The sequence below is a fragment of the Lissotriton helveticus genome, chromosome 2_1 (assembly GCF_964261635.1).
Source record: "Lissotriton helveticus chromosome 2_1, aLisHel1.1, whole genome shotgun sequence".
NCBI lineage: Eukaryota > Metazoa > Chordata > Amphibia > Caudata > Salamandridae > Lissotriton > Lissotriton helveticus.
The window spans coordinates 1,806,730,656-1,806,802,744 of record NC_136059.1 but is presented as its reverse complement, the minus strand read 5'-3'; positions in this window follow the sequence as shown (position 1 = coordinate 1,806,802,744).

Genomic DNA, 72,089 nt, shown 5'->3' with positions numbered 1-72,089 from the left:
CCAAGTTACTGCACCTCCCTTCTGAAAGTGATAAAGTCGACAAACATAATTGCATCTTACGGACGGAAGAAAAGCCGAAGGGACGCATAGACTTGACTGATGTTCCCTTATCTGGCCCACAAGGTAAACTATATGTCGATGGCTCTTGTTTTAAATCACCAGATGGCACTACAACAGCTGCGTATGCTATTACAATGCTGCGTACAATAGGTGAGACATCAAACGGCCTAAGCTGCTCAGCTTGTTGCCTTGATACGAGCGTGTGAATTAAGTGAAAGACTGGTTATCAATATGCCTTCAGAGTCGCGCACAACTTAGGGTGATTCTGGGCCTAGAGAGGGTTTCTTACTTCACATGGCACAAAGATCCAACATGGATACCTCATATAGAGGCTTTTGTCTGCTTTGATACTCCCTAAAAAATTGGCAGGGGTAATGTGTTTGCAGATCAGACCGCTAAGGAAACAGCCCTGGAATAAAATGAAAAGAATGTTTGTAGCAGGTCCTGCTAGGTGGGTGTTTGAAGCTACCATGTTTGAGGATACACTTGAGAATGTGACAGATATACAGAGTGAAGCTACAACTTAGGAATTAGCAGTGTGGCAAGAAAGTACAGCACAATTGAAGGATGAGAGATGTTGGACTGATAAGTCAGGAAAGCAGAGATGGATGTTGGCAGATACATATGTTCTTCCCGTAGTCACAATGGCCCATGGCCCAGCCCATATTAGTGCTAAGGGTATTTGCGAGTTGTTGGACCCTGTTTGGCAGAATGACAAAATTGCAAAAATGGCTGCACATTTAGTGAAGCACTTCATGATGTGCATGATGCACAATCCTGGTAAAGGTACCCCTACACCACCTGGTAATTGTGCACCACCCCCTTCTCCTTTTGAGGTCCTCCAGATGGATTATATCAAGTTGGATAGGTGCAAGAAATTAAAGTATGTCTTGGTGGTGGTTTGTGTATTTAGTAAATTGGTTGAGGTTTATCCTACCAAAGACAATAGAGCCATTACGACTGCAAAGGTACATCTGAAGGACTTCTTCCCTCCTTTCGGCCTGCCCCGCTTGATCTGGAATGATAACAGAAGTCATTTTTTAATACCATAGTAATTCAATTAATTTGTGATGGTTTAATTATCAAGCAAAAGTTTCATACTGCCAATCACCCACAGTCAGCAGGTTTGGTTGAGATGTACAATGGTACTCTCAAGCTTAAACTAGCAGAGATTCAGGAGACCATAGGATTACAGTAGCCAGATGCTTTACCATTAGCTCTTTTGTTGCCAAGAACAACAGCACATTCTAGGACAGGATTGTCACCATACAATGTCGTACTTGAACGTCCGGCAAATGTCTGGGGCGTCCCGCACCATCAGCGGTTTTCTGACATTGAGCACCTGTTATTGATAGATTATCTTTGCCAGTTAACTGAAAGTTTGGGTTCTATTCAACAACAGGTCCGGGAATCCCTGCCAGCTACACCAGAGGGGCCTGGACACGATATTCAGCCTGGGGATGTTGTGCTAGTGCAGAGTTTCCAGCGGAAAAAGTGTTTAGAGCTGCGGTGGAAGGGACCAGAACAGGTCATCCTATCAACACGCACAGCAGTCAAGGTTGACGGCCGTAAGAACTGGATCCATGCAACTCATTGTCGCATGGTCCCCCTGCTTCTGCCCTATGACCAGTGGATGAAAGATGGAGTAGGGGACTCTGAGTGTGAGACGGTGCCTCAGTGTGTCCCCTTCAGTGACTCCAGGCTGACTTGGGCCAAAATGGAAGAGGAAAATGATGAAGTGCTGAATGCAGCAGTTCCTCTGGAAATACGGGCTATGCAGGTGCGTCTTTTCAAGGATCCCTCAGTGCCTGCAGTCACTAGGTACAATTAACGCCCTTGGTTGGGGACAGTTCACCAAAGGAGAAGTCTGATTAGTTAGGGATGGACTGTGTAAGTTAGGGTGTACTTTGCTATAGTACCCACGGAGCTAGTTTAGGGTGATGTTAGATTTGTGCACTGTTTGAACATTGGACAGGATAAATTCAAAGTATTCCCCTGGGGGCACATTATCCTGCTCGTCATGGGAACCCGAGTTTAGAACAGAGCAAATTCCACCGCTAGTGCTCAAGCACTTTAATGTTTTGATGGATAATAGGATACTGTACCAGTGAGGTTCTGACGGACACTGGGAACTTGTACATCTCACTGGCATTTTTACCACCTTGCTTAATTATTTGCTATGCATCCCATTGGCAGAATGGTTGCTGATGAAGAGCATGCAGTGATTCTCCTTATTCACACACGTATATTTTGGTCTACCAAGAAAAAGATCTTATGTGCTGTTTTTGTGATTTTACTGCTATTGGTATTGGGTGGGATGTTCTGGGTTTTGGAACGTGATCAGAATGTACTGTCATGTACTGAGAATAAGGTTGCTTCACAGGTCTGCACGAAAAGGACAGCCCGAGTAATGTATTTCTAGACACACATAAAAGGTTTTTTGCAAAAGGTACTGCTTGCTACCCTGCCGAGTCTGTTACTGGTTTATGGTCAGTATATCCATTGTCAATTGTTAATTACACTTATACTCACCCCCTGATTTTGTAGAAGTGCAAGGAGTGTTAAGGTTTGGCTCTCCAGGTCCTTGTCTATACCATAGAAAGCCACAAGGCATAGGTAACCCAGGGTGTAACAACAACACCTATTGTGACAATTTTTAAATGGAAAAACAGAATGTGACACTTGTGGGTTAAAAATATGAGGAGTTGACAGTTCCACGAGAGGCAGATTATTATCCTGCATGTTGTCCAATTGTTAATCTTACTGACCTCATTCTGTATGTCAACTGCTCAGGGGTAGTTCTGCACAAGGGCACCTAATCGTTAGTGGATCCAAAGGATCCAAGTACCTTTTGGCGGAATTCCCGGTATTCTGCTTTAGATTAAGATTGACCCATTTACGCACACCGAGGTTTTTTCTTCCTGTCTAATGGAACATATTCAAATGTCCATAATGGTACACATGATGTGACCCTTGGGATGGTGTTGCTTTTAGGTGTGCCTTGTAAACACACATAGCCTAAGGTAAGATATGTTAAAAGATCGTCTACAAAGAAGTTTTTTGAAGGAGTGACGGACCTCGAAATCTTCAATTATAGTAACGGTATCACTTTTGGGTATATTCTCTTCTCCATTGTTACATTTGGTAGTACTGACATGTCTACGGGTGAGAGAGCTAGAGAATATTTTGGATGCAAGCTGCAAATACTGTCTAGCTCTACGGTAGCGGCTTTGTGTGACATCACCACCCAACTGGAAAGTATGGGAATATATTCTGAGCAGACTAGATATGCAGTCGATTTTATCCTGGCTAAAAGTAGTGGTGAGTGCGCAATAGTAGAAGACCAGTGTGTAGTCTGGATCACCAATATGGAGAAGAATATTACCCAACACATTTTAGACATTCTAGAAAACGTTAAGGGAATGGAAAGCGGAAACTGGAGTTGGTCACTTTTTGGTAGTTGGGGCTGGATCCTTGGGAAGCTGATTTATTTTATTGTGATTATGATTTCTTGCTTTGTCCTGGTGCAATGTCTCTCCTTTAGTTACTCTTATTGTACCACCCTCTTCGCTCCTAAGAAAATATCGATCCATGATACTAATGCAACGAATATGATACAAAAGGAAGTAGAAGGCCTTATGCACATAGATGATGGTATTTTTTAGAGTTCTTCCCTCCTTACTGTTTCCCTTCCCAAGGTTGAAGACGTGGAATACTCCTAAAAACAGTAATTATGATATTTGAATAATTTGTATTTTGCCATTAAATAAAATGTTTAGCTCATGCTAAAAGGAGGGTCTGTTAGCATAGAAAAATATGCTACCGCATTGGTTATGTAAAGTTAGCATTCGCAGTGCCATTTTGTGTATAGCCACCATGTTAAATCATATTCAAAACTAGTCCTTTGCCATTTCCAAGAAACGGCTTTCTCTTGGTTACTTTTCTTGGGAGCGGAGTTTTGCTACACTAATGAATGCACTGTTTTTATTAGTGCATACCTTTCTTGTTAGATGTAGGCCTTCTGCCACTTGTCTAGTGGTGGGCACAGGCAGAGTGACCTTGAACAGTAGATAATGTGTGCCCGGCCTTGGAATCAAAACTTACTCCTTTGTAATTTACTGTGCAGCTGCACTTGCTTGGAAAATTCCATGGTGGGCGTGTTTTCATTGATTTCGAAGTGTATATTTTGTATTGTTATGCTTGCTGATGCCAGATCCTCTGCAGCACTCCTAGGCGATTGGGCACATTGGGCTCCACTCTGAGTGTATCTAAAATATACAGATATTGGTTTGTATTCGCTACAGTCTGACCGACCATTTAGTATGGAAGGCTGAGAAGTGGTCATGAGTGACCCGGGTGACCCTATTTGGGTCATTTCCTTCACCCCCAAGATGTCCAACATGTGACGTCGGCGTCACCGTTAGTGCACTTGCACTGATTTCCAAATTGCCATGGGCAATCGACTTTGTTACTTGGAGTTTACCCAGACTTGTTTCAACTGTGCATAGGTCAATTTCCACACTTCACGGAATGCAAAGGCTAATGTGTACCACTGCAATTTGGGGCCTGAGCTGATATGCGCATCAGAACTCGGATTGTTTTCAGACTATCTTTCTACATTCAATGGCATGGATAGGCCATTTTGCTGACGCACGCCATTTCTCCTACAATTCACCAGCAGATGCATTTTAGTCACTTCTCGAATGCTCGCATGTGCATAGCCTCAGCCCATGTCATATTGCGTCTAACAATAGCTCATCACCAGTGTGAAATAAGCTCTAACATCAACAGGAGGAATTTCAAGGCAGGACCTTTATTTGTAAAGGTACCTGTGTTGCCTGCCTGGGACAAATGTCACCTATAGAACTCCCTTGACCCAGAGTTCGAACATCCTCAGTGTTTCAACCCCCACAGTATCATCCCCAGATCGGAACCTCATAATTCCAAAACACCACTGGGTTGTGAAATGCATGAAGAGTAATGGGTAAAATACCTGATCATTTTCTACAAGGAGATTCTAAGATCCTGAGAGACATGGTCACCCCCTACAAGGCCCCTAGACTCCTACGCTCTGACAACAAACGCCTGGCCACCGTCCCGAGATTGAGGAAGGCACGCACTGGCGGTAGACGGTTCGCAGTAAAAGCGTCTGCAGGATGGAACTCACTCCCCCGCTTCCTGCGACTGGAACCCTGCCACCTCCTCTTCCGTAAAAAACTGAAAACTCTGCTTTTCCCCAAATAAGCTCCCCTTCCCCCTCTGGTCTCCACTTGTATCATTAGCGCGGGGATGCCTCCGGGTCACCAGGCGCTTTATAAATCGCTAAATAAAATAAATAAATAAATAATAGTTTAGGATGGTAAGCAGGAAATTCATGATGAAAATGCCTAGCAAGTCAAGTTACCTACATGGTTAATTTGCTTTATAGGACCAAAGGGCCATGTACCTGGTGTGCTTCTTCAACATTCAGTTCTGTTGACATGGCATGTAACATGTTAGGCAGCTAATACAATTAAACCCAAGATGTATGATGGTAGCTCGATACACTAGTGCTGTTTTAGAAATAGAGCCTTTCTAAAAACGTCCAGCTTGGAGATGAAGCCCCAGAACACATAGAGACCATTCAGTTGCGAATCCTAATAGACGTTCTCAATGCAACAAAATGGGCCATGATCAGGGAACTACGGGGCATATTAGCAACAGACGGCGATAAATATCGCAAAGCGTGCTTAGCGCTTTCATATTTATCACCATCTATCGCTGTTATTTATTGCCTGGTTAGCACGTTATTTACAACGTGTATAACCTCGGTGATAAATATTCCAGCGTTAGCGCAAAAATGGGCAAACATCGCTGGAAAACCATCGATGTTCACCTAAAAACAGCGAAAACATTGCTGATACGAGCATGTAGTTGTAACAACATAATCCGTATCCCATGTAAAGTATGCCCTAGTCTAAATTTTAACAAACGCTAAAATCCAGAGCTAAGGGCGCATCAGCGCAATTAAGATTATCGCTTCGACGAATTTGTAAATATCGCGAAGCTGGCTTAGCGATATTTTCACATGGAGTATTGTCAGGCACGCCTCCTTTGCATCTCATTAACAATGCGATGCGAGGCATGCTGACAACGGGCACTAAGACAAGGAAACACACGTTAGCGTGTCCTTGTAAATAAAGCGATAATATTATTGCCGCTTTTCGCCCGAAAACGCCGATAATATTATCAGTCCTTGATAATATGCCCCTTTCTTTGGCTGTGTTAAATGTGCAGTGAATGAGTCACTTACCATGAGTACGAGAAGGGATGTATTTCGGTTGGTGACAGCAGGGTTTAGTCAGAAGACATAGAGATTTCGCCATTGCCAAATTTTCTCCGTACAAGGCTTCCTCCTCCATTCCAACTAATCACCATCAGAGCAACAGACCTCAAACCAAGAACAAGAAAACATTCTCTGCTATCACAGGCGAGGGGGAAAGTTAGGGCATGTGCCTTAAGGTAGCTGGGTGAAAACATCAAAAAACAACAATCAATTTCTCTTCCTGTGAATCCAACCATTAGACACACGTGCAAAAGAAGTGGCCTGTAAAACATGTAAAGTTAAGAATACTGAGCTCTATGCAAGTTTACAGAGGACAAAAACTCATTTATGACTGTAAGGTATTCAGAAACGTATTTCTGACAGTTGCAAATGTGTTCACTGCATATTTCGTCTCATCAAGAATTATATCGGGTTTTAAAAGAAATTGAAAACATGGCTGTTAAGATGTATCTTGTTTAACCTCATTGCTGCTTCTGACGGCCCACGGCCGTCGCGTGCAGTACCTTTGTAGTGCTGCGCACGTCCGTTGGCTGTCGCGTCCCCGCCCGCTCAATAGAACGTTCCGCACTGGCGCGGAATGTTCTAAGCAGTTAAGGGGTTAATGTAATCTCCCAGTGGCTAGGTTAGGCAGTGACTCAGTGCCATGATATCCCTTTGAGGATAAGTGTTGCACTTTAGAAATAAAAATAATAACATTCAATGCAGTACCAAATGTGCCAATAATTAGTCATCACTGTGTTTTTGAGAAAAATGCTGAAATTAACATACAAAGAATTCCACTGAAAACAAGATCCAAGCTGACTCCATTACAGATACGTTCAGACCTCAGAACAGTGGTATCATGTATAGGTGATATGGCGCCACTAAGAAGAATCACACAGCAAATCTCACTATTTCAAATTCCTATGACGGTCCTATAAGGTGTGGAGAACCACCAACCTCCACAGAACACAAATATCCTTTTCTTCTTTAGTGTTTATTCACGTAGGCCTTCGCAACAGCTTCCAACAGCCAACACGTGTTTTGTCATGCAAAGGGATGGTGTACCGCAACTTCCTCAAGGCTAATTCTTGTGTGTAAAATCCTTTAATCTGTGGTGATACTTCCGGGCCACAAAAGGTTTCTGTAAAGACGGCGTTACTCGCAAATGATCCTATTATTTTCTCAAGAAATCTCAGTCTTGCCAGTATTCCCAACGCTTCTTATCTTGCCTCCACAGACTCACTCCGACTCCGCCAAACATGTAACTGAGTACGGCTGTAGCCACAGAGGAAATCCACTCTATTCTCGATCTAGGTGGTTCAACGGCAATGATAGTGTTGGATCTACGTGCTGTTTTTGACATGGTATCGCACACCATGCTTATCCAGAGAATGATGGAAGTTGGCATTACTGGGGACACCATCAAGTGGCTGGAATATGAGCTTTCAAGCATCCGAAGTCCATTTTGTTAATCTATTCACCCTCTGCAGTATGGAGTCCCACAGGGCTCCTCATTGAGCACTACACTTTTGAATCTGTATGTTCTCACCCCAGCAGAAATTGTACAGTCACATGGTCTTGCATTATTATCGTATGCAGATGACACTCAGCTCATCTTGGCCATTACAAGCAATGTTAGCCGAACCCTCATCCAACTAAACTCTTGTCTTAGGGAGGTCACAGACTAGATATCTGCAAGCAATCTGATGGCGACAAAACGGAGGTACTGGTGGTAGGTAACAATAGCTCAAGGTAGCTGGAAGTGTCCTGGCCAGAACAACTAAGCGAGCTACCGCAGCAAGAAAAAGCAGAACAAAGTCAGGGCATTTGGATAGACGACAACCTTACAATGGAGACTCAGGTCAAAAAACTGGCAGGAGCCTGTTTTGGCATCCTGAGATTTCTCAGTAAAATCCTACAGTGCTACCTGCATCCACAAGGAGGGTAGGAGTAGAACATTGAATAAACTCAAGGCCTGACTATGGAAACTTCTTCTATCTAGGCAGTTCTAAATATGAGATAAAAAATCTCCAGGTGGTGCATAATGCCACTGCAAGAATTCTGCTCAAAATACCCAGGCTTCAATCAGCAATATCTGCTCAATCAGCCTGACATTGGCTGCCAGTCCAAAGGAGAATTGACTGTAAGGTTCTATGTATTGAGCATTGAACCAGCCACAGGAAAGGCCCACTCATCATCAGGAACTTAATCACCCTATATATTCCAAGGAGGTCTCTGAGATCTAATAATCAGAGACTTCTGCTGGTGCCCAAGGTCAAAAGGGTGAGAAGCAGAGACTGCTCCTTTGTGTACCTTGTATCTGTACTTTGAAACGCCCTCCCAGCCTCCCCTAGAAGTCAGTGATTGGAAGTTAACTGGTTCATTATGGTAGCTCGGTGAGGTTACTGCAACTAGCCCTGTGAGGCCCGCTGGGGTAGCCATGCACTATATAAAAATAACTGAATTGAATCTTCTGCAAACTCAATACAAGCTTGCCTCCACTGTAGAAATAATCCTCAATTGTCCTTATCTGTGCCTTTGCTAGAGAAGTGTTACTAAATGAGCCTTCACAATAGAGATGATCTTAACTGAGCACCCACTGTGGATATGATCCTATTTGGTCTTCTGCTACAGACAAATCAAGTTTGTCTTCAATTCTAGACAGAATCCAAACTGGACTTCGAGCACAAACACAATTTGATATGGTCACATTCACTAACCCCAGGGGGATAAGGAAAGGTTGCATGCTGCCTACCTAGCTGTTTGCCACTGCTGTAGAACTGTTGGTTTATAAACTAAGGGGGCATTATGCAGTCAGTCAAAGCTTTATTTCGATAAAAATATATCATAAAAGCATTTTGCAAGTTAACTAATAAAGATACAGATTATAAAATTAATCAAAGATACCAGATTAAAAATCTTACAAACTCATTTGGGGGATGCAAGTTACTCTACAAGAGTGATATTATACTTGTTCTAGCTATTTGATAATTGATAAACAGCAAGCCCCAGCCTAAAAAAAAGTCTATTTTACATGATCCTATCAACAATAAATAACATTTTATTAAAAGACCCACGAATCAAGGTTAGAAAATGCATTAAACGGTCACAGCTTTGGAATAAAAAAAAAAGAAAGAAAGAATCATCAACCAGGACATAACGCCTTTGATCTAATTACCCATGCCCAGCTAAGAAATTTGGCCACACCGTAAACCAGAGTTGTATTAGTGTCCGCTTGCTTTATGCTAAGTGCTTCGCGGTGGTTCCTGGTTCCTAGTTGCCAACAGATAGGTTTTAGCCATCTTATTCTCGGTTTGGTGTATGCAGGGCATGCGAACATAAGGTGTGGGACACTATCAACCACTCCTTCACAGTTTGGGCAAGTTGAGTGAGTTTGGTGGGGAGGCTTCCCTTTGTAAGTGTATTCACGGACAGGAAGCGTACCTAATCTAAACTGTATATAGAGAGCCCTATCCCTGGGCTTTTGTATAAAGTCTAGATAGGGCTCTAAGCTGGGAACCTGTTTATGTAAACAAAACTCATCAGTCAGTCTACCTAGGCTGGGATTACTATTTTCCTGGCTGTCAATCCAAGCCCAGTAGGTGCCCTTAATGTCTGACTTATTCAACAGGGTCCCTGACTGCCAGGCTTCTCTAAATCCCAATAGCAGAAGGAACTTTTTTATGTTCGATAGCCAGCTAATCTTCTGAGATCCCTCAAGGTTCATCACTTCTCTTAGGCCGTCGGCGTATTTAGATAGCTCCGGTGTGTGCCAAAGACGAACCCAAAAGAAAAGAGGGCGTAGGGTGGCAAGATCCTTCAATGAGCGACGTACCAGGTCGCTCAGTAGTGGCTTGGTAGGTGTTCCCTGTGGGAGTGAAACCAATTCTCTGAAGAATGTATTTTTCTGCCTTTACAATGTCATCATATTTCTCAAAGCCCCAAAGTTCAGCACCGTATAGTGCTGTGCCTACGGCCTTGGCAAAACAAAAGGGGATGATGGATGGAGCGTTTGAGCAAATCAAACACTCACCCCCAGTCAACTGATCTGGGTTTAATCGATCACCATTCTTTAGCTCACTCAGCCACCCAGTTCAGACATGCCCATATGCAAATCAGTCTGACCCTGTGCCTCATGGAAACAGTCCAGCCCGAACTGCCAAGCCATGTCTTCCCTGGACCAGAAACAAGCATCCTGGGACCGGTTTCGGATTTATAATCCTCATCAGCCAGGCTGTCTTGAATCCAGTGGCCAAGTGAGCAAGGGACTCACGTCTGAGCATACCCTGCCAACTTAGGGCGAACAAAGCGAAACAAAAGGGGATGATGGACGGAGCGTTTGAGCAAATCAAACACTCACCCCCAGTCAACTGATCTGGGTTTAATCCATCACCATTCTTTAGCTCACTCAGCCACCCCAGTTCAGACATGGCCATATGCAAATCAGTCTGACCCTGTGCCTCATGGGAACAGTCCTTAGCAGCATAAATCACAAGGGCGGGAGCAATTGGCCTAGACATCGAGGAGCGATGCTCTTTTCCGATCACACTCACAACTAGCTTATGGTTCAGGGCCATTTTTATCAATATGCGGTTTCCAGCTCAATTTGTCTGATATTCTAATTCCCAGGTAGTCAAACGTTTTAACACACTCTAAAGATACCCCATCGAGTGTAAGAGTAGGCTTTGCTAACCTACTAAGATTAAAATAGAGGAGTTTGATCTTGGAGGTGTTAATGACCAAACCCCTCAAATTACAAAAGAGATGGAACCTATTTAACAATTTTTGCAATCCAGCAGGGGTTTTAGATATTAATAGAGTGTCGTCCACAAAGAGTAAGGCTGGCACCTTGTCGCCCGGCAGGACTGGGGCATCAGCACTTATTTCTAATAAAAAGGATACCACACCATTCACAAAAAGAGAAAAAAGGGTGGGAGCCATAACGTAGCCCTGGCGGACGCCCCTATTAACAGGGATTTTATCTGTTTTTTGTTCCTGTGTGCCCCACCTGACTCGGTCATAATTGTCCTCATGCATGAGGACTAAGAGATCTAAAATGGACAGGGGAATCCCCATCTGAAGCAAGACCGACCAAAGGCGATCTTGAGGGACCGGGTCAAAGGCGGTCTTTACATCGATAAAGGCGAGATAAACACTGCCTTTGCCAATAGTGACCACCTTCCAATGCAAAAGGGCCAGCCTAAAGGCCTGGTCAATCGTGCTTGTACAAGCCCTGAACCCAGCCTGATAATGTGACAGGATGTTGTTCACCCCGGCCCAAGAGAGGATTCTCTCCAGTAGGACCCTGCCAACCACCTTCTGGCCAGCATCTATAAGGCTGATGGGACGATAGTTGGCAGGGTCCCCCCTGGAGCCCCTCTTATAGATCGGAATTACTTCCGCCCCCATCCACGAAACAGGGACGGGGGCCCCTTCAAGAAGAGTGTTGAAATCTAGTTTGTGAACTGAACATCATCTGCGCCATCTTGTCCATTTCCTCAGACTCACGCACAAATATGCACGGCAGCCATTTTAGGCACCATGGTCTCCCTGCTCACGATCGATCGCCAGCACGTTCCCCTGGCGCTGCAAGCACCCCCCCCGCGCACTCCGGCTGCCTCCGCTCCCTCATGCACGGGTCATAAGACCTCTCCTTCTGCGCGACTCTGCCCCTGGGAATCACACCCCGCGCCTGACCAACACCTCCCATCCTTTCATGAATACCTCTCCTTTGATGACCCCTTCCTCTGAGCCCGATTGTCTGCACGGATCCCAGGCCATCACTTAGCCTGAGGATACAGTTTATTGCCCCTTACTGTATGGAATCGCCCCTCTTCAAAGGAGCTACGATTGATCATGGCCCCCCCCCTTGAGATCCGATCAGGCGCACACATTCTAAGAATCAGCGGAATGTCCAGCTGTGTGATAGCCATCTCCTATTGTATGTGGGGTGGGGACCTCTACTGTAGATATGTGTGGGAATGGGCCTGAAGCGGGGATTCCGGGGATGTCTTTTCATACTTCAAAGTGTCTTTATTGCAATAAAGAATGTTCACATGTCATAAACCAGTGTATAAGAGGCCAGGCCTCAGAGAGGCTGGGAGAGCACCTCGAGAAGATACCCTGTTGTTTGATTTGATGTGTTCTGCTCCGTCGGAATAAACTCCTGTTTCCTGCCTTCCAGTCTCCAGCGCCTGCCTCTTTATTTGGTAACCGTGAGTTGGGTGAGAGGCGGCTAGCTCCGGGCAAACCTTGAAAAGGGGTAATCAACCTGAACTGCCTGACCCTTTTTCTACAAAGAGCATTGGTCAAAAGGGCAAAATACGTAGCCCATTATTTAGGGATTCGCACGAAATAGATCGCCCGGTAGACCATCTTGGCCAGGGGCCTTTGCCGGGACAATCTTATTTATGGCGGCCTCCACCTCACATTCCGCGATGGGATCATAGGGTTCGAAGGAAAAGAAATCGGGGGGCAGCAAGAGAGCCCTCTTGACTCGGAATCCTCTTCTCCCGCATACAGTTTTTTAAAATGATCATGCCACTCCCGATTAGTAATATGGTTTGGAATCTGGTCGGGATCCCGTCCATTGGCTCTCCTAACCAGACTCCAAAACAGGTCACCATTTTTAGACAGGCTAGCGGCCTTCAAATCTATCCAATGGGATTCCTCCCATGCCCTCTCAGCCTCGACCATGGCCCGTCCATAATCCTTTCTAGCCAATTGAACCTCAACAGTATTATGACTTTTGATGGCAGATATCAAAGAAGTCTTTTTCTGTCTGCACTCCCTGTTATACCATAGTTCCGGTGATTTGCGAGCCATGGGTCGCTTATTAGAGGAGAAAGATTTTAGGAAGAGGGAGCCTATCTGGTCAACAGTGTCAACAAAAATGTTCCCAACAGTGGGAGCGCGCCCTTTTCCATGCAAGCTCTAGACAGTTTAATGGTCTGAAAACTCAAGATTCCCCTAAGGGCTTGCATTTTTTCTTCATCAACAACAATTTTGGGCCATTTGACAAACCTCTTGCAATTAGATGGTAACACCTCTTTTGTGGACATCTTAGGGACAATATTTGGGCGGCATATCTTATTAGGCCATACATCCATCATGGAAAGGCATAACGGATTGTGGTTGCTGTAGGTAGAGGGGACAATGACCATATCAATTACATATCTCCAAAGTCTCCTATCGACTAAAATATAGTCTATTCTGGAGGGCATAAAACCCTATTGAAAGTGTTAGCTCCCAAAGCATCCGAAGGTGTTCGCCCATTCACAGTCCTTAATCCAAACTCTAATGCTAGGGCATTCAGTTGGATGACCAACGGGGACCCTCTCTTGACTGGGGGTATGGTCAGAGACGGTATGCCCCATCTGGCATCCTCATCCTCCATTCCTGTAAGGTCGTCAGAGGCAAGTGGTTCGAATGTGCAATTCAGGTCGCCGGCAACCATAACATAGGAGTCAGTAGAACAAGAAAGAGTTCATTACATAAGGCCGAGATAATTGGAGATTTGGCTCCTCCTCTGTTGCCTCTAGCATAGATATTAAAAAAATCAATAATGTTGCCGCCCATTGGCCCCCTCAAAGTTAGTCTCATCAGATCAAGAGTGGAACAAAAATGATGGGTGTCCCTGCAATTAAGAGCAATGTTAACCCAGACCATGAGCCCCCTAGATGGACGGCCACGCCCTACAGAGGTTGCGGGTATAAAGAAACACGAATAGCCAGGGTTATATAATGGCACTAGAATCCATGCCTCTTGAAAAATACATAGGTCATAATCTTCTATAAAGCTATTCCAATCTGGTAACAATAATTTATTTCGTAGACCCGCTATATTACATGAAATTATTTTGAGATTTACTGGGGTGGCCATTTGAGCAACTAAAATACCAGGGGCCCTGGCGGGGAGGGGAGAATCCCCAACCCTAGCAGGATCACCTGTATAATTGTTGTTAAATACAATAAAGTCATCTTGATGTTGGACAGACAATTGGGGAGATGTTATGCTTCCATCGTGGGCTTCGACATGGTTACAAATAGGATTGTTGCTATAAGACAGTCAATCATTAGAATCTAGAGCTGTATGCCCCACCGTGATTGGGTCATTGGCGGGTTCAATTCTTTTAGCAAGTTCCATGGTAGGAAGCCGCCTAAACTGGATAGCAGAGAGACCTGGAGGAAAGGTTCTAAAATCAAGTGCTAGTAAGCCCTCAACCAGCACATGGTTGGCAAGAATTAGCACAATAGTGTCAGTGCTATTATCCCCTGATCCTCTTCTTTTAGCCCTTAATATGTCCTCCCTTATCAGGGACCGACACCCTCTTACATGGCGGATCCAATGTGTGGCCTTCTTGATCAGGGAACCCTCGTCTTCTCGCGTATGTGATTTAGGCACATTTACCATGTAGACTCTTGGTTATCTACTCGTAAGTGGAAATTGAGCATTATGTGACGAGGGAGGTGAATTGGGACCAGAGCTAGTACGTACTAGATAAGGGGCAGATCCGTTAATAGTACAATGGCGTGGATTCGTAGCTAAGAGCTGGTTTGTTGGCTTATTTAGCTTGCGATCCACAGATCTACTTAACTGTCAATGATCTTTACCTAAATCAGAGGGTAATGCTGGAATAGACGACTGGGCATCTTTAGCATTTAAGGCCATCTGTTTTGGCTCCCGCAACGCCTCTCTATAGGTAATATTGCCAACAACTTGAGATGGAGGGAGGCTAATTGGATTCTTGACAATTCTCAAAAGTTCATGCATTAGCAACCTCATATCACCTAATTCCAATCTGAGAGAGGCAATGGATTGGATAACATCGTGGAGGGTCCCTGTATTGATAAGTTACCCCGGGGTCCCAACAGGTATGGTGGCTATGACATCTGCCTCTTTCCCTGACTCTTCTAATAAATCTATGGCATCAGCCAGTGCAGAGAAGCGATTTGATCACTATGGGCTCTAACGGTGAATGAGTGAATACAATTCTAGGGCAACTAAGCTCAGACCTTGTTTCGACATGTTTAGATGAAATGTTTTTGAAAATTTGCGGTACAGGGTACAGTCAATGGTCGAGTAGGGCTTGTATTTTGGGGGCGACTACTAACAGTATTACTAACGGGAGCAGGAGGAAGAATAGGATCGTCTGACAAAATACCGTCACAATCATCAACCAAAGTCTTAATTCTATCCAGGGTCAGAGAAATACAAGGATTCTTGGAAGCTTTCCTGGGCTTTTTCCTTTTGACCGCACCCCCAATTGGGCCAGTGGCCCCTCCCACAAGATCCATCTATTTCCTTTTGCCCATATATGCAGATAGGTGGGAAAAAGCCCCCTGGTTACAAACACCTTCCGCTTAGCAAATAATAATTACCAAATACTCTATTTAATAAAAGCGGAAAAATAAAAATAAAAATAAAAATAAAAGTTTCAAAAGGGCTATCAATTACAATAGTTCCAGCTGTACCAAACAAAAGTACCTTTACCACAAAGTGGTTGAGTCAGTTCCTGGGTTCATGGTACATGCATCAGAGGGGTGGCCCAGCCCAGCCTCTTCCGGGCTAAGACGGGCAAAGACGGGCCCGCCCTTGGTCCGGGCTTTGCCCGGGTGCTGCCCGCACGCGTCCCACGATTCACTGATAAGGGCTGGCGGCACCGGACAGTGACGCTGACAGAGTGCGCCACAGGTGCTTCTGGTGGCTGTAGTCCCTTATTGTGTGTCGGAAGGTGCTGCAAGCCGTTTACCTCACGGCGATCCGATAAAATGCTCCCCCTGCCACTGGAAACAAAGACGGGTGGGCAGGATGTTGGACCGTTCCCCTCACGGTCGTTTGTATGCTTCTCTTGGTCGGATGCATACAGGGGCATCCCATTCATCACTAGATGACATTGGTGACAATGTATTGGGTTGATATTTTACTGTTTTATTACACATGAAGACAATACCTAGAATGTTCCCTGATATCTGAAGATCATTCGTTTTCTAAATTTCTTGGTCATACAGATATAGTGGAGACAGTTTGAGGCATTTCCTCATACCATAACCAAGCAACAATTTGAGCGCGAGTGTAGGAGAGTAGGGTCTGCAATCCTATGATCACCCAGATTTTTGCTTTTTGCTGCACTGGTTTACGACTTTCCCTGGCTGTGGGCCTGCTAATCTGACCCACAGCCTAGCTGTTCTCTCTCTCCAAATTGTACTCAGGTACTGAATTGGCACTGGGCCCTCTCCAAGTCCCTTTACCCAGGGCTGAGGTGCACCCAGAAGTCTCCCAGGGGCTGAAGCATGTATTGTGCCACCCCTGGACTGACTAACTAAACTGACACAACTGGCTGCACGACAGTTGGGGCAAGGTGGTGTACTCACCCTTTGCTTTAGATTTAGTATACCTATATCTAACCCCAAAATGGACACACAGATCTCCTATCAGTCACTCTTATGGCAGGCCTTAACAATCCTGAAGGCTGAGTGCTTGGAATCGTGTGAGATGGTGCTCTGGCATGAGCTGAGCCTGTCTGCGGCTTTCGGGATCTATCCCTTAGCCGTTTCCATGATATCGCATACCATATACTCTTAAGTGCATTATAATCCTCGCGGTTATATGCCAACTCTGGTATCGCTTTATCAAAACATGTCGAGTAAGGTGTCATACGAATTGGAATACTAACCCCTCGCCAATTCTGGCGACGGGGTTAGCATTCCACCCTTCTAGAGGGACACGACATGTATGTAACCTGTAACCCCGGTTAAAGTCAAACAGAGCCTTAGCTCCACAAAATGGATGCTGCCACCGAGACACAAGTCTGCCCTCCTGCTGCTGGGAGTCCTCCCAGAGCAGGAGGCAAGGACAAAGGGTTTCCTGTCAGGGGCGGTGCCAGCACCGTCCCAGACAGGATTTTGTGTATCCTAGGTAGGCAGGGCTTCAGAGGAAGGTGACTGCAAGTGGCACCCCGGTGCTCACTGTGCAAAGGCCGGCTTGAACCAGTTCCAGGGGCACACCAGACCCTGGGCTGGAGAAAGCCCGCCAAAGGAGAGGGGTGTAACCACCCCCCTCCTGGTCCCACCCATAGGGCAGGACTTAGTCGCGTGCCAGCCCCCTTTTCCCAGATAAAGGTAGGAGCAGGCCCCCTTCCAAATTAGATCATCTTTGGAATCAAGACACGACTTTCTACGAAAGGACATCAAGATTTCTTCTTCAAGATTCTCCCTTGTGACTAAGGAGTAGTCACCCTGCATCCGCAGGCACCATCTTAAGAACACTGCGGTCTGCTGCAAGTCCTTCCTCCGGAATCCGACTGCCCAGCTCGACGAGAACCGGCTTCCCTGGCACCTCTGACCTCTACCCACCTCTACAGCCAAGCTGAGAACCGTGTGTGCGACGAGACCTCGAGGGACCGGCCATCTTCAAGACTGCACGACTTCTTTCCAGCACGACCGCCGAGGGATCCTCTGGTGAGTGCTTTGGGGTCCGAGAAGCCCCGACCCTGAGCAGCTCCAGCACCGAAGTTCAGCCTCCCAGCATCTCCACGATCTGCGTGGGGCCCTTCTGCTTTTTGCTGCTCACCGCGTTGTTTGGCTACTAGCCCGCTGGCTTGTGGCCTTCTTAACGACGCCCGACGACATCACTGCTGCTGGTCTGGTTGCTCCAGACTGGCTCTTGCTCCCTTCCAGAAGAGGAGCACCCCGGACCCTCCTGGTCCACTCCAGACGCCATTTTAGGTCCACCGCCTGGGCTTGAATTTGCCAAGACTTGTTGCCCCAATCCTGGGTCCAGCGACGTCGACAGCATCATCCATCGTGGGACAGCTCGTACCTCCATCCTGGTCGCCGACAACGCCTCCTGGTCCGTGAGACTACAGAGCACAGCGTCGCCCACTCACCTAGTCGAGGTGACTACCATCCGGTGCCCTCCTGGTGCCACCTGACTACTGGCTAGTAGTCACGAACTTGGTCCCCTCTGCTTTCAGGTGTCATCCATCTTCGATCCAGGCTTGGATCACTCGAACAATCTTCACTGGTCGCCTGCCAGCAACTCCTTTCCTTCAGGCTCCTGGTCCGTCAACGAAGAATCCCGACGTCTTTTCAGACCTATGCAGCTGCAGCCCCTGGGCTAGGTAACTTCGGCATTTCGGTGCCCCAGCATAGCCTCACTATCCAAGGGTCCAGATCCACTTTCGTTTTTGACCTACCTAGTCGGGTTCGCCCGAGAACACTAACTTTATGAACACTAGCTTTCATAGGCTTTTTCCCGCCTTACGCGTGAGAGTTCCCACTCTGCACGTGGTGTCCCTAGGCCTCCTGCTCCTAACCTGAGTGTTCAGTATTGTAGGCCTAGCGTTTCTAAAGCCTCTGAGAATCGTTACTTACCTGCTAGTAATTCGCATTCCACTTTTAGAGTATATGGTTTTTCGTGCCCCTCGGGCATTTGTGTAAATTGTGCGACTTGAAGTATTTTTTATAAGAGTTTTGTTGTGTGCTTAGCTCCCTGTCTCATAAAGAGCCAGGGTAGTCTTGTTATAAATAAATACACTGTTTTTTTTCATAACAACTTGTGTGGTGTCCTTTCACTGGGTGTTCAAGGGGTAATGTGATGGTAAAACAGCTGGCTTAACGCGCCCTCTAGAGTCTTAGCCTTAGACTGCTCGTATCCATGCTACTAGGATAGCTGGTCTATAAGGTTGACTCACAACCAATCATCAATAAGGGTTGTTTGGACTGATACATAGTGATCACTAGAATAGTGAGCACTGCATATCAGGCCAACTTCTCACATTGGTGAGCAGCGGTTGGGATTTGAGCTTGCTGTTGTTTTACCACACATATCCTAAGAATATCTTGTGAAAGATCACATAAGTACTAAAGGTACATATAACTTAGCTTAGAATACTCTGAGTTCTACTGAACCAGCTGTTGTAGCTCCTAGGGCCTAGCACACCCTAAACTACAACTCTAGCAAGGGATCAGTAGGTAAACATATAGTGTAGGTAAGTGCACCACTTACACCTCACTAGAAAAAGCATGTCTACCCATGGAGAGTCTTCAGAGACTCCCCTTGTGGTTATTGACCCTCCACAGGTCAACTCAAGATATGCAGCTCTCAATTTCCAGGAGTTGGGACACTTGTGTACCTCCAGGAAATTGAAACAGGGGTCTAACCCCACCACTCCCTTTCTGTTGGGTCTCTTAGAGACTTATGATGCTAGGAAAGCATCTCAGGGAGATGGGAGTATGCCAGCCTTAGAAGGGCACCTTGGTGATCCAGACCTCCCCAACACTGCCAATGCAGTTGAGGAGGAGGAGGATCAAGAGGAGCTCTCTGGGGACGAGGTAGACAAAGGTCTTGAGGTAGTCAGAAGGCTAACTAGGGCCAACTTAGACTTGCTTGGGCTAGGATCTGGGGGACCCCCAGTACTGACCCTAAGTAGGCCTAACCTTGGAGTTAGGAGAGATAGATCTCTTTCTAGGGACTCCAATAGATCTCTGCACTCTAATGCCTCTTCTCAGAGGAGAAGGAACTCTCCCCAGAGGAGATTGACTTCCCCTCAGAGAATGGAGCATGAAGCTAGGATGAGACAGGCTACTCTGAGGATTGAAAGGGAAGAACTTGCCCTGGCCAAAGAGAAGCTTGCCTTTGCAAGAGAGCAGCAGATGAGTGGGTTAGCTCCCACTGGTGGCAGCAATCTCCCAAGAGATAGAGAGAAGGGTTTAGATACTAAACACCTGACTAAGATAGTGCCCCCCTTTAAACAAGGGGATGATATCCAGAAATGGATGGCTGCTTTGGAGAGGGCCTGCACTGTGCAGTGCATTCCCCAGAGTCAGTGGGCAGCTATACTGTGGCTCTCCTTTGATGGTAAAGGTAGAGATAAGCTCCTCACTACAAGAGTGGAGGATGCTAATGATTACCAGGTCCTGAAAAATACACTGGTTGATGGGTTTGGTTTAACCACTGAGCAGTACAGGTTGCTGTTCAGAGACACCCAGAAAACTCAGTCTCAGGACTGGTCTGACTTTGTGGATTGTGCCACTAAGGCTTTGGAGGGCTGGTTGCTGGGTAGCAAGGTTACTGATTACACAGGGTTGTACAATCTCATGATGAGAGAACAAATTTTAAATAATTGTCAGAACCAGTTGTTGCACCAGCACCTTGTTGATTCAGATCTGACCTCTCCCCAAGAATTGGGAAAGAAGGCAGACAAATGGGTCAGAACAAGGATCAAGCAGAACCAGAACCAGAACCAGGGTGGTCAGAAGAAAGCAGACCAGAAGGGTAATGCTAAGAGTGAACAAAATGACCAGAAGTCTTCACCAGGTCCCCAACAAACCAAAGAGGGTGGGGGTCAGGCTTCCCAGAAGAAGAAGACTCAAGAAGGCCAGTCAAAAAGGTGGTGCCAGTACTGTAAGAGTAAGTCTCACTGGTTTAGTGAGTGCACCAAAAGAGGAGGACAAACTCCTACCACTACAGCCCCTAAGGCAACTGCAACCCCTAGTACAGTCAGTAGTGGTAGTGTACCTCCCAAGGCATTAGTTGGGTTAACCTTGGGTACTGAGGGGTCTGACAACTTAGTTGGCACACTCACTCAGGCTGTCCTTGTCTGTACAGGGGATATGGATATATCCCCTGATATAAGTCCCAATACTTTGGGAAAATACAGGCAGACACCTTTGATTAATGGCAAGATGGCTCAGGCCTATAGGGACACTTGTGCCAGTGTCACCATGGTGACACCTAACTTTGTGGACCCTGGACAGATCATGCCAGGTACAGATTTCCTGGTGACCAATGCCAGCAACGTCACTACCAGTCATATTATGGCGATTGTGGCTTTCTCCTGGGGTGGAGTGAAGGGTCAAAAGAAAGTTGTAGTCAGTTCAGACCTCCCAGTTGATTGTTTGTTGGGCAATGATTTGGAGTCATCACTATGGTCAGAAGTGGAGCAAAGGACTCACATGGAAATGTTAGGCTTGCCAGCACATGTGCTTGCTGTGACTAGGTCACAGGCCAGAAGATGCCCCACTGAACAGGTGCTGGATCCTGAAAGAATGGACCAGACACCTTCCAAGAAGAAGAGCAGTAGGGTTAAGGCTTTGCCTTCCCCCTTGCCCCAGGTTGAGGATCAAGTCTCTGAGGAGGCTGATCTGAGAGAGCTGAGGGAAACTGAGCCTAAAGAGCTTGAACTTGATCAAGTTGAGTTTCTGGGCTCAGGGGGACCCTCCAGAGCAGACCTGGGGAAGGCACAGTTAGACTGCCCTTCCCTTGAACCCCTCAGACAGCAGGCTGCTGCTGAGGCTGCAGGGAATGCCACAGGTGCCCACAGGGTATACTGGGAAGATGGACTCCTGTACTCCGAGTCAAGAGACCCCAAGCCTGGTGCAACCAGGAGGCTGGTCATCCCCTTGTCTCTGAGAGGTTTCCTTCTCACCTTGGCCCATGAGATTCCCCTTGCAGGTCATTTAGGTCAGACAAAGACGTGGGACAGGCTTGTCTCACACTTTCACTGGCCCCACTTGAATGAGAATACCAAGGAGTTTTGTCGCTCCTGTGTCACTTGCCAAGCCAGTGGTAAGTCAGGTGGCACAACAAAGGCCCCCCTCATACCACTACCTGTGGTGGGGGTCCCCTTTGAAAGAGTGGGGATTGACATTGTTGGTCCAATGGAACCCCAGACAGCATCAGGGCACAAGTTTATACTGGTGGTGGTGGATCATGCCACCAGGTATCCTGAAGCTATTCCACTTAGGACCACTACAGCACCTGTAGTGGCAAGGGCCCTAGTTGGAGTGTTCTCCAGAGTGGGCTTCCCTAAGGAGGTTGTTTCTGACAGAGGTACAAACTTCATGTCAGGATATCTGACTGCAATGTGGAAGGAGTGTGGTGTGAACTACAAGTTCACCACACCCTATCACCCACAATGCAATGGGCTTGTTGAGAGATTCAACAGGACCCTCAAAGGGATGATTCATGGGCTACCTGAAACTCTTAGGAGAAGATGGGATGTCCTGATCCCCTGCCTCTTGTTTGCTTACAGAGAGGTCCCACAGAAGGGGGTTGGCTACAGCCCTTTTGAGCTTCTGTATGGGCATCCTGTAAGAGGACCCCTGTGTTTGGTGAAGGAAGGATGGGAGAGACCTCTAAAAAAGCAACCAACATAGTGGACTATGTACTTGGTCTCCGCTCCAGGATGGCTGAGTATATGGAAAAGGCATCTAAAAACCTGGAGGCCAGCCAAGAACTCCAAAAAGCTTGGCATGACCAAAAGGCTGTCCTGACTGTGTACCAGCCTGGAAAGAAGGTGTGGGTGCTGGAGCCAGTGGCTCCAGCAGCTCTGAAAGACAAATGGTCTGGGCCCCACACCATCATTGAGCAAAAGGGAGAGGTTACCTACTTGGTGGACCTTGGAACTCCCAGGAGCCCTCTCAGAGTGCTCCATGTAAACAGGCTCAAGGCATATGTTGACAGGAAGGACATGAGCTTGCTCATGGCCACAGATGAGGGACAGGATGAAGAGAGTGACCCTCTCCCAGACCTGCTCACTCAGAATCCTGATGATGGATCAGTAGATGGTGTTGTCTTTTGTGGCAGCCTCACTGAACATCAGCAACAGGATTGCAGGCAAGTTCTGCAATCCTTCAGACATATGTTCTCTCTGACACCCAGCCAAACTTATTGGTGTACCCATGATGTTGACACTGGAGTCAGTCTGCCTGTCAAGAGTAAAATCTACAGACAGCCTGATCATGTTAGAGACTGCATCAAAACAGAGGTGCAGAAAATGTTGGAGCTGGGAGTCATTGAGCCCTCAGATAGCCCTTGGGCTAGCCCAGTAGTTCTAGTGCCAAAGCCTCACACCCAGGGTGGTAAGAAAGAGATGAGGTTTTGCGTAGACTACAGAGGTCTCAATGCAGTCACTAAGACTGATGCCCACCCAATACCAAGAGCAGATGAACTTATAGATAAATTGGCTTCTGCCAAATTCTTAAGTACATTTGATTTGACAGCTGGGTATTGGCAAATCAGGTTAGCTGAGGAGGCCAAACCCAAGACAGCATTTTCTACCCCTGGTGGGCATTATCAATTTGTGGTAATGCCCTTTGGTTTGAAAAATGCACCTGCCACCTTCCAAAGGTTGGTGAATCAAGTCCTCACTGGGCTGGATGACTTCTGTGCAGCATATCTTGACGATATTGCTGTCTTTAGCTCCACCTGGGAGGATCACCTGGTCCACCTGAGGAAAGTGTTAGAGGCTCTGCAAAAGGCAGGCCTCACTATCAAGGCCACTAAGTGCCAGATAGGGCAGACACAGGTTGTATACCTGGGCCACCTTGTAAGTGGAGGCCAGGTTCAGCCATTGGAGAGTAAAATACAGGCCATCCAGGACTGGGCTCCTCCAATCACCCAGACTCAGGTTCGAGCTTTCTTGGGCCTGACTGGTTATTACAGGAAGTTTGTCAGAAATTATGGGTCCATAGTGACCCCTCTTAATGACCTGACAAGCAAAAAGATGCCAAAGAAAGTTCAGTGGACAGCAAGCTGTCAGAAAGCATTCAATGACCTAAAGCAGGCCATGTGCACAGCACCTATCCTTAAGAGTACAGATTACTCCAAGCCATTCATTGTCCAAACAGATGCTTCTGAGTTGGGTGTGGGAGCTGTTCTGTCTCAGCTGAATTTTGATGGTAATGACCAGCCTATTGCTTTCATTAGTAGGAGGCTGACCCCCAGAGAGAAAAATTGGTCAGCTATTGAGAGGGAGGCCTTTGCTGTGGTTTGGGCCCTGAAGAAGCTGAGGGCCTAATTGTTTGGCACTCACTTCACCATTCAGACCGACCATAAGCCCCTCTTATGGCTAAATCAGATGAAGGATGAAAACCCCAAACTGCTTAGGTGGTCCATTTCCCTACAGGGGATGGATTTTACAGTGGAGCATAGACCTGGTACTGATCACAGCAATGCTGATGGACTCTCCAGGTATTTCCACTTAGAGCAAGAAGACTCACCTGGTCAAGGTTAGTTTATTATCCCAAAGTTTGGGGGGGTCATGTAGGAGAGTAGGGTCTGCAATCCTATGATCACCCAGATTTTTGCTTTTTGCTGCACTGGTTTACGACTTTCCCTGGCTGTGGGCCTGCTAATCAGACCCACAGCCTAGCTGTTCTCTCTCTCCAAATTGTACTCAGGTACTGAATTGGCACTGGGCCCTCTCCAAGTCCCTGTACCCAGGGCTGAGGTGCACCCAGAAGTCTCCCAGGGGCTGAAGCATGTATTGGGCCACCCCTGGACTGACTAACTAAACTGACACAACTGGCTGCACGACAGCTGGGGCAAGGTGGTGTACTCACCCTTTGCTTTAGATATAGTATACCTATATCTAACCCCAAAATGGACACACAGATCTCCTATCAGTCACTCCTATGGCAGGCCTTAACAATCCTGAAGGCAGAGTGCTTGGAATCGTGTGAGATGGTGCTCTGGCATGAGCTGAGCCTGTCTGCGGCTTTCGGGATCTATCCCTTAGCCGTTTCCATGATATCGCATACCATATACTCTTAAGTGCATTATAATCCTCGCGGTTATATGCCAACTCTGGTATCGCTTTATCAAAACATGTCGAGTAAGGTGTCATACGAATTGGAATACTAACCCCTCGCCAATTCTGGCGACGGGGTTAGCAATCCACCCTTCTAGAGGGACACGACATGTATGTAACCTGTAACCCCGGTTAAAGTCAAACAGAGCCTTAGCTCCACAAAATGGATGCTGCCACCGAGACACAAGTCTGCCCTCCTGCTGCTGGGAGTCCTCCCAGAGCAGGAGGCAAGGACAAAGGGTTTCCTGTCAGGGGCGGTGCCAGCACCGTCCCAGACAGAATTTTGTGTATCCTAGGTAGGCAGGGCTTCAGAGGAAGGTGACTGCAAGTGGCACCCCGGTGCTCACTGTGCATAGGCCGGCTTGAACCAGTTCCAGGGGCACACCAGACCCTGGGCTGGAGAAAGCCCGCCAAAGGAGAGGGGTGTAACCACCCCCCTCCTGGTCCCACCCATAGGGCAGGACTTAGTCGCGTGCCAGCCCCCTTTTCCCAGATAAAGGTAGGAGCAGGCCCCCTTCCAAATTAGATCATCTTTGGAATCAAGACACGACTTTCTACGAAAGGACATCAAGATTTCTTCTTCAAGATTCTCCCTTGTGACTAAGGAGTAGTCACCCTGCATCCGCAGGCACCATCTTAAGAACACTGCGGTCTGCTGCAAGTCCTTCCTCCGGAATCCGACTGCCCAGCTCGACGAGAACCGGCTTCCCTGGCACCTCTGACCTCTACCCACCTCTACAGCCAAGCTGAGAACCGTGTGTGCGACGAGACCTCGAGGGACCGGCCATCTTCAAGACTGCACGACTTCTTTCCAGCACGACCGCCGAGGGATCCTCTGGTGAGTGCTTTGGGGTCCGAGAAGCCCCGACCCTGAGCAGCTCCAGCACCGAAGTTCAGCCTCCCAGCATCTCCACGATCTGCGTGGGGCCCTTCTGCTTTTTGCTGCTCACCGCGTTGTTTGGCTACTAGCCCGCTGGCTTGTGGCCTTCTTAACGACGCCCGACAACATCACTGCTGCTGGTCTGGTTGCTCCAGACTGGCTCTTGCTCCCTTCCAGAAGAGGAGCACCCCGGACCCTCCTGGTCCACTCCAGACACCATTTTAGGTCCACCGCGTGGGCTTGAATTTGCCAAGACTTGTTGCCCCAATCCTGGGTCCAGCGACGTCGACAGCATCATCCATCATGGGACAGCTCGTACCTCGATCCTGGTCGCCGACAACGCCTCCTGGTCCGTGAGACTACAGAGCACAGCGTCGCCCACTCACCTAGTCGAGGTGACTACCATCCGGTGCCCTCCTGGTGCCACCTGACTCCTGGCTAGTAGTCACGAACTTGGTCCCCTCTGCTTTCAGGTGTCATCCATCTTCGATCCAGGCTTGGATCACTCGAACAATCTTCACTGGTCGCCTGCCAGCAACTCCTTTCAGCAAAACCTTCCTGTTCACCAAAGCCTACTCTGTCTAATCCCCTCCTACTGCTGTCACCCTCCGTAATCGCAATAGCGCCATGAAACCGCTAGGTAGAAGTGCGCTGTACAAATGTTTTTAAATTCAAATTCAAAATCCTTTCCTTCAGGCTCCTGGTCCGTCAACGAAGAATCCCGACGTCTTTTCAGACCTATGCAGCTGCAGCCCCTGGGCTAGGTAACTTCGGCATTTCGGTGCCCCAGCATAGCCTCACTATCCAAGGGTCCAGATCCACTTTCGTTTTTGACCTACCTAGTCGGGTTCGCCCGAGAACACTAACTTTGTGAACACTAGCTTTCATAGGCTTTTTCCCGCCTTACGCGTGAGAGTTCCCACTCTGCACGTGGTGTCCCTAGGCCTCCTGCTCCTAACCTGAGTGTTCAGTATTGTAGGCCTAGCGTTTCTAAAGCCTCTGAGAATCGTTACTTACCTGCTAGTAATCCCCATTCCACTTTTAGAGTATATGGTTTTTCGTGCCCCTCGGGCATTTGTGTAAATTGTGCGACTTGAAGTATTTTTATAAGAGTTTTGTTGTGTGCTTAGCTCCCTGTCTCATAAAGAGCCAGGGTAGTCTTGTTATAAATAAATACACTGTTTATTTTCATAACAACTTGTGTGGTGTCCTTTCACTGGGTGTTCAAGGGGTAATGTGATGGTAAAACAGCTGGCTTAACGCGCCCCCTAGAGTCTTAGCCTTAGACTGCTCGTATCCATGCTACTAGGATAGCTGGTCTATAAGGTTGACTTACAACCAATCATCAATAAGGGTTGTTTGGACTGATACATAGTGATCACTAGAATAGTGAGCACTGCATATCAGGCCAACTTCTCACAGACCTATGGGACCAGGAGGGGGGTGGTTACACCCCTCTCCTTTGGCGGGCTTTCTCCAGCCCAGGGTCCTTTACCACAAAGTGGTTCAGTCAGTTCCTGGGTTCATGGTACATGCATCAGAGGGGTGGCCCAGCCCAGCCTCTTCCGGGCTAAGACGGGCAAAGACGGGCCCGCCCTTTGCCCGCACGCGTCCCACGATTCACTGATAAGGGCTGGCGGCACCGGACAGTGACGCTGACAGAGTGCGCCACAGGTGCTTCTGGTGGCTGTAGTCCCTTATTGTGTGTCGGAAGGTGCTGCAAGCCGTTTACCTCACGGCGATCCGATAAAATGCTCCCCCTGCCACTGGAAACAAAGACGGGTGGGCAGGATGTTGGACCGTTCCCCTCGCGGTCGTTTGTATGCTTCTCTTGGTCGGATGCATACATGGGCATCCCATTCATCACTAGATGACATTGGTGACAATGTATTGGGTTGATATTTTACTGTTTTATTACACATGAAGACAATACCTAGAATGTTCCCTGATATCTGAAGATCATTCGTTTTCTAAATTTCTTGGTCATACAGATATAGTGGAGACAGTTTGAGGCATTTCCTCATACCATAACCAAGCAACAATTTGAGCGCGAGTGTAGGAGAGTAGGGTCTGCAATCCTATGATCACCCAGATTTTTGCTTTTTGCTGCACTGGTTTACGACTTTCCCTGGCTGTGGGCCTGCTAATCTGACCCACAGCCTAGCTGTTCTCTCTCTCCAAATTGTACTCAGGTACTGAATTGGCACTGGGCCCTCTCCAAGTCCCTTTACCCAGGGCTGAGGTGCACCCAGAAGTCTCCCAGGGGCTGAAGCATGTATTGTGCCACCCCTGGACTGACTAACTAAACTGACACAACTGGCTGCACGACAGTTGGGGCAAGGTGGTGTACTCACCCTTTGCTTTAGATTTAGTATACCTATATCTAACCCCAAAATGGACACACAGATCTCCTATCAGTCACTCTTATGGCAGGCCTTAACAATCCTGAAGGCTGAGTGCTTGGAATCGTGTGAGATGGTGCTCTGGCATGAGCTGAGCCTGTCTGCGGCTTTCGGGATCTATCCCTTAGCCGTTTCCATGATATCGCATACCATATACTCTTAAGTGCATTATAATCCTCGCGGTTATATGCCAACTCTGGTATCGCTTTATCAAAACATGTCGAGTAAGGTGTCATACGAATTGGAATACTAACCCCTCGCCAATTCTGGCGACGGGGTTAGCATTCCACCCTTCTAGAGGGACACGACATGTATGTAACCTGTAACCCCGGTTAAAGTCAAACAGAGCCTTAGCTCCACAAAATGGATGCTGCCACCAAGACACAAGTCTGCCCTCCTGCTGCTGGGAGTCCTCCCAGAGCAGGAGGCAAGGACAAAGGGTTTCCTGTCAGGGGCGGTGCCAGCACCGTCCCAGACAGGATTTTGTGTATCCTAGGTAGGCAGGGCTTCAGAGGAAGGTGACTGCAAGTGGCACCCCGGTGCTCACTGTGCAAAGGCCGGCTTGAACCAGTTCCAGGGGCACACCAGACCCTGGGCTGGAGAAAGCCCGCCAAAGGAGAGGGGTGTAACCACCCCCCTCCTGGTCCCACCCATAGGGCAGGACTTAGTCGCGTGCCAGCCCCCTTTTCCCAGATAAAGGTAGGAGCAGGCCCCCTTCCAAATTAGATCATCTTTGGAATCAAGACACGACTTTCTACGAAAGGACATCAAGATTTCTTCTTCAAGATTCTCCCTTGTGACTAAGGAGTAGTCACCCTGCATCCGCAGGCACCATCTTAAGAACACTGCGGTCTGCTGCAAGTCCTTCCTCCGGAATCCGACTGCCCAGCTCGACGAGAACCGGCTTCCCTGGCACCTCTGACCTCTACCCACCTCTACAGCCAAGCTAAGAACCGTGTGTGCGACGAGACCTCGAGGGACCGGCCATCTTCAAGACTGCACGACTTCTTTCCAGCACGACCGCCGAGGGATCCTCTGGTGAGTGCTTTGGGGTCCGAGAAGCCCCGACCCTGAGCAGCTCCAGCACCGAAGTTCAGCCTCCCAGCATCTCCACGATCTGCGTGGGGCCCTTCTGCTTTTTGCTGCTCACCGCGTTGTTTGGCTACTAGCCCGCTGGCTTGTGGCCTTCTTAACGACGCCCGACGACATCACTGCTGCTGGTCTGGTTGCTCCAGACTGGCTCTTGCTCCCTTCCAGAAGAGGAGCACCCCGGACCCTCCTGGTCCACTCCAGACACCATTTTAGGTCCACCGCGTGGGCTTGAATTTGCCAAGACTTGTTGCCCCAATCCTGGGTCCAGCGACGTCGACAGCATCATCCATCATGGGACAGCTCGTACCTCCATCCTGGTCGCCGACAACGCCTCCTGGTCCGTGAGACTACAGAGCACAGCGTCGCCCACTCACCTAGTCGAGGTGACTACCATCCGGTGCCCTCCTGGTGCCACCTGACTACTGGCTAGTAGTCACGAACTTGGTCCCCTCTGCTTTCAGGTGTCATCCATCTTCGATCCAGGCTTGGATCACTCGAACAATCTTCACTGGTCGCCTGCCAGCAACTCCTTTCAGCAAAACCTTCCTGTTCACCAAAGCCTACTCTGTCTAATCCCCTCCTACTGCTGTCACCCTCCGTAATCGCAATAGCGCCATGAAACCGCTAGGTAGAAGTGCGCTGTACAAATGTTTTTAAATTCAAATTCAAAATCCTTTCCTTCAGGCTCCTGGTCCGTCAACGAAGAATCCCGACGTCTTTTCAGACCTATGCAGCTGCAGCCCCTGGGCTAGGTAACTTCGGCATTTCGGTGCCCCAGCATAGCCTCACTATCCAAGGGTCCAGATCCACTTTCGTTTTTGACCTACCTAGTCGGGTTCGCCCGAGAACACTAACTTTGTGAACACTAGCTTTCATAGGCTTTTTCCCGCCTTACGCGTGAGAGTTCCCACTCTGCACGTGGTGTCCCTAGGCCTCCTGCTCCTAACCTGAGTGTTCAGTATTGTAGGCCTAGCGTTTCTAAAGCCTCTGAGAATCGTTACTTACCTGCTAGTAATCCCCATTCCACTTTTAGAGTATATGGTTTTTCGTGCCCCTCGGGCATTTGTGTAAATTGTGCGACTTGAAGTATTTTTATAAGAGTTTTGTTGTGTGCTTAGCTCCCTGTCTCATAAAGAGCCAGGGTAGTCTTGTTATAAATAAATACACTGTTTATTTTCATAACAACTTGTGTGGTGTCCTTTCACTGGGTGTTCAAGGGGTAATGTGATGGTAAAACAGCTGGCTTAATGCGCCCCCTAGAGTCTTAGCCTTAGACTGCTCGTATCCATGCTACTAGGATAGCTGGTCTATAAGGTTGACTTACAACCAATCATCAATAAGGGTTGTTTGGACTGATACATAGTGATCACTAGAATAGTGAGCACTGCATATCAGGCCAACTTCTCACAGACCTATGGGACCAGGAGGGGGGTGGTTACACCCCTCTCCTTTGGCGGGCTTTCTCCAGCCCAGGGTCCTTTACCACAAAGTGGTTCAGTCAGTTCCTGGGTTCATGGTACATGCATCAGAGGGGTGGCCCAGCCCAGCCTCTTCCGGGCTAAGACGGGCAAAGACGGGCCCGCCCTTTGCCCGCACGCGTCCCACGATTCACTGATAAGGGCTGGCGGCACCGGACAGTGACGCTGACAGAGTGCGCCACAGGTGCTTCTGGTGGCTGTAGTCCCTTATTGTGTGTCGGAAGGTGCTGCAAGCCGTTTACCTCACGGCGATCCGATAAAATGCTCCCCCTGCCACTGGAAACAAAGACGGGTGGGCAGGATGTTGGACCGTTCCCCTCGCGGTCGTTTGTATGCTTCTCTTGGTCGGATGCATACATGGGCATCCCATTCATCACTAGATGACATTGGTGACAATGTATTGGGTTGATATTTTACTGTTTTATTACACATGAAGACAATACCTAGAATGTTCCCTGATATCTGAAGATCATTCGTTTTCTAAATTTCTTGGTCATACAGATATAGTGGAGACAGTTTGAGGCATTTCCTCATACCATAACCAAGCAACAATTTGAGCGCGAGTACCCGCTTTGCTGGAATACCAATTCCTTAAAGTATTTTGGGATAAAGGTTCAACATGGCCAAGCCATAAAGTAGTGATTTCAGACATTTATTGACCAGTGATGATATCTCTTTTCAGACATGGTAGATAGGTAGATTTGATTGCCTTTGTTGTTCATGTTGAGGGACGCTCTTTTTAAAATAGCTGGGAAGGTTAAAATCCTGGCGTCAGTGCTTGGCTCAATATTGTGAAATTTTGGGAAAATCACTTAATGTCCCTAAAAAACTAAATGAAGTGTAAGAGTGTGTAATGCAATTCTCAGTTGATATACACAATCTTGATTATCTCGAATACCACAAAAAATAAACCATACCCTGTTAGTCCCTAGTTAGGTTGAAGCCATTGATAATACCACATATGTATAAGTCTGACTTTTAAATGCTTCTATACTTATTTACCATTATTTCCATCTATATAAAAAGTTTTTTTCACAATTTTTTTTAATATAAAACGACAAACAGACATGTGCTTGATCTGAGGTACTTACACTGCCATACAAGAAAGAAGAATTTTCGGGGCCTCATTTATGAGGCTGTGAGTCACTTTTACGCCGCCGGTGAGTCACTTTTTGTGACGCACCAGTGGCGTATAAAAAGCACCTTGTTGCTCCATATTTACAAAGTGATGCATCTAGGTAGATGCGTCACTTTGTAAACCCCTGCGCCACATTATACCTGCGCCAGGTATAATGTAAGCAAGCGGGGCATTTTGATGCAAGAAAGGGTCATGAAAGTGACGCAGTGAAATCTATAAGATTTCACTGCGCCATTTCTTGGCCACTAATGCGTCAAAATCTTACGCCTGCTTCATGGCAGGCGTAAGACTGACGCAGGCACTAACAACATGGGTCTTGCCCATGTAAAAGTACACATTTCTGGAGTTGCGTCACTTTTGTGACACACTCCAGCAATGCGTCACTTTTGCGCCTACAGATACGCCAGAAATACTGACGTATCTGTAACTCCTTGTGACATGATGCGTCATATTATAAATATGACGCATCAATCATGTCGCAAGGAGTGCGCATTGAGAAGTGACGCATCGCTGCTTTCACGCAGCGATGCGTCATTTCTCATAAATGAGGCCCTCAGTCTCTAATCCTCCACTGACGCTAATTTCACTTATTTGGGTTCCGCCACTTCGTATGCCACACTAGATGGTTGGATAGTATGCTATAAATACAGGGACAATACAATCCAGCTTGGTTCAGTTTTGCTAATAGGTTGGGTTTTGCATGGTTACTCTTGCCAGAGCTTCCCTTAAGTGACAGACAAAAAGGTAGTCCAGGAGTAACTGTTGTGGGCCGATATGACAACATTTGGTCACATGTGTAGCAAAAGTCAATTTCAGACTTTACAATACTTCAGTGCTGACAGAGCTACCACATCCTTAGCTATGCTCACAAATTACAGTCTATGACCCACATAACAGTAAAGGAGCCTGAACTTCTCGGTGGATCCAAATGAATTGTTTCTGTTGACACAACTTTCACAAGGATTTTTGCTGTAGGCAAAATGTACTAGTACCTATGAATAACGTATTCTTACTTCTTTATTTCATATTTTTACACCACATATATTTTTCACTGCTACTATTGTGTAAATTTGAAAGGATGAGAACCCAAACTGCCATTGATGCCGCCAATTGAATAGATATATTTTGAATTTGGTATGGGGTAGAGGTATATTGGCCTTTCTGAGGCGGCAGGTATAAAAACTGTCTCAAATGTTTGTTTGTGCTCTTTGATTATTCCTGTTGCAAGCTCTACTTTGCTTTGGGCTGTAGATTCCTAGCGCAGTTCGTAGTTTGACATGGAAAAGTCAAAACTGTCTGCAGAGCAAGACTTCAGGTAGTGCCAAGACGCCAATGAAATGGTGAACGCTACACTGTACCTAGAGGGCCCAGTGCATAAGTGAGAAAATCGCCGTCTTCACATGGGGTCTTGGGTAGAGAGCAGGAGGGATGTACAGGTGAATCGATGTCAGCCAGCATAAAGAGGAGTGCATATGCAAACAGGATTATTCACTCCTTTTTTCAGTTCGGAAAGATTTTATTGATAATCATAAAATCGAAAACGTACAGAGTATTCACTCCTTTTTGATGTGGCAATCAACCCATCTCCCTCTCTGGTACAAGTTCTAGGGCTGTGCTTGGAAGCAGGTAGGGAGGGGTGTTGGGGTGGAATGGCAATGGAATACTATAGTAGGAGGCCGTCACAAACAGAGAGAACTCCTCATAAGGCAGGAGAGAGATTGGAAGGTTGCAAGAATGATGGGACAGTGTCTGATCCAGAATGGAGTAGGAGGCAACCTAGGCCTGGTGCAGTTAGGCTGGAAAGGACAAAAACAAAGAATAGAAAAGAGCCGTTTTTAGATGACCAGGAAGGAGTATTGCCTGTTAAAGGGTGTGAGGGGACTTTAAAGCCTTAAGGGGTGGGTAATGCTTATGGGTGGGGTGATAGAGGTTTTTAGCTAAACCAAAGAATTGCCAGTGTTCGTGACCTCTGCTTGCTTCCAACAAAGCTAAATTTTGCCAAAACAAAGGGGGTCATTACGATGGTGGAGGGCCCGCCACCGATAACCTGTCGGTGGCGGACCCCCGCCATTGTACTGCGGTTTTCCGCCTGCCAGATTACAATGGCGTGCGTAAACTTGGCCGCCAGAAATACCTACCGCCACGGTTCCGAAAGGCGGTCATTTTCTGACCGCTTGTTGCAGCAGCCGCATAGCTCATCATTGCGACTGTGCCTGTCAGTCACCGCCATTGGGATTATGATATCCCTTTTCGTTGGTCATTTCACGGCAGTCAACCCACCACAAAACAGAAGGCAGAAGCGGATTTGGGGGCCATAGCAGAGCCCCCTCCATTCCCTGGGCCTGGGACAAGAACAATGGGGGGCACCTATGTCGCCCCTTATATATTTCTCTGCACCAGGTGGCAGGCACCGCATGGTGCCTGCCACGTAGTGCAGGGAAATGTTAAGAGTGCATTTTTAGCATTGCAGTAGGTGCTGCAACTAGCAACACCCACCGCAATGTAAAATATGGCAGGTGCGACCACTGTGGTGGCAGTCGCATCATAATAGCATATGTGGGACCCCTGCATATAGGCAGGTGGTCCCCATCCCCGGGACAATGGCTGACTGACAGAAGTCTGTCCGCCATCGTAATCAGGCCCATAGATGTCAAAAGTTGTCCCTTTCCGAAAATCCGCTTACGGTGCCAAAAACTGCAGTTTTGTAAGCATAGTAACTATAAACTATTTTTTACAGTGCATTTTGGTCCCGCAGATCTCACCTGAATGCTCTCCAGTTGATTAATCGGTTAGATCTATTTCAGATCTGGAAAATATGGATGTATGACGTTACAACGCATACTTTTACAACGCCTAACTTTACATCGCAAGTTTTACAACGCATACCATTACAACGCATAGTGCTTTTGGGCGCTGGATAGTGAATAGTTTAATTTACTATTCCAACTCCAGTCCCCGTGGATAGTAGGGAAGGTGTTGGATAATACATTAAACCTATTCCCTATCCTAGAGCGCCCCCCAGCGCAATGCGTTGTAATGGTTTGCGTTGTAAAAGTTGCGTCATAAAGGCACTGCGTGGTAAAAGTTGCGTTGTAAAGGATGTTTACCGGAAAATATATTTATCATTTTACGGTAGCTGAACAATTGACAACGTATAGACATATGATATAATCCTATGAATATTGGAAGTTTCCAGCGAATCTTCGGTAGCTTTCTGTGTGTTAGAAGAACATAGATGCCTTCTTTTTAAAATGGTCAGAAAATGCTCTCGAGCAGTGAATCCTGGTGTCGAGAAATGGAAGTTTAAAACGAGATGATACTGAAAGCAGGTCATTTTCAAACTGCAGTCTTATTTCAATCCCACAATTTATCTTGCACTTCAAATCCAGTATCTAGCCAGGGAATTGCTTGACTGTCCAAGGCATCGATTGCTTATTTTTTCATTTTATTGAAGTGACATGAATCAATTTTTGTGCATGGACATTTTATCCCAGACCTAGGTCCCTGTATCTATATTTAAATTCTATGTCCGCATTTTCTGCCAAACTGATTGCTATTATAATCCTTGACATAAGGACACAGCAAAATATCAATATGGAATTGATGGCATCACGATAGATCACCTGTGGAAAAAAAGTCTTTTTTATCTCTACTTAAATTGATTTTTTTAGATTTTAACATAACCTTTTTTTAGTCATTTCCTCAATACAAAGTATTTTAGGTTGCATTACATTAGAGGAAAATACATTTGACATTATTTGTTCCCTTCTCAAATATCTTATCTATCTGGAAACAACCCAGGTTTGGCACATGCGTTTAAGGAAGACAAAGAGCATGAGGCTTAATTTAAATAACATAGGGGCACATGCATCAAGCATTTTACTGGTTGCAAAGGGGAAGATTAGCAGAATCAGCCCATTTGCGACCGGTAAAATGCTATTTGCGATGCATCCACCCCAAAAACATTCGCAAAACAGGTAGTTGCACATTTTGTGATTTCCTATTTTGCAAATGCAGCTAGGAAATCGCAAATTGTGATTCCCTAATTGCGATGCATTATGCATTCACAAATTGCATTTATGCAATTTCGAATTGCAAAATACCATCAACTTCAAGTTGATGGTAATTTGCAACTCCTTTGAATAGTTCACAAAAATGCATTTTTCAAAGTGCAATGTGATGCATACACATTCCCTTAGGGCAAGTGTGTGCACCCCATGTGCATACTTACCTTTGTTGGGGGTGCATCAGGGTGGCCTGTTGGCCCCCTTACAACCTTGAAATTGCAAGCATAATTTGTGATTACCTATTTGGTATTCGCATATTGCGACTGCTGTCCCATTCATTCCTACGGGCCTTTTGGCCCATAGGAACGAATGGGAAGGCATTCATTAATTGCGAATCGCAATTTGCGATTCGTAATTAAAGAATGAGTAGGAATCGCTAATATTTTAGTGAAGACTACATGCATGAGGAATTTTGATTCCTTAATGGCGATTCCTTTAGAATCGCTATTAAAGAATAACTATTTCTTAGCTTGATGCATTTGGCCCATAGATACATCTAAGAGCAGAGCACAGTTTCACTGCATTATTTTTATGATACCGAATATAGATAATACAAAAATATTCAACTTTTAGTAAAAATAAATAGACAATAAGGAATTTATCCTTCATGAACAGAAACGTTTTGATCATGCATATACCTGCAAAGTGTCTACTTTTTATCAGGATGTGAGTGTTGAGTTACAGTCAACATTGCAACCAAAGAACATCCTGTAGCCAAATGTAAAGTTGTGGTGGTAAGGCAAATGCACAGAATACACCCACATGACTTAAAAAGTTGCCCTGGATGGTGCAAGTCAGCATGATTTCGATTATTCACAAGGTCATGATGACAAATATCCGGATCGTTGAGCACTTCTGGGTGTGGTGAGCACGAGCATCCAGTCTTAAGGTGCAGGATGCATTGAATGAACAAAGCAGAAAACTCCAAAAAAACACACACTACATAGACTACAGGCTCACCAGGAACAATGTTTCTTGTATCTAAGGAGAGAGGCTGTGGTACCACCTTTCAGCTTGTTAGACCACCAACTATGACTGTTATTGTTGCTTTTTCATGCAGTCTAAGTCCTAGTCAGGGTTTGGGAGAGGAGTATTAGTTGGCATTCAAAAATAATATCCCTCCCTTTTGAGCGTTAGCAATGGCCTTTATTTTTTAATCTGGCAAGGACTGTGTATGGATTAAAATCCCATTTTTAATTTTGTTTAGTCCCCTGGATATCCCTTCTGGTTTTTGTACATTTTGTTGACAGTTTGCGGACCCCTTACACTGCATAAATGGCACCTACAGGCTCACCCCGGGGTGAGCCTATGAGTGGAGGCCCATCTTGATTGTCTCACCCCTAGTCCTAAATGGTAGCCCACGCATGATCACCATCCGAGCCCTGACAGATTCCAACTGATTCATTTTGGTTGAACCGAGTCACAAGAAAAAAGGTTACAAAATGTTTTAAAAAAACAAGAAAAGGGGGCATGGTAGAGACACCCTGAACCATAGGCTTGCTCAGGGCAAAAAAAAGCATTATGTTTTATATTTAAAAAAAATGAAGCGCAGCCACCTGTGCTTCATTTCCTGTAGGCCATTGGCGGGCCACGTCCTGGGGCAATAATAAATAGAGATGTGGGGGCCTGCACAGGCCCCTGCGGTCTTGGGGACTGCCACCTCTCCAGTGCCTATACAATGAAGTGCAGGGGCCACGCGGTCCCCCACATCCCCATGCAGCACATGCGACCACCACCTTCCCAGGGCTAAGTAAGTGAAATGTGGGAGGGCCACACACCTACCTGGGGCTATGCTGAATATAAGTTGTTGGGGGCTCCTGCCTCCCCCCACAGCTCCAGGGACCACTACCTCCCCAGGGCTGGTTTCCAAATTGGAGGGGGGCTTTACGGCCCCCTCCTGAAGCCATAAATGGCCCTGGTGACCGCCACCCCCAGGGCCATCCAGCAATGTCCGGGGGGTGCCCATAACAAACAAGCGTGCTCGCTTTGACCAAGCGAGAGTACTTTGCTCTTGCCTGGTCAAAGAGAGCACACTTTGCTTTTTATCCCAAGGGAGCTGCATGTCAGCTAGCTCCTGCAGGAGGCGGGTGCCGGCGGAGACCAGAGGGGCCGTCAGGGTCCACCCATGGTCCCCGACCAGCTGGCCATGCCCCTGGGGATGGGGTCCCCGGGGCCAAAAATTGCCCTGGAGGGGGGCCGCTCAGCTCCTTCCCTTTTTATTGAAAACAAAATTGCACGGCCCGCCTCCCTTAAAATAAAATATATTTTTTTTAATGGCTTTGCCCCGGGCAATGGGGATAAAATCGGCCTCAGCGGGGGGCTGCGTGGGCCCTCTCCCTTTTCTTTTTTTTATTTATGGGTCAGGACCGGGGGATGGGGTCCCCAGGGCCTAATGTGGTCAAGGGAATGGGGGCCACACAGCGCCCCTTCTAAAAATTTAAAATTAAATAAAACCAAGCCAGCAACTTGCCGAGGCCCCGTCCCTTGTCCCCACTACTCTGCAAACGCACCTCCTGGCATGCCCATGGTTGGGGGTTGAAGTCCCCTTTGCTGCTTAGGGTCTTTAGGGGCCAACTAGCCCACCTGTTACCTCCAGTAAGCCTCCCACAGTGGAAGTGCTGAGAAGTGGTCAGAGGCCATGCCCATTTTTTCACCAATCTGCAAACGTATCTCTCGGCGCACTGCTGGTGAGTCGATGAGGTCCCCTTGCATCCTGAGGGCCTCAGGACGAAAGGAAGAAAGAAAGGGGTCTGGTTGGAGCAGGATCTCTTGCTTAAAACACAAGCTAAGGAAACAGCAGGAATTTGTTTCGGTCTTCTTCGGTCTGCCCAGAAAGTCCTTCCTCTTCTCCCGCAGCACTCTAGGAAGCTATTAGTCCATGGACTGGTGCTGTCCAGACTAGATTTTACAAATGCGATCTTTCTAGGAGCCCCTGAAGCCACCATCAACAAGCTCCAACAGACTCAAAATGCCGCAGCTAGGCTAGTAATGGGTATTTCATTGAGGACGTCAGCTAAACCGGCCCTCAAATCGCTCCACTGGCTCCCCAAATGGGAGAGGATTAAGTTTAAATCTCTATGCATCACCCATAAGCTTCTTCAAGGCAAAGGACCCTCGAATATGAAGAGCCTAGTCACGCCCTACAAGGCTAATAGGCCCTTGCGCTCCGATAAAGAGTACCTAGCGAGAGCGCCTAGAGTCAAGAAAGCACTCACAGGAGGCCGCCGCTTCTCTGTAAATGCGGCCTCGCGATGGAACTCTCTCCCCCTGAAACTGCACGCAGAACCTTGCTATCTGCTCTTCCGGAAGCTCCTGAAAACCTTCCTTTTTCCCAAATGACCCTTTGTTCTCCTTTCTCCCTCTTGAGCCTGATTCTACCGCAGCACTGGGATGCCTCTCGGTAACCATGCGCTATACAAAAACGCGTTACATTACATTACATTACATTAAATCCCCAAAGCAGCAATGTGCCTAGGAGGCCTTGCTTTGCCTCAAGCATGCCGGCCCATAGCAGATTGGATCCGTTCACTAGCGGCCGTCGGAAAGGGTAAGACGACGTGATTAGCTTTTCTTTCTAAACAATACGAATAGCATAGTGTTGCAAACAGAAGTGGTAAGTGTAGAAATAGATTCACCCAATACTCATAGATAGGAGTGGCCTGGAGGTATTTTTTTTATATCTATATATTGGGGCAAATGCCTCCCCGAAAATACCGGTCACAAAGGGACAGATTATGCATCCCAAGTGCAAAAATTTAAATTTAAGTAATCGCAAAATTTGTGATTACTTAAATTGCGATTGCATTTAAGGAATCGTAAATTGTGATTCCTTAAATGCAATGCATGAACCAAAAAATAATTGCGAGTTCGCAGTTATCAAACACAAATTACCATCAAATCCAAGTTGATAGTAATTTGCGAGAACTTAGAAAAATGCACAAAAGTGCATTTAATTAAGTTCCATTTTGCACACATACATGCCCTTGGGGCATGTGTGTGTGCAACCTGTAATAGCAATGCAATTTCAGAGATGCTTCAGGGTGTCCTTTGGGCACCCTTACACCCTTGAAATTGCGAGTCGCAAATAAGGAATGTGTAGGAATCGCACATTTTTTTGCAATTCCAACATGCATTCGGAATTGCGATTCCTAAATTGCAATTTCTTAAAAATCGTAATTTAGGAATTGCACTTCCTAAGTTTGATGCATGTGGCCCACTATTATTTATTGTGCATTAGTCACCCAGCAGTCCTGATCAGAGCGGCCTGGTGGTACTCTTAAGCCTACAAATAGTTTCATCAGGCCCTCCTCATCAGAGCGGCCTGGAGGTACTCTTAGCATAAAAATAGTTTTGCCCAGCACTCTTGATCAGAGTGGCCTGGGGGTACTCTAAGCATAAAAATTGTTTTACCCCGCACTCCTGATGAGAGTGGCCTGAAGGTACGTAAGCCTCAACTTCATATTTGTTAGTTAACTGTGAGCATAGTGTAGGATGGTGTCTTAATACTCTCTGTATCTAAAAGGAGTGTTGAGAGAGGGAAAAAAAGTTAGGGAAGCTTGCGCTGCAGGAATGCATTGATATTGTTCGCATCGTTGTAGTCTGAGAGAGAGAAGACCGCACTTCCGAAGCGCATTTGCACTGGTTGTATTATCATTGTCTGTGGTCAGGAAGAGCCTGTTTAGCAGGATCCCATTGCCATTGTGTCTCGCACATCGTTGCACTCATGTCTGACTAGCACACCCTACCCTTTGTAGACTGTTTCTTCATATGTGCTAGCTGCTCTCCAAGCCCTCTCATGCCCTTTTAAAGGGAATACCCTAATTGACATAACAACCACTCTACAGATGGTTAGGTTGTGCATCCCGCTCTCAAAACAGGCATTTTCTTGTATGTGTGTTAGTGTTTGAGGATGCTTCATATGCAAAATCTCTTCATACGAGCATGCTCTGTTTTCTTGCATGTATTGACAAGCATTTTCTTGTGTGCACATTCGTCTTTCGGGGTGCTTCACGTGCAAATTCTGGTCATACACACAGTCTCTGTTTCCATGCGTGTATTGACTATTTGTTCATAATTTGGTTGTTCTACTTTGCACCCCGCTCTCAAAATGAGCATTTTCTTGGGTCCGCGTTAGTCTTTGGGAGTGTATCACATGCATATTCTAATCATTTGCGCACTCTCTGTTTGCTTGTGTGTTTTGACTACTTGTTCATAGTTTGATGGTTGTTCTACTGTGCACCCCTCTCTCAAAATACACATTTTCTTGTATGTTGGTTAGCATTTAGGGGTGCTTCACATTCAAATTCTGGTCATACACGTACTCTGTTTTCTTGCATATATCGAATAATTGTTCAACATTTGATTGTTCTACTGTGCACCTCGCTCTCAAAACGATTACTTTCTTATGTGTGCGTTAGTTTTGGTGGTCCTTCACATGTGAATTCCAGTCAGAGATGCAATCTCTGTTTTCTTGCGTGTATTGAATACATGTTCATAATTTGATTGTTGTTACACTGTGCACCCCGCTTTATAAATGTTTATTTTCTTGTGTGCACGCTAATCTTTCGGTGTGCTTCAAATGTGAATTCTGGTTATACGTGCACTCTCTTCTCTTGTGACCCAAATTACATTTTCATCGCACGTGCCCACCTTGGGTCCTTCAAGATGTACACTCTCTTGTGTGCATGTAATTCCTCGAGGGATGCTTCACGCATCCTGCTGATACACACACTCTACGTTCTGATGCACACCTTTTTTTTTATGTCCCTCACCTTTCTGTCCTGTCACCAGCCTCTGCCCACTATTCTTAATAACATTAAGCAAAGAAAGTTTTTACTGTCTTGAAGAGTTTACGATTGTATGCATGTAAAAAGTACTTTTTGATTTCCATTGAATTATCTCAGGTTGAAAAGTGAACTGCTTTTCCCCACACAAGTTTTAGCCACTAGCTCCAGACAAGACATGGCCCAATGGACCTGCCCACTCCTAACCCTGCCCATTCACACAACCAATGCACCACTGAACGCCTACACCATCACCACAACCAGGGTCAACCCCACACCTCTCTCATGGCCCCTCAAACCACCAAAGTGTGTACTCCTCTGGAGCACAATCAGGGAGCCTTCCCCAACGAAAAGGCAACATTTAGTAAGTATTGCCAGGAGTGGCGCTTGAAAACCAAAACACACACATTCCCGTGGCCTAAGGAGGGAACACTTAACCCCAAAATAATTGGGCATACCAAAACATGGAGTTGCTACAGACAAAGGAGGATCCCAATCACCCTCACCACTAACCACTCCACATAGCCTAAGCCTGCCCCAGTCCAAGGCCACCCAACTTCGGAAACCAACTTACAGTGCCCCACAGCAGAGCTGGACCTCAGTTCCTCCAGGGTCAGAGGAGGCAGAGTGGCTATCTGGGTGGTTCTTAGCCATTCGAGACAGCGATCCAGCGAGCGTGAGCAATGAAGGAAGATCTGGCTCCCTGGGCCAGAGAGTGAAGGTGGAGATGTAGGGGGCATAAGAGTGACAGAAGAAGAGACTCCCAGTGGGGGAAGCACAGGAAGATTTAGGACAAAGATAGACAGATCTAAATGCAGGGACAAAGCTAAGAAATTTCGAGAGGAGAGGCAAAAGACCCATACTCTCGAAAACGATGAGAGAAGTGAGGCCAGGCACAGAGAGTGAAGGGAGTAGTGATTGGATGATAAGAGGCTACTCACTAGTCTAGGGTTACTGCACTGTAGACTACCACCCTTTTCCAAATCCCTGAGACATAGGGAAGATGAGGAGATCAGGAAGCAAGGACATCTGATTCTCACTGAACCTCGATGCTCCAAAAAAAGATACTAATAGCACAGAGACATAACCCCTCTCCAGCAACAGCAGTCAATGACATGGCACGGGCACTTAGGAAGTATAACTGCACCGCAAAGGAGATAACTGCATTGATGGAAGGCAAATTTGGACAAGGGGAGAGTGCAAGTACCCTAGGCACTGGCCACAAGAATGGTCATTTGTGTTAGAAGACATGGCAATGACCAAGGATTGTATTAGACATAAGGAGGGAACCCCAGATTGAGGATTCCTCTACATGCAGCAATTTCTAGCAATGTGGGAAAAAATATGTCGAGGACAGGCCCACCATCCCTTTAACAGCAAACAATTTCCCTTGCTCCAGTGGTGGGCCGCTTGGTCCCAGATGGACATGGTAGGACTTTAGACTAAGTTTCATTCCCTATTAGAAGGGGCAGGGAAGTGGATAACCTTCTTTGGAAAGAAAACATCAGGTATTACACTCACTATAAGGGATATTAAAAGCCTTCTAAGTAACCTGATAGGCGACAAGACTAACACCGTGTTTGCCCTAGCCTGCATACCAGCAATAACTCTGGCCAAATCCAAAATGAGGCAGTGGGGGCAGTGTTTAACACATACAGACATCAGATCTGGATGGCCCTGAAAGAAATGCACCCCGACAGCTCGGACATAGGGGGACTGATGATAGAGACTATAAAGCCTTATGAAGGGATAAAAAACTATCTCTGCAGAATGAAGGAATGATGGGGGCAGGTGTCAGGCTAGCCATGGGTTAATGCAGGCCCACAGCTCACCTTTTTCTTCAAAATCATTGAAAAGGGACTGCCCACTGAAATACAAAATGGACTAGACAACATAGCTTTGTTGGACACAAAACCATGACCAGAAATACAGGCCCATATCATACATTATTTCAAAAAGAAAATAGAAAAAGACAAAGGCAGGCAGGGCCAAGTACAGATGTGCACAGTGAAGTTGGTTCAACAGAACTTGAAAAAGGCATAGTTAGAGGGAGCAGTCACAGTCACAGTCACACAGATGGCCACAATCCCCATGAAAAGAGACACACAGAACTTGCAGGGATTCCCAACCAATGATCAAAGGGCAAGAGGAGATTCTAATGAAAGAGGAAGTGGAGGCCCAATGAAAGGCAATAGAGAATGTTTCTACTGCTGTAAGATGGGACACCTTGTAGAAGGTTGCAGGACCAGAATGTTTCACGTGCAACAGAGATTCAGGTAGGAATCTCTGTTGCACGTGAAACATTCTGGTCTGGCATCTCAGGTAGGAGTTGAAGGACTCGAGCCAAGATGGCGGCTGAGTAAGACCTGAGTCACTCACCTTTACGCCGCTCCGGAGCTCCGAGTTGTCCTGTCAGCCGAGAAATGTGCCCAGGCATCGACGATAGGGATCGTGGCTATTGGCGTCACTGGCATCCTAAAAAAACGGAGCCTGATCGAGGAAGGGAGTGTGCTGGAGCATTGCTGTTGGCTGGGGCGAAGATCGCGCTAGGAAGCACTTGCAAGGCTGCTGCTTACCACGCTAGCTGGCAAGCTCGAAATCGACGATCACGGAGACAGGTCTTGGTTGCTACGCAACCAGGACGCCGAGGAGAAGCAGAAGGAAATGTGCACAATGGCAGCTGCCCGAGGAGGTGCGTGACCCAAAAAACGGTCTACAGTGCTCGGTCCTGCTGCAGCCACTCGATCTGAGAATAAAGACAACGCTAAGGTGGAACAGGGGAAGCAGAAAGCTGGCGCCAACTCCGGTAAGACCGTGAAAGACCCGGGGGGTAAAAACACTAGACACCTTCCGATTAAAGACACACTAACTGCGGGGGATAAGAGGCAACCGATCATTGCTAAGCTATTTTCCAAAAGACATAATGTGGACCGGGGCACGGATCCTACAGCAGAACCCTTGACAAAGGCTGGTAGCATAGGGGGCTCAGACTTAAATGAGATAAAATAAAACTTGATACATAAAGACAGCGAAACAAACGGTGAGGCTTGTGTATCTTGGGGCTCAAGTGGCGAAACTACAGTCCTGCTGACAAACGATATGGAAAAGGTTGAGATGGAAACAGAGCATAATATGGACAATGATATTAATAATATACCAGAGTCAGAGTCAAAGAAAATGGATAATCACACACCAAAAAGAGAGGAACCACAATTAAGGCAGCAACTAAAAGATGTGTAGGTGGCCCTTTTGGATGTCACAGAACCGGGTTATCAGTCTCCGACCCCCACCGAGAACTTTTTATCATTAAATAAAGAATCGTATGGCTCAGAGTCCTCGGGACCACATAGCCGTAGTAGCGATGATGAGGGAGTCGATACCTCCGCAAGCAGCCAACGTGAAGGCAAAAAAGCCCAAAGGAAACAAAGGAGATCCTCAGAAAGAAGGAAATCAGCTCAGAAGATGGATACCGAGGACAAGGCAGATCTCCGATGGGAGTATTCCAACACACAACCACTGCTATTAGAAGGACACGGAGCATTGGTCACACAAGAAGGGGCGGATAAACAGAAGGAGCTAGCGCAGACACCCGAACCAACGCTAACAATGATCTTACAATCCTTGAGCACTTTCCACAATGAGGTTAAATTGGAAAATCGGATTGCCCGTGTGGCAGCGAAAAAGCTACAGGGGTCTATGCGTAAAATTGGTAAAACTTGCACAGAGATTGCCGAAAGAATGAATATGGTGGAGACCCGAACATAAATACTGGAAACCACAGTGGACTCTCTGAAAACCCAGGTTACATCTCAAGAAATAGCGGTTACCGACATCATGTGGAAGCTCGAAGAGGCATAAAATCGCCAACGCCGGAATAACCTCCGAATTCTTGGGATACCAGAAAACAGCGAAGGAAGCGATATCCGGGCATATGCTATTAAGCTGTTTAAAAACGCATTCACCGAGCTAACACAATGGTACTGAGACAAAGAGATTCAACGAGTACATAGATTCCCACTTTCACTTGACAAACAGTCACGCAAGGAACAAGCCTTCCCCAGAGTCATCTTGATATTCTTTGGCAATTTTCTCTTGCAACAGGCAGTATATGATCTTGCCCGGCCAAATAAAAAAAGGAACTGGGAGGGTTTTTCTTTCTTCGCAAAACCAGACTTTGCACATGCCACTGTGGAAAGGCGATGGAGACTACGAAAGCTGATTACACCCTTTCAGAATGCAGGGGCTCATGCCTTTCTCCAAAACCCAGCCAAACTGAAAGTAGTGTCACAGGGCCGCACAATGTTTTTTTCCTCAGAGATACAGGCTGAACAAGCTTTGAAAGATATTATTTCAAGGGGTATGGGGAGTCCAGGGAAAAAATAATTGATCCATTTGTTTATTTTGTATTTTTTTTTTAACTAAACTACGACCGGACCGCTGGCCAGAATCTTGCTGGACTTTGAGGGTACCTCGCTTGATTTGATTTGATACCTGGACTTGGTCATTGCAGTCAATTTATTTTTCCCTATAACCATTCTATAGGGTTTTCCCTTTCCAATATATACTTCTTTCATGAATCAATGTAGGGCACGATTTGTATGTATGTAAGGTTAGGAGGGAAGGAGGGGCGTGGAGTGTGGGTGAGGTTGGTCAGACGCTATCACACAGGCTCAGGATTGAGCCTTGCGGCTTAAAAAGTAGTGGAGGGTGGGGGGATGGGGGGGGGAGGAAGACCAAGGGAAGGTAAATACAAGATGGGCAGAAATAGGTGTAGGTGTAGGGTGTCACAATAGTAAGAAAATGGTAGGAAAGGGGATTAGGCGCCAGCAATATATTACAGTAAATGCATGAAGAATGATCAAACAATAGTATGGCAAGGTTAAGAAATATATCAATGAATATATGTGGTCTTAATGACATAAAGAAAAGACAGAAGGTAGCTATGGGATTGCAAGCAACGGAGGCTAATATAGTATGCCTGCAGGAGACAAACATTGAGGGGTCACAACAGTATCTACTGAAAACATTAGGGTACCAACTCATAATCGCTTCTTCCCAGGGCGCACAAACTAGAGGGGTGGCCATTCTAGCAAAAGGGGGGGGGGGCTCCAATTTACAAGGTCAATATCTGATAAATTTGGGAGATGGGCCATCACTGAATATCAATATAATAATGGGGAAAATAAGATGACATTATGCACAGTCAATATCAGTGACGATCCAGATGTCCTGGTGAGTGTCGCTAATGAATTAGTACATTGGCCCCTACCCCTAATTGTGTGTGGGGATCTTAACCTACATCTACCAGGGGATTGGTCAATGGGTTCCCAATATAAATATCAAGGGAGGAAACCAAAGGTTTTCAGGGCGCTTAAGGATTTTTGCGTATTTTATGGGCTGATTGATAGCTGGCAATTAAATCACCCTGGGGATCACAGCTTTACATATTTCTCCCACCCACATTCTCGTCATGTACGACTCGATTATATATTCATCTCTAACTCTTTGAAGGATATGTGCACTGTAGGAAAGCTCCCAAGGGTATTATCAGACCATAATACATTAGAACTAGATTTAGTATGTAATAGAAGTAACCCCATAATAAGGACCTGGACATTTGAAAGGGCTTTTTTAAAGAATGAAAAATACTGTCAACATATAAGGGATTGGATCCCGACTTTCTTAGCGATTAATATGGGTAGCGCACCTATTGAGGTGGTCTGAGATACCATGAAGGCAGGTATTAGAGGAGAAACGCTCCAGTTTTCAGTTAGGGCCAATAGAGAGGGGAAACAACAACTGGCTATGCTACAGCGGAACATGAGTAGAGCAGAGGAAGATCTGATTGATGCTACACAAAAGGGACAGGTAACTGATGAATTGGCGCGGGTAGCCATCGCTAGAAATCTTGTATCGGAGATCTTCACGGAGAAAGCCATTACCAAAGCTACAATCTATAATCTACAATCTGTAGGGAAAAATCATATGAGTTTAGTGAACAAGTTGGGCACCAGCTAGCAGTTCGCACGAGAGGGGAGATAACAGCTAATGTAATAAAAAGTATTAAGGATTTAGAAGGTGGTCTGAGATCGGAATCATCTGAAATTAGAGCATCATTTCAGAGATTTTATCAGGAACAGTATAAAGTACCAGAAAGAGAACAGGAGTACCCTGAGGAATATTTAGATCAAAGTGTGGGCAACTGCTTGGAGAAAGAAGATCAAGATAGCCTAGATAACCCACTCTGCTGGGATGAAATACTGCTCTCTATGAATACGTTGGCAATGGGTAAAGCAGCAGGGATGGATGGGATTCCAACAGAGTTTTTCGTGAAATCTCAGATCAACTTAAAATAGTCATGCTGGACGTATTTAGCTCTATATTTCGGGGAGGGAATCCACCTCCTTCTTGGTCAGTTGCTAAAATCATGGTTTTCCTGTAAAAAAACAAGGACCCCCTTGAAATGGGATCTTATCGTCCCATAACACTAATAAACGGGGATTCCAAAATCTATTCTAAACTTTTGGCCGCCCGATTGGCACCAATCATTCATAAAATTGTGTCTGCTCGCCAACATGGGTTTATCTCAGGAAGGTCAACAATTGATCACATGCAAAGAGTGATTTCCGTATTTGATTATGCAGAGACGACAGGAGACCCTATGGCTCTTATTCTACTTGACGCGGATAAGGCATTCGATAGGGTCTCCTGGAAGTTTCTCTGGGCAGCCATGACATGTTGTGGAATTACTAGGGGATTCATAAAAGCCACCCAAGGACTATATGTCAATCCAGGCGCTAGTGTCCTGATTAACAGGATCCTGTCTGAGAAATTTACCATCACTAGGGAAACAAGACAGGGGTGCCCCTGCTCACCTCTCCTATTTGCAATCTATATCAACTCATTTATCCGCAAACTTGAAAGTCATCCTTCAGTACCACCTATTCGAGTACATAATCATGACACAAAACCCCTGGCATATGCCGACGACATCGCATTGGTCACCAGCGATCCTACTAGGGCTATTAATGTGATAGAGGAGGAGGCACAGCGGTTCTGAAATGTCTCTGGATACAAACTAAATTCTGGGAAAACCCAGATTGTCTTCAATGGAAAAGTCAGGATGAGGGATAACATGGTAACAGATCATGCAGTGTACCTCGGCGTTAACATAAGTGTAAAAATAGAAAACATTGTTAAAATAAATCTTGACCCCCTGATCGGCCGTACTAAAAAAGAGCTGGCTCGGTTGGATAATCTACATCTCACCATCGGTGGTAGATGCAATGTAGTTAAAATGCTTTACCTGCCCAGGTTTTTGTACTTTTTTCGAGCAATATGTCTGGAGTTTTCTCCTCAGCATTTTAAAATGATCGAGACTATGTTCTCTAGATTTATTTGGGGATTTAAGAGACCACGTCGGGCTCTTAAATGGATTATGCTGCCTAAAGAAATAGGGGGACTAGCAATGCCCAACTTTAAACTATATCACTGGGCGACAGTGGCAAAATATTGTGTGACACATATCTCCAAAGAACCTAGCGATCACTGTGAGAAGTTGGCCTGATATATGATGCTCACTAGTTCTAGTGATCACCTTGTATCAGTCCAAACAACCCTTATGGTGATTGGTTGTAAAGTCAACCGTATAGACCAGCTATCCTAGTAGCGTGGACAAAAGCAGTCTTTTAGGCTAATCTCTTTTGGCATGTGAAGCCAGCTGTTTTACCATAGTATAACCCCTTGAATACCAAATGAAAGGACACCACACAGGTTGTTAAGAAAATAAACAGTCTATTTATTAATAACAACACCTCTGAACTCTTTATGAGATCAGAGGGCTAAGCACCTGACAATACTAAAAAGGAAATACGAGTTCGCACAATATTTACACAAGTGCCTTAGGGGCACGACAAACCATATACTCAGAACAATGGAATGCGAGGAAAGAAAATACTGTAAGGAGATCCAGAGGCTGGAGGATCGGTGGGACTACGCTACAAACTAGGTAAGTAAGGAGCAGGAGGCCCACGGGACTCACGTGCAGAGTGGAAACTCTCACGCGGGATACGTACCAACGTCTAGGATGCTGCAGTTTACAAAGTTACGGATTCCGGACGAACCTGGCTGGATGGAGGGAAAACAACAGTGGACCTGGACACTAGGATAGTGGACTCAGACTTCAGCACCTAGAAGCTTTAGTTACCTAACCCACAGGCTGCGGGTGCATAGGGCTGAAGTTGCGTCGGGTTTGCTGTGTTGATCCCGGTGATGCCTGAAACAAGAAGTTGCTGGCAGGCGGCCAGATGGAGGAGTCCGGTGGTTCCAAGGATGGAACTAGGAAGAAGGAAGTCCTGAAAAGGAAGGGGACAGAGTCTTGGTCACTAGCCAGTGACGGTGCTGGAACCAGGAGGGAACCAGGGGCTGTCGCCGCGTTCAGGTGAAGGAAGGGTCGCTTCTCTCTGCAGCTGCGCGGACCAGGAGCTGTTCTTCATGACCAGACTGGAGGCACGAGCTGTCCCTCATAGTCTGCTGCTGTTGGCGGTGTCAGATCGTGGATCGAGACAACAGGCCTTGGCTAATGCAAGCCACGCGGTGGAGCAAAGATGGCGTCTTGAGTGGACCAGGAGGGTCCGGGGTGCTCCTCTTTTACAAGGAAGCAAGGGCCAGTCTGGGGGACCAGACTAGCAGAGTCGAATTCTTCGGGTCGTCGTCTCAGAGGGCACCAGCCAGCCGGCAAGTGACCAGACAACAGGAAGGGCAGCAACCAGGCAAAAGGGCCCCACGCAGATCACGGGGATGCTGGGGGGCTGGTCTTTGGTGCAGGAGCTGTGTTGGTGTGGGGCTTCTCAGTCCCCAATGCACTCACTTGAGGAACCCTCAGGGGTCGTGCAGGAAGCGCTGTGCAGGTTTCTTCAAGATGGCCGTCTCCACGTGGCTCGTCGCACCCACGGGTCCCAGCTGTGCTGTGGATGTGGGTAGAGGTCAGAGAGGTCTGGAGGTCTGGGTCTTGTCGAGCTGGTTCGTCGGATTCCGGGATGGAAGGACTTTGCAGCAAACCGTACAGGAGCTTGATGGTGCCTGCGAAGCAGGATGGTCACTCCCTGACCATAGGGGAGATTCTTCAGTCTTCTGGTGTCCAGGAGGTCGAAGGTCAAGAGTTTCTTCGTGGAAGGTTGTCAAGATTAATCTAACTTGGAATGGGACCAGCTCCTACCTTTATCCGGCTAAAGGGGGCTGCACTACGACTAGGTCCCTCCCCTGGGTGGGACCAGGAAGGGGGGTGGCTACACCCCCTTTCCTTTGTCCAGTTTCCTGCCAGAGCTGGGGCTGGAGTACCCCAGCAACTGGTTGGAACCGGTGTATGCATGCATGTCTCATTCCTTTCAGCCTGGCCCTACCTAATACACAAAATCCTGTCTGGGGTGGTGCAAGCACCTCCCAAGGCAGGAAACCCTTTGTCCGAGCCACCCTCGCTGGAAGGACTCCCAGCAGCAGGAGGTCAGACTTGTGTCTGTGGTGGCAGCATCCATTTTGTGATGCTGAGGCTCGAGTTAACTTTAATTGGGGTTTACAGTTACAGGCATGTCGTGTCCCTCTAGAAGGGTGGAATGCTAACCCCGTCGCCAGAATTGGCGAGGGGTTAGTATTCCAATTCGTATGACACCTTACTCGACATGTTTTGATAATGCTATGCCAAAGTTAGCATTTAACCGCGAGGATTATAATGCACTTAAGAGTATATGGTATAGCGTTATCATGGAACAGCTATAAGGACTTGGCTCCGCAAGCTGCAAACGGGCTCAGCTCATGCCAGAGCACCATCTCACATAATTCCAAGCACTCTGCCTTCAGGATTGATAAGGCCTGCCATAGGAGTGACTGATAGGAATATATGTGTCCATTTTAGGGTTAGATATAGGAATACTATATCTAAAGCAAAGGGTGTTTACACCACCTTGCCCCAGCTGTCGTGCAGCCAGTTGTGTCAGAATTGGGTGGCCAGCCAGGGGTGGCATAATACATGCTGCAGCCCCTGGTAGGCCCTGGGTACACCTATGCCCTGGATACCTAAGGTATACTGTACAGGGACTGATAAGGTGGCCCAGTACCAATTGGTAAATGCACCTAAGGTACATGCTTGTCAATTTAGAGAGAGAACAGCTAGGCTGTGGGTCTGATTAGCAGGCCCACAGCCAGGGAAAGTCGTAAATAAGCATGGGCGTAAAATCCGCTCCGCTCGCGGATTTTTCGGATTTTCGGCAAATTCGCAATCCGCGAACGCTCGCGAATTTGTCGAAAATCCGTGAATCCGCTCGCGGCGGATTTTTTGCTTGGTTGCGGCGCGCGGCGTGGTGCACGGCGTTCACTTTCCGTCATTTAGCGTTTGCCGAGTTGTTTTTCTTTGCGAGTGACGCGCCATTTTAGATCTCGCTGCGTGTTCCCGCGGGAGTTTGGCGCCCGCGAATACGTAATCACGGCTTGCCACCTTGCACAGCACACCTCGCGAGAGTTCGCAATTGCGAACACGTAGTTGCGGCGGAAAGGAACAATCTCGCACTTGCGAAATAGAGATTTTGCAATTTCGCACAAGAAAATCACCAGCAAACAGGATAAACCTTCAGAAAATTATGATTTTTATCAGAATCACTCCTCAGGTTGACATTTGCATGGCCTTTTTTTTTGCAAGGAGTCCATTTTGGGGGGGGGGAGAGGAAGGAAGTGCCCCACAGTCTCCAACTTCCTGTTCCTGTCCAGCAGGCTCCTCCCAGTGCTTTGTCCATCTCCTGGTCACTTTCATTTGGATCTGGAGCTGGAAGGATTACTTTTGGTGGGTGCTGCTGGATATTTGGATTTGAGGCCTTTTTGACTGTCTTTGGATCACTTTTGGATTAGAAATCAACTTTCACAAGTAAGTTTGTTTGGGGCATTACAGTTGCTGCAAGTAAAATTTTGGAACTTTTTCAGAACATTAAATAAATTATATTGTGGGTAGCCACAGTATCCAGTAGGACCAGGGTTGGTTAAGGGTGCATGATACAACTGTTTTGTTGAATTTAAACACCATTGAGGCCACGGATGGGCTGGGATTGTGCTGATTTTTGTCCTTTTTTTGGGCCTGCTGGTGGGGCCCTTTGCCCAGGGGTGGTGAGTGTTGCATGGGCCTAGTCTTTCTGTGGGGTGTCTTCTTGAATTTAAACATAATTGAGGCCATGGATGGGCTGGGATTGTGCTTATTTTATTGTTTTTTGTCGTTTTTGGGGGGCTGCTGGTGTGGCCTTTTGCCCAGGGGTGGTGGTGCATGGACTGAGTGTGCCTGTGGTGTGGTCTCACTCTCTTTAATGTAAACATCATGGATGGCATTGGATTGTGGTGATTTCTGGCTGTTTTTCTGTTTTTTGGGGGTGTACTGTTGATGTGGACTGGCCATGTGGGTGGTGGTGGTGGCCATCTTGAGTGCTGCCTGGTACAGGCAACATGTGCTTGGGGTGTAAGGGGCCATTTTGAGGAGAGGCAGTGTCTGAGGCCTGCACTTATTTTGCCTACTTTTCATCCATTATGCCCAGGGGTAGTGAGTGTTGCATGGGCCTAGTGTTTCTGAGGGGTGTCTTCTTGAATTTAAACACCATTGAGGCCATGGATGGGCTGGGATTGTGCTGATTTTATTGTTTTTTGTCGTTTTTTTGGGCCTGCTGGTGGGGCCCTTTGCCCAGGGGTGGTGAGTGTTGCATGGGCCTAGTCTTTCTGTGGGGTGTCTTCTTGAATTTAAACATAATTGAGGCCATGGATGGGCTGGGATTGTGCTTATTGTATTGTTTTTTGTCGTTTTTGGGGGGCTGCTGGTGTGGCCTTTTGCCCAGGGGTGGTGGTGCATGGACTGAGTGTGCCTGTGGTGTAGTCTCACTCTCTTTAATGTAAACATCATGGATGGCATTGGATTGTGGTGATTTCTGGCTGTTTTTCTGTTTTTTGGGGGTGTACTGTTGATGTGGACTGGCCATGTGGGTGGTGGTGGTGGCCATCTTGAGTGCTGGCTGGTACAGGCAACATGTGCTTGGGGTGTAAGGGGCCATTTTGAGGAGAGGCAGTGTCTGAGGCCTGCACTTATTTTGCCTACTTTTCATCCATTATGCCCAGGGGTAGTGAGTGTTGCATGGGCCTAGTGTTTCTGAGGGGTGTCTTCTTGAATTTAAACACCATTGAGGCCATGGATGGGCTGGGATTGTGCTGATTTTATTGTTTTTTGTCGTTTTTTTGGGCCTGCTGGTGGGGCCCTTTGCCCAGGGGTGGTGAGTGTTGCATGGGCCTAGTCTTTCTGTGGGGTGTCTTCTTGAATTTAAACATAATTGAGGCCATGGATGGGCTGGGATTAGGCTTATTTTATTGTTTTTTGTCGTTTTTGGGGGGCTGCTGGTGTGGCCTTTTGCCCAGGGGTGGTGGTGCATGGACTGAGTGTGCCTGTGGTGTGGTCTCACTCTCTTTAATGTAAACATCATGGATGGCATTGGATTGTGGTGATTTCTGGCTGTTTTTCTGTTTTTTGGGGGTGTACTGTTGATGTGGACTGGCCATGTGGGTGGTGGTGGTGGCCATCTTGAGTGCTGGCTGGAACAGGCAACATGTGCTTGGGGTGTAAGGGGCCATTTTGAGGAGAGGCAGTGTCTGAGGCCTGCACTTATTTTGCCTACTTTTCATCCATTATGCCCAGGGGTAGTGAGTGTTGCATACTTGCATGTCCCTAGTCTTTCTGTGGGGTGTCTTCAATGTAAACATCATGGATGGCATGGGATTGTGCTCATTTTTCTGTGTTTTGTCGATTTTTTGGGGTGTATAACTGAACTGATGTTCCTCTGTCTTCCATTGCTTTTAGGTGCACAAGAAGACTCAAGAGAACCACCAGTGCCAGGAAGAAGTCCTGCAGCGGTGTGTGTGTGCAGCATAACGTCACGCGACGTCACGTCGGGACACAGAACCCTCTGCAACTCGTGCAACTGCTGCCTGCTGACCTGCTCTGAAGAAGATGGCCCCAAAAAAAGTAACCCGTAGCTCCTCTAGCAAGAAAGGTGCCAGTAAGGAGCAGAAGAAGCAAGTTACCAAGGACACTGGTGTGCCGCCCGCCCCTTTTTTTGGGAGTAAAAAAAAAAGTATGCCTGCAGCAGCAGCAGCGGGATCTGCTGGGGACCAAGCTGGCAGCAGCACCCCCGCTCCATTGGGCTCAGTGCCACCACCACCACCACGCCAACTTAAGTCCAAGCCCTTGAGTGCTGCAGAGGCAGCCAGTATAGTTCTTCAATCACCATCGACCAGTGATGTTGGCTCATCGCAAGAAAGCAGCAGCAATGTCCCTCAATCAACACAGGTTGTTGTAGCTCATCTGACGAGTGTTGAACAACCACAGCCGCAACAACAATCACATGTGCAAGTACAAGCCCAAGTACATGTGGAAGGAGAGGCAGCGCAAGGAGATGCGCAAGCAGAGGTGCATGGAGGGTCACAAGTGCCCACAATAGTTGTTCCTCCCGAAGTAGGGGCACATCAGGAAATCGACAATCAAGGCGAGGTATCATTTGAGGAAGCCACTCCTCCTGATGATCCTTCATTGTCTTCCACACCCCTAGCAAGGAAGAGATCAAGGGTGGTGTCTACATCCTCTTCAAGCACACCTCCTTCTGATGATACGGATCAAACTTGGGAACCAGCACCACAGCCGTCTGAGAGTGAGGCACACCATGATCCAACAAAGGTAGTTAAGCGTAAAAGGAAGCTCGCTCAAAGTCTCAGAGTTATGGAGTGTGATGAGGCTCAACAAGAAGTGGAGGATACTGCTGCTGATGAAGACTCTGCCAACGACGACCCAGTCATCATAAAGGTCACTGCAGCCCCAGCGGGCATGCAGCAAACAGACATTTTGACCCTAGCCCGAAGAGCTGCTGAGCGTGATGATGATGATGATGATGTTGTCGATGAGGAGGCAGTGGAAACACCACAATCATTGGAGTTAAGTAGTACACCAACTCGTCCCGCTTCCATATTTTTTTCTGGCAAGAAGAGACCTCCGTCAACCTCGACCTTAATTAGTGGCGGTGAAAGGGCAAAACGTACAAAAGTTGGGCAATCCAGATCCTCCACTTCATCTGGCATTTGCTTCATGACCACCACCACCAGTATCGCCGCCTCCTCCAGGTCCCACAGACACTTCAAGTCCCCAGTTTGGGACTTCTTTACTGTTTGTCCCAAAAATCCAAAGTTTGCCATTTGTACCCTTTGTAAGCTTGCAGTTAGTCGTGGTAAGTCAGGTACCAACTATGGTACCGGCGGCCAGAGAGGTCATCTTGAGAGAAAGCACGCTGTCAAATGGTTTGCGCACCTAGATGCGATCAAGAAAGGCCAAATTCAAGGAAACGTTGATGTTTCATCTGATGATGACGAGCAGGAAGAAGACGTGTCAAACACTTCCCTTACACCCAGTACCCCTGTCAGCAGCACACCCAATGTGAGGCACACTAAGAGTGTTGGAGCGAGTGAGACACCAACGCACAAAAGTTCACCAGCGAGCAAAATTGGGTCAACGAAGTCATTATCAGCCCGTAAATGCTTGGTCCAGGGCAACATTAGAACAATGCTTACTTCAGACGTGCCATATGAACGCAACCACCCACTGACGCGTCTGTATAACACTAAGCTGGCTAAAATGCTAGCTGTGGACCTTCTACCTTTTTCTTTTGTAGAAGCGGTAGGTTTTCTTGAATTAGTGGCAACGCTCTGCCCTAAATGGAAGGTTCCGAGCCGGTTCTATTTTGCCAGAGTTGCGGTTCCAGCACTACATGAAGATGTGCTGGAGGCGATTGGGGCAGCTTTGCAGAAGAGTGCTGTTCACACAATACATCTGACAACAGACATGTGGACCAGTGGCGCAGGCGCTGATTACATGTGCATCACTGCACACTGGGTCTCTTTTTCAGGTGTTAAAGCAAAGCTAAACGCAGGTGTTGACCCGGACAAAGTTTTCAAAGCTGCTCGGAAACATGCAACACTAGCCATGTTTTGCTTGGAGAAAAGTCACACAGCAGAAAACCTTTTGGAAGAGTTTAACAAAAAGGTCTTGCAAATTCTATCCCCCCTAAAACGCAAGATTGGTTATGTTTCCACGGATAATGGCGCCAATGTAGTTAAGGCCATGTTTGAGGGTGACCATTTTAGAGTGCCGTGTTTGGCGCACTGTATCAACCTGGTAGTTCAAAAATTCTTGAGTGATAAACAGAGTCCAGCGTTCGGGGTAATGGCCACCTGCCGCAAAATGTGCAACCATTTCAGCCATTCTTTTAAGGCCCGGAAGCATCTGCGGAGACTGCTACTTCAACGTGGAATGCCAGTGAAAGCACTCATCCAGAAGGTGGCAACACGTTGGAACTCAACCTTCTACATGCTTGAGCGTCTGTATGAGCAGTATACGGTACTCGATCACTATTTCTTCACAGAGGCTACGTCTCAGAAGGAGGACATGCAGATGGGTGCGGCGCAATGGGACATAGTTAAAAGCCTGACAGACATGCTTCGTCCTTTTGAGTTCTTCACGCGTGCAGTCAGCCAGGAGGACTGTAATTTGGGAAAAGCTATCCCATTGTTGTGCATGCTGGAGCACCAACTGATGGCGGTGTCTTCTGAGTTTGAAAAAGATGAAAAAAAAAAGACCATTTTATTTTGTCTGAGAAATTATTAGAGCGCCTACGTGGTGATGAACGTCTTAAAATGATCAACTCAGAACAGCATTACATTTGTGCTACTATTCTGGATCCACGCTACAAAAAGGCGCTGGCAGGCGAAGCATTCTTTCCTTTTGCTGATGCAGATGTTCAAAAGTACAAACATTGGTTAGCCTGGTCAGCCAAGAGGTTTGAAAAAGAACGGCAGGTTATTGAAGGAGAAGCCAGTACATCAGCATCAGCATCAGCAGGCCATCCCCAGTCACAAGAATCCACTTCTGCACCTGTGGCTGGGGCACAAGTGACCTCTCAGCCGTTAAAGACACCGGCAACTGGATCATCTGCACCACACACAATGACAACACTAACAGTGGCTGCGGAGGAGGATTGGCTAAGTTTGATGGGGTATGGTTCTCGAAAAAATGTCACAGGCACAGCAAAAAGTAAGCAAAGTGGAGGAACAGTTGATGACCTTGAGTCGATGGTGCAGGACTATCTGAATGACTCAACAGAGGTCTTTCTTAATGATGAGCCATTGCAGTATTGGCATGGCAAAAAACAATTGTGGCCACAGCTCTTCAACCTGGCTATAAACTATTTGTCTTGCCCACTCGCAAGTGTGTCTTCTGAACGTGTTTTCAGTGCTGCTGGTGGCATTGTAACTCCCAAACGGAGCCGCCTCTCGCCCAAAAATGTGGAGCGGCTGACAATGATCAAGATGAATCAGCACCTCATACCACCAGATTACAAAGTACGAGAAAGCACGCCGCATGAAGACGAGGAGGACGGCAACGTAGATGAGGGGATTTGTTCTCTGTTCGGTGGCACTGACCTCATCCAGCCTGAATTCGCAGAGTATGATGACGAAATCTTGTTCTTATTCCCTGACACCGAGCCCTGAAAATGAGACAATCAATCAAGAACTTTCTTTTTCGTCCTTATTCACTTTTATTCCTGTGTGCTTTGTGTCTCTCTTTCTTTGTTTTGCACAGTTAATTTAATTCAAACTTTAATCACCTAATCCCAAAAACAAGACCATCATCAGAACTGTCTTCACTTGTTTGCTTATTGATTTGAAGGTGCCGCAGTCTACATTCCTCAGGTTCACAAGTTCTGAAGAACATGCTCCTCTATCCTCCTCCTCCAGACTGCGATTTACCTCAAAGCAGAGTGCTGGATTACGCCCAATGAAGAAAGACTCAGCACTTGTGGGGGTGTTGTACTTCTTTGCGGGTGAGTTGACGGATTTGGGCCCATTGCTGTGAAGCTCTAATAATGGACAAAAGTGTTTCGGACCAAATATGAGGTGGAAATTTCGTGCCGTTTTTGCTGACTTGCTTGCCTTTGAGGTGCTCTTTGGCGGGGTTCCGGGTGTTTGTGGGTAATTTTTGGTGTCTGGGAGCACTGCTGCGACAATCTAATCTTGATTGCATTTGCTTTTCAGGAAATCCGTGGTGGAAAACAGGACTTATGATGATTGATGATGATGATGATGACCTAGCTGCACAGCGCCGCGTTTGGACCGAAGGCCGAGAGATATTGTAAGTATGAGATTTAGCTTTTTCGCTGTTTGGGGGTGTTGTCGGGTGGTTTTTTCCGGGTGGGTTGGCGGGTCTTGCCTTGGGCATTCCTGGGAAGGTCTAATACCGGATAGAAGTGTTTTGGACAAAATCCTGAAGGAACAGACTTTTTTTTGCTATTTCTTCTGTCATCTTGCTCAATGTAGCGTTTTGGGGGGCTTCCTGCTGTTCGTGGGTGGGTTGCGGCCGGGGTCTCTGTCGAAGCACTGCTGCGACAATCTAATCTTGATTGCATTTGCTTTTCAGGAAATCCGTGGTGGAAAACAGGAGTTATGATGATTGATGATGATGATGACCTAGCTGCACAGCGCCGCGTTTGGACCGAAGGCCGAGAGATATTGTAAGTATGAGATTTAGCTTTTTCGCTGTTTGGGGGTGTTGTCGGGTGGTTTTTTCCGGGTGGGTTGGCGGGTCTTGCCTGGGGCATTCCTGGGAAGGTCTAATACCGGATAGAAGTGTTTTGGACAAAATCCTGAAGGAAACACCAGTTTTGGCACTTTTTGTAAGTTAGGGTTCGTTAGGGTTAGCCCTAGCAGCAGGATTGCATGTGTTTCGGGGGGTTCTATTGCAACGCAGTTCTGGTGTTGTAGAGCACTGTTGGAGCGATGCTGGCTATGGATACTTTTGCTTGCTTGCAAGTGGTTTGAATACAATCCACGGTCTGTATTTGGGCCTACTGTTACTTTCAAAGTACGTTTTGTAACCATTTTTCTGCTAGGCATCGTTTTTGGAGATCTGATTGGGGTTCTTCTACATTTTTGCGACTGGCTTTAGTAAGGGTCTTGGTGGGAGCATTGCTGGGAAGGTCAAATTTTGTTCTAAAACACAGTTTACAGTACACCTACCTTGAGGGGAAAGATCCGCTATAATATTTTGGCCATACTTATTTATCCTTAAAAAGGTGACTCAGACAGAGCACGCAATTTCAAAAATATTGTACTGTCTATTAGGGAAATCAAAGTGTCACATTTTGAACCACACAGCGTACATACCTTTTATTTATTTATCAGTGGTATTGTAATAGCACTTCCTGTTTTCCGTTCAATAATTACAGGCCGGGTTTCAGTCAACATCCGCCAGGCAGGCAGTGGACAGGGTGTCTTCTGTCAGTGGTCACCAACATTGATGGACGAAGCGTCAGCTGGAATGGAGGAGTGCCGCCAATAAGAGGAATTGTTTGCTGCATGCAACTTACTTACCAAATTCAAGGACAACTCCAACAACATACGCAATACAGATACAGTATCCATCGTTTTATTCTATGAGTGTGACTGCATGTGCTTAGCTTTACTTTGTAACCAAAGATTGTCTTTATCTTCAATTATTGTTTGTCCATGCTCTGCTTTTTTTTTCTTCTCTCAACAAAACCTACCCAAAAAGAAACCCCCATTCCCATCCATTTTACAAACCCTAACCCTCTTCCCCCGGGCTGTGTTGTTTTGCTTGATGTCTGACTAAAATGACATCAATAATTCCACACACTTGCTGGGGAGGATAAGGTCATAGCAACAGGCTGGTGAAGGAATACGAGGATATCTTCTAGACTTACTCAGCTTCAGTACTATATCTTCTAGTAGTAGTAGCCAATGTCAAATAAATTCAACGCAAGTACTAGTTATACTTGCAAGCAAATACTTTACCATTTGTTAGGCTACATTATGGCACTGTTCTGTCTGTCACCTGCTATATTCTCGATCGTACCGTAACCATTGTAATGCTACAGTAAGGACAAACAAGGTTTCGTTTTCTTTTTTTCCATAGGCATGCAACTGCCACTGTGTCACACCACTAGTACCACCGCAATGAGGAAATGTCACCCGCCCAGGATTGACAACGTTAATCCCCATTTCACGTGGAGCCAGCCCTGGGCCTAGCCCTAATTTCTAACACAAAATACAGGTAAGATAAGCGTTTGGTGGGAGGTAGTATAATGGAGTATTATTTCGGAGTAGACAAGAGATTGACGGTTGTACTACTAAAGTCCTACGACTGTTCAGGAAAACAAAGCTACTGTTACACCCCCGCCCCCCACCCACCAGACTGAAAAGCAGTAAAAAACAGGTATGGTCAGATAAAGTTTAAAAATATATTTATGTAGCCCTAACAAAATAATCTCCCTCACCCACCCTAACCCCAACGATTGTCTTTGAAACGTCCCAAAACGATCCCAACTCCCAAATCCCACCCCCCAAAAGTCTATAAAAAAAGGGCAAGGGACACTCCACTACTGGAGGGTGCTGGTGCTGGTGCATTTTGCGGCATGGGCATCATACTCCTTGCGGAGGGTGGCAAGCTCGGAGCGGAGGCCCTTAACCAAGTTCTTATACTTCAGGACCTCCTGCTCCAGGTTGGACATGCGGACTCGTAGGCGGCGTTGGCGTTCCTTGCAGCTCCTGTGGGGGGCAGCTGGTATTTCTGTTGCTTGGCGGTGGCGGTTGTCTTTGTTAGCCCGGCTCGGTCCCGCTGGCTTAGTCACGGAGGAGGATGCAGTGGTCACAGTCGAGGATGTTGTTGTTGCCCCGCTCGACTGCGTGTCCTCCTCCTCCTCCAGGGCCACCAGCCGCCGATATTCGGCGACAGTGGCCTCCAGCCTCCGTTGCCGGGCCATTCTAGCCTGCTCCCTCCGTGTTGTTGATTTGGAAGGAGCAACTATATGAAGAAAGAAAGACATAGTCTGTAACCAATGCTCCTTAGCATTAATAACACAAAGTGATTGAGCCGAAAGTTGGGTCACAGTACAAGTAGCAAATTGAAAGCACAGTACATAACTATTGAGGACAGTATCTATGTAACCTCCCACTTCTGCATCCTTGCTCTAACATTAGTGGTAGTTTAATGAACAAATTCTACGACCACTATGGACTTCCATTACAGTCGACTATGACAGTACACCAGTCTTATTCTTCTTCTTCTCTCTTGTTTAGGGAAATTGGTACGTTATCTTATGCAAGCCGGCAGAATGACATGGACAGCACAGTGAACTTGCACCCGAGAAAAAAAGTTGCACACCATGATGAGTGAGACAGACTTGCGTTACTGTACCGGTCCAGTACATGCAGGTGGTGAAGCTATTACTTTTCTATTACGGGTGGCACTGAGAATACTCTGTTACAAGGGCTACTGCTTAATTAATTTACCTTTCACCCTACAGTGCAAATGAGTACTAGAAAAGGAAAATGAAGAAGCTAACTAATTTGATTATCTATCACTTCACATGGGACGTATTTGATGACATATGAGATGACTTTAGGTGCTTTGCTTAATATTGAGTGAACAGTGATACACCCACACATGAATGACGTACTACAAGTAAACTAAAGTTATTAAGAGAGGTACGGAGTGTCCACCGTAATAACCAGATATATGCTGTGATTGCAGACGCAATACAAAGTACTGCTACTATTCATGGTAGTATTGGACACATTTACAATTTCTTTTCCTTGCCTTCCTTGCACTGGAACGGACGTGCGGGTGCGGTGGTACATGCTCTTCAAGGTAACACTTACTTCATCTGGCGACCATCTACTCTCTCTAGATACACATGTGCTATCTAAGAGTCAGAGAATACCATGCTCCAGGCATCCATTCAGTCAAAGTATACGCACACATACAGTTTCTGTTTCACCCACCCAGGCTGCTGTCCTTCCACCCATCCTTGCTTCATCATTGACCCAGCCATGCACCATACCATATTCTTTCCTTCCCAGCCACCTCGGGGGCCAAGCAAACACATATCGTTCTTCTTTGCCAGCCATCATACAAGTTCGCGTCCCACTTACTTACACCCTTCTTTCGCTTTTCGTTCATCCCATCCATCACGTTCGTCTAAGAACTTATTGGGATTCTTCTCACCAAAAACTTCACAGCTAAGTCGAAGTACATTTCGAGGAGGCTACTACCTGGTTGATTTGTAATTGTAATACACCCGTGCAGAAAGCACACTATGCAGTCTTCAATCTCAATAAGTAAGGAATATATAGCTTACCTGTTTCCGCCACCACCGTTTGAACCCCCACAGGACCGTCCGCCGGCTCTTGCACCACCTCCTCCCCAGAGTCCTCCGAGTCCTCGCCCAACACAGCCACCTCCGCGCTGGCCCCGTCACCAGATGTTACACCTACAAAGTACATTTAAGAATGTTAGAATACACCACTCACTACTATATAATATTTGGTCTAGGAGAAATGTTAAAAAAACTGAATACAATGTAATAATTTGTGACTGTCTACTCCATAGTAAAAATGTCCCATTTTCCAGGGAAGGCTGTTGTCTTGCTGCACTTTTATGCACAACTGATGAATGCTTGCTTTTGATTTTTAACACGCACCACTTTTTCTCCTAACAGACAGAAGCTTGACTCCTAAGAACACGACCAGGATCAAGTTCAAACCAGGTGAGAGCTCGGCTCGACCACAAGAAATGTGTCCAATTAATCGTCAGCACTAACCACTTTTCCGTTTTCAGTTAAATAGTTTTATGACAAAGTAGATTTTAATAAATGTGTTTACTTTTAATAAAGCTTTTAAACTTAAATAGACTCTGTGGTTTTTGTTCCTCCAGACTAGAGTGGATGAGCTAAAGGTTTTGGAATTTTTGCAAGCATGAGTGCCTCTGACACTTCTTGACTGTGCTGTGACTCCGTACTCTCTTGTCCTGCGTACGATAATCTAGAGATCATTGGGGATCAATAATCGGTGACTTCGGGAGCTGAATGACTCTGCCACACTATCTAGTCAGTAAGGAGACAGTGCATAGAGCTATTGCTGAATAGAATGGGAGTCCAATGGAATTGCCAAATGTCCAATCTTAGTTAGCTACACAGACAGACTAATAAGAATAGTCTAGTAATACCACAGGGAGTCATATTCGAGGCAGGATAAGAATTTATATCCAGTCTACAAGAAGATCAAAGACGATTTAGAAAAAATCGAATGAGGAACGCTAGGAAAAAATAGGTACTGTTTATTAAAATGTAAACTTACTGGGGCCAGCAAAGGAGCCCTCGCCTACCCGATCCTGGCCTGCATCCTCAGCACCCTCCTCCTGTGTCCTCTTGCCCTTGGGGGGAGCTGATGTACAACATGAAAGAAAGAAAAACCAGAAAACATGGATGAGATTTTTCAACCAAATCAAACATTTCAAAAGAACAATAACAAAATATTTTGGAGAAATAGCAAATAGATAGACAACTATTCCACGGGATCTATCTCATGTGGTATACTACGTTATTCGTATTGCCTGATTTGCGGAACGTTGACTTAGAAAGTTCCTATGTAACTCAATAAACAGACTACTAAAGAGGTTTGCCTAGGCCTGGCACTGCAGGCAGCAGTCCACAGCACGCGAAGTGACAGACAAAGTCCATCCTGCTTGCAGATCAGTGAATACTCAAACTATCAATCCACCCACCACCGCCACTATTTCTTCTTATAGCCATGTGTCTAAAGGAAGGACTGGACTTCAGTCTGTTGGGGCTGATTTAGAAGTCCCTTGCGGCTCATTTTCCTCCATTGTTGCGTGCCTTTTGTGACGCAGCGGCAGAACAAAAGACTCGCCATGGTGTTGGTGCGGCGTATATATTAAAAAAAAACACATATGGGCATATGGGCGATGCATCACGTTGTAAAGCCCTGCGCCATCAGGGGGCGTTCCGGCGCAAGGGAGGGCGTACATGCGCAGGAACGAATCCTAAAAGTGGCTGAGGGAAATCTACAAGATGTCAATCAGTCACTTTTAGGACAATGATGCATGACTCAAACCCTGCGCGCTTGAAGCCGACGTACGGCTTGATGCAGCATTGGGGAGATAGGGTACCCCAGAGCATTGCTGGAGCTGCGCCATCGTTGGCACGCAACTCCAGCAATGCGCTGCCTTTACGGCACAGATGCGTAAGGCTTCTGTGACGTTTTGGGCCAATGGGTGGTGGTGGCATGGCACACAATTACTGCCGCATCCCTGCTACTTTGCAGGGATGCGCCGGTAATTGAAAATATGACCCTTACTGTCTAGCATTACGCAGTTCTTATCTTTACACTACACTCATACATAATTTCTCAGGCCAATGAAATGCTTCTGAACACAACATACAAAACAAAGAAGCATAGTAGCAAGCAAGGCTACTGAGAAGGAGAACAGTGCACCTGAAATGCATAGAAGATTTTGAAATATAATTTACCTCAATGTAATCGGCAGCATTATTGCTCTTGGTAAAGAACAAAGATTTGCAAATAACAGAGCCGGATAAAACAGAGTAGTAAATGAATAGCTACTACTACTCATCAAGCCCGGGGACCTCTACGCCGAGCGCGTCCAGCAAGTCCCGCTCCCGGTCCATGACATCGGTCCAGCGGTGGGTGGCCTGGTTATATGTGCGCCGGACCCCAGAGAGCTTATACATGGCCCGGCACACCTTCTCCCACCGCTTGCGGCGCTCCCGGATGCCATAGCCAGTCGCGATCTTGCCGCCTCCCAGGATCGTCTTGGGGAGGCGGCGCTGGACGTGGAAGATCAGTGCCGCCACTTCCTCCGCGCTGAAGATCTCCCGCGGGACCACTTGCTCCCCCCTCAAACGCCCGCACGGGAGCCAGGCACGGGGTGCGGGACCCTTCCCCTTCTCAGGGTGCTTCCCGGCTCCCTTTACCATGGTCTGGGCAGAAATACAGTTAAATGATAAACAAGAAATAGAATAGTGAAGAAGAAAAGAAAAGAGTTTAAAAAAGTAGTTTAAAAGTAACTAAAAGCAGCAGAAAACACAAAAATATAGAGCTAGAAAAATAGAGGGATAGATAATAAGTAAAATTAGATCAAATAAACTTCAAACAAGCAAAGGATGGCAGAGATTGAGAGAGGATAGAGAAAGCATGCCCAGAACCATAGCAATGAATGAGAAACAAGATGGCCGCGCCCGTTCACGACCGCGTGGGTAAGTTCGCGCGAGATTTTCCTTGCGAGCACGTGCAAAATTGTACTAGCGAGCAGCACACTTTGCGAGATTACACATAGCGGCCGGAAACGGAATTACGTCACGCAAACAAGATGGCCGCGCCCGTGTACGACCGATAGGGTAACTTGGCAAACGTATAGCTAGAAGCGCCTCGCGAACACGCGCAAGATCACGCGAACATACACGTCGCAAAAAAAACAATTTTGTATTCGCGGCTTCCGAAATCGATCTCGCACGGATTCGCGCCCCAAAAAACGCGCGAAATTGCAGAAAAAATGATTTTAGCTAAACTGAAAGCAATGAGCAGGTGCAAAAGTTCAAACTTAACATTAGTAACATTCAAGGTAGTGCTTCCTGAGGGGCCCCTCCAGAGTTTGCAACTATTCTATGACCCTGCTATGACCCAAACAGCAGGCTCATAGAATAGCTACAAGTAGACCATAAAGGTCCTGTGAAAAAAAATTTCACTGCAACAAAAAGCAAATTACAGATAAGGAAGGAAGCAGGTGCCAGCCAGACTGGAACTTTCAAAATTACTGACACATTAATGACCCACAAATTAATTGATGGCAGTTGAAGAAGGGCAGGTGTGCTTGCTTTTTTCAACCACCATAATCTACAGTGATAAATAAACCTAATGGGTGGCAGTGAGGATGTACCAGAGGGTGGCATGGGTGTCCCAGAGGGTGGCAGTGGTGAAACAGAGGGTGCTGTGTACCTGTGATGATAAACCAGACGTAGAAACAACATAGTCGCGGCCGTTGCGAGCCGAAAAGTAAGTTCGCAATTGCGAACTTGTCCCAAAATCGGCGCGAACGCGCGCCAACACAAAAAACGGGAAAATCCGCAAATCCGCTAGAGTTCGCGTATCTTCGCGGATTGCGAATCCGTAAATCCGCAATTTCGCGTACGCGAGATCCGCTAGATCCGCCCATGCTTAGTCGTAAACCAGTGAAGCAAAAAGCAAAAATCTGGGGTGGCCATGGGATTGCAGACCCCACTCTCCTACAATCACCTTATTCCAACACCACAAGAAATTATCATGGGGAGAGGTGTGAGGGGTGCTTATGGCGACAAGTTAACGATAACTACTTTAAGAAAGTTAAACTTAAGAATTTCTAGCATATATAAAGTCTGGAGCAATATACGGAAACTACTGGGGCTGGGCCGCTATTCATGCTATACTCCCGTAAGCTGCAATAATGATCTCCCGAGATCTTTCAGGATGGATGTATGACTAGGTGGATAGAGGCAGGGGTAAACAGCTGGGTTGTTGTTATACACCAAACGGACTGAAAAGTTTTTCGGAGCTGCGCATTGAATACAACATCAGTCATAGGGTTTTATTTAAATACTTGCAGATTAGGGATTTCTTACTAAAGAAATTGGGGGGTCGGGAAAGATTTCAAACTAGTATTACTATAGAAAACGTATGTAAGAAACACACTCCTAAAATTGGGGACATTTATGAAACATTAAATAGAGCTTTTCCTGATGATATGGATAAACAATTAGCAGCTTGGCCGACTAAATTAAATGTACAGCCATCAACCCCTGAACATGCGTATGAATTATCACAAACTTGCCTAATGTCTATTAAATTGCAAGCACAATTTTATAAAACATTCTTTTCCCTATATTATACCCCTTATAAAATTGCAAAATGGGCAACTGGAAAGGGAACTACCTGTCCGCGCTGCTCACTGAATGAAGCCGACATTATTCACATCTTTGCCTCCTGCAATACATTATCTAATGTAATAATAGAAATATCAGATTTCCTATCGGAGATATTTCAAGCAAGAATTACCATCTCAACAGAAGAGATAATGTTAGGAGTAGCTAATAATCAGCGGCCTATACATATGCAGGGATTAATATTTGTGGCTATGGCTGTTTTCCGACTCTGCATAGCCTCATCCTGGCTAGACCAAAATCCACCTGTTTTCTCACAATGGAGGGCAAGATTACTTGCGGCATACAGCCTGGAGGTGGCCATATATAAAAATAAAGGGATTAACAAAAGGAAAAGGGGTATGCTGATTTGGGAACCATTACTACAGTGGATGCAATACCACATTTAGGATTGGAGACCATTTTGAAGTTTTAGATCCTTGTAAACACTCTAGTGAGCTTAAGCCAAGATATCTTAGGATGGTGTATATTGCCAAGAAATGTTTGAACTCTGATTATGTGACCATCATGTATTGTTTGTTTATCTATCTGCCTATAATTGAATTGTCTCTAGAAAGAATGTATGTAATATTTTGGTTCTCGTATTTTTATGGAATAAGACCTTGGTCTTCTGGGAGGAGGGGGGTATATGTAAATTGGGAAAAAAACCTTGAATAAAGATGTTTTTAAAAAAAAAGAGATTCAGGTAGGAGGCAAGAAACACACATGTCACCCAGCCCCAGAACCCATACTGGGTCCAATAAAGGTGCACAGGAAACTCTATATGTCCTGTATTGTTAGCCACGCACAAGTAGGATGAGGACCCCACCTTGACGGTGGCTATCAATGACATACCTTACACCTTCATAGTGGACACCGGGGCTGCTAGGTCTTGCTTCAAGGAATGGAATGTTCCTGTATCACTGAACACCATGGACACAGAGGGGTTTTCAGGGACTGTGAAAATGATTTCCTTCACTGAAATACTTGATTTGGAGATACGTGGAAACCAACTCCAAGGTCAACTAGTGTATCATACCTCATCCCCTACCAACCTTCTGGGGAGAGATCTAATGGCCAAATTATACAGGACCATCTATTTTTCAGAAGATGGAACCATGACTTACTCAACACCGGGATCTACCCCTTACAACTTATCCCTAAGACACAACTCTGGTAAGGAGGACTCAGTCCGGACTCAGCAATAGATCAGACCACATTCTCCAATGCAGTCCTGACCCTCATTGCCAATCCCGTAATGCTATTAGGGAGACAATTACAGTTGCTCAAGGAAGGGCACCAAGAGTGGGAGCCCCAGGAGGAGGAGCTAGTGACAGTCAAGATAGTGGAGATCAGACCCACTTATGGGGTCTTGATGGCCTCTGACAACAATTAAGTTAAATGGGCATGCATCATTTGCTTAGACCCAGGTCTCCACGTATGGGCAATATCAGACAAACAACTTTTCACCGACTACCCAAAGCCTCTACAAAAGTCCTTGAAGATCCCATAGACATCAGAGTCAAATTGCAGCTTAGGGCCTCAACGCCTGTCACCACGGCGACATCCCTCAGGGATCAAGTCAAACAACTGTACCTAGATTATTCCTCAGGGAAATACAGGAAGTGGCTCTCACACATGAGCGAGAACTCTGGGAATCTTGGGGACGCACACAAACCAGGGGCATAACACAGGCCCCCGCAGCCCCCGTGGTGCGGGGGGTCCCCTCATCACAGCACTCTGGCTGCAGAGCACCTGATTAAGCCAGGTGGGGGGCCCTCCATGTGCCTTGCAGGGAGGCCCCCTCAAGTTTCGTTACACCAGAGACACAGACCCCCACAATCTCACCTACAGGGACACTTTTATAGGGAGACCCGTCATGCCCCATAGCCTACTCTACACTGCCCTGAACCAGCTCCACCTCCTGGCACACACCCCTAAAAAGAGCATGCTCACCCACCTACAATTAGACTGGTTTATTCCCTATGTGGCAGAAAGGATCTCTATGTACCTAAATGAGTGCACAATATGCCAGCTGCACTCAACTCAACCCACACTGAAGGTCATAGCCTCATCTATTCCGAGACCCTTTGGGTCACTTCAGGTACTACACATAGATTTAATTGACATGATCAACAGGTGTGCCACTTATCTAAAGTGGTTGTCTGCCCCTTCTCAAGGTGGATAGAAGTGGGCCCCTTCACACACTGCTATCCTAAGGCGAGAGCTACCGTTCTGTTTCGAGTAGTCATACCCAGGTAGGGGGTACCAGAGGTCATCCAATCAGGTGACAGTTTGTAAACAAAATGTTCAAAAACACCTGCACCCTGATGGGCATTAGCCACAAGCTGATCTCAGCATACCCCAACCAAATCAATGGCATAGTGGAACGCATCAACTGCCTTATAAAAAACAAGCTCAGCAGACTGTGTACCGCCATGACTTTTGACACTGTCCTGTATGATTTCCAAGCAAATATCTGACCATGGAAACAGCATGGTGAGTTAAAAAACACAGGATGGGATTTCCTTAAATGTAGGCATCTGTTAGCATATATTTGTATATATTGCTAATATTTACATGTGGGTGTAGTGTTCTGCTATATTGGCTGCTTAATTTGCTAAAAAGCAACAGGATTTAAAGTCTGAGTGCATATTTATCCGTTAAATAAATGTGGAAATACACTAGGTTACTACTCCATGTATTATTAAAACACAAAATAAATATGTATGAATGCCAATAAGATAGCTGAAAAATAAATATGGACAAATACATACGGAAATGTTGAAAAAATAAATACCATAAAACCAGAAGCCGTGATTATAAAGCACACTATTACACAACACCTATTATCAGCACATGACCTCAGTGGGGAGCCAAGCATCTACTAACTCCTGCTATGTTTGCTCATTGATAACCCATGAAGTAGGTTCAGATAGATTATGCCTGCACCAGGAGGTATCACCCAACAAAACATTGTGCCTCATACACATATACCTATGCCGAATAAAAGCCAAACTCCAGCCCGACACTATAGCACCACAGGAAGTCACAGTGAACCTAACCAACTACGATAACGTACCCGAAGCCCTTTACATCTTGACAGAGTAGGATGAGATCCAGGCCAAGATAGACAAACTCAAGAAAAAGGGGCAGACACAGTATTGGAGCACAGGGCATAGCTTCCACAAAGGTTTCTTGGAGCTCACCAAACCCTCACCCCAATGCAAAAACATGTCCGCACAAGTATTAACCTGCTGACCAAGGCAAGCCCTTAGTGTAAATGGAGCCGTATTTATGAACAACAAGTGGAACCCCAATGTTCAGTTCACCTGCAGAGCGATAAATTTGGGGAACAAAAGTGACAATAGGTCCCGTAGGGGCGGGTTGAATGACACTCTACTGACACAAAGCCAGGACACCTGGAACTCAGAGGCAGGAGGGTACACATGGATAGACGATAAGGAGAACGCCATAGTAATCAGGAACCTACCAGTGTATTTCTTGTGTTTTAGGAGGAAGGGAGCAATACCCATTGGGGTGAACAGCAATTGCGAGAGTATGACCTAAAATAATGATATGCAGTGGGGCACCTCCACCTTGATGGACAACTACAAGAAAGATTTTGAAAAAACATTTGGAAACATTTTGGAAAATCTTAACAGAAGATAGAGCCAGTTTTCATTTTTCTTGTTTAAACATCTGCAATTAAGCTCTGCGATCTACCGTTCACCTTGACTACTGGCTTTGGCAGCAGGGACTGTGATGTCACAACTCAACTGTAATAACGTATTACAGTTGAGCAGCTACACCATTTCTTCATTACAGGCAACTAGAGAGGCCACAGCTCGACCATAACAGGGAAATTAGAGTTGGAGTTTTATACATGAATTGCAGGTTTCCATGTATTAAAAATGATGTGCATGCCTTATGCTGATGTAAGCAGAGCAGGTCTTTCTGCAGCAGGCCATTACAGCTAGAAATGTCTCAGTTTATGGATCATATTAACTAGCAAATATTTTAACGACGATGCAGAAGAGAAAATAGTATCTATACCTGCCACTAGATAGCTTATTTGTCTGAAACAACCTAGGCTGTAACTCCTCTTTCCATTTCTGGGAAAGGCTTTCTATTTATTGACATTTTTATTCCAAGCACTTGCATTTTTTTTAAGTTTCCATCCATTTGCTGACATCAATAATTGGGCTCCAGAGTTTATTGACTCTCACGTGTCCCTTGGCAATCTGGTTGTATTGGGAGTGACCTAAATACGTAACCGCCTTTGGTTAGTATCCTCTAGGTGCACAACTTTTCCTTGCCCCTTCAATTTTGTAGAACACTTCAGTGCACAGTTAATGGGTGTCTCTCTGAGTTGATAGACAGCGG